General features: G+C 41.9%; 1 protein-coding gene across 1 annotated transcript; it reads right to left on the bottom strand.

The window, feature by feature from the left end:
• Positions 1 to 3006: 3006 nt before the first annotated feature.
• SLC15A1 (solute carrier family 15 member 1) lies at positions 3007 to 39275 on the bottom strand. The gene is made up of 23 exons (XM_081858121.1): positions 39181 to 39275; positions 31720 to 31748; positions 29065 to 29149; positions 28820 to 28961; positions 25459 to 25578; positions 24530 to 24629; positions 23248 to 23338; positions 21515 to 21598; positions 19063 to 19145; positions 17771 to 17857; positions 16768 to 16857; positions 16189 to 16233; positions 15947 to 15979; positions 15750 to 15838; positions 14894 to 14975; positions 12974 to 13099; positions 11569 to 11715; positions 10303 to 10352; positions 9191 to 9298; positions 7222 to 7321; positions 5942 to 6088; positions 4901 to 5008; positions 3007 to 3810 (listed from the first exon to the last, which is right to left on the bottom strand). Exons 1-23 carry the CDS (start codon positions 39182 to 39184, stop codon positions 3619 to 3621), a joined length of 2142 nt encoding a protein of 713 aa, XP_081714247.1. The 5' UTR covers positions 39185 to 39275; the 3' UTR covers positions 3007 to 3618.
• Positions 39276 to 55574: the final 16299 nt, after the last annotated feature.

Raw genomic sequence — 55574 nt, 5'->3', positions numbered from 1 at the left:
AGCTGCTTCTGAAGAACCAGAGCAGCGCACGGAAACGCCATTTACCTTCCCGCCGGAGCGGAACCTATTTATCTACTTGCACTTTGAGGTGCTTTCGAACTGCTAGGTTGGCAGGAGCAGGGACCGAGCAACGGGAGCTCACCCGTCCCGGGGATTTGAACCGCCAACCTTCTGATCGGCAAGTCCTAGGCTCTGTGGTTTAACCCACAGCACCACCCGCGTCCCTTGCTTTTCCTTAGGACGTCCCTATTTTCATTGAAGAAATGTTGGAAGATATGGAGTTAAGTGACCCCCAAAGCCAAGAAGATAAGTAACCTTTAGAAGACTGCAGCCCTGTATAGGGAAGTGTTTAATGTTTAATATGTTGTTATATATATGTTGGAAGCTGCCCAGAGTGGCTGGGGCAACCCAGTCAGGTGGGCAGGGTATAAATAATACAATTATTATTATGGAATAGGACATCCCTGTTTTCGTCAGAGAAATGTTGGAAGATATGTGATCTCAGATAGCAGGTTATCCATTCTGTTCTTCTGTGTGGGGCTAATTGACAAAGACGGCCATTCAGTTTCCTAACAACTCTTCATGCGGTTATAATTGCCTACATTCCTTTCTTGGGATGATCAATTAACCATTATCAGAAGTTTCTGTTTTAATGCAGTAAAAGCGTCACACCCACAACCTCAACGCTTACACAATCAAAGAGGTTGCAGATGCTTAATGACACCAAAAGGGCTGGATGAGGTTTCAGCAACACACTCAACCTCACTGGTTTCACAAGGGAGGCTGTCGAGATAATTCGGCTCAAGAATGTGTAGTGTTTATGGCTCACATAGAGTGGCCAGTTGGCAAAGAGGGCAGGGCTCTTGCAACTTTCATAGTTATGTAAAAGCCCCACCTGCTGAAATTCCCTCTTCCGGGATACATCCATGTATTTCCAATTTAAACCCATTTGACAAACAATCTCTTGTGACAAAAAAAGGTGGAGGGAAATGATTTTGAAGGTTCCTGCAAGGTTAGCTTAGGTTGAAACGATTGTTCCTCCTAAGCTAACTTTTCTTATTCAGCGCTTACCAATTTCAGTTTCTTTTAAACCGCTGTGGAGCTGGCAGAGGCAGCTGAATTATTTTATTTTTGCTTGCAAATGACCTAGAAAAGGTGGAAAGCTGCTGTGCTTACCTTTAAAATGGGGGTTGGGGGGTTGGAATGGTGGCTTCCTGATTTAACTAAGTATTGCTAAGCAAACCAAATTAGACATTTTGTTTCCCACACATTAGATGATACCAATAGGTGGGTACAATTAGAAACCCAACCTATTAAAGGGATCACAACTATATCATGTTTTTTGGTTTTTATTATGTATTTTGTGTTTTCATATTTTGATTTTATGTTGTAACCACCCTGAGACCTGTGGATATAGGGCAGTATACAAATAATAATAATAATAATAATAATAATAATAATAATAATAATAATACAGCATAAAGGTAAAGGGACCCCTGACCATTAGGTCCAGTCGTGGACGAATCTGGGGTTGCGGCACTCATCTCGCTTTATCGGCCGAGGGAACCGGCGAACAGCTTCCGGGTCATGTGGCCAGCATGACTAAGCCGCTTCTGGCGAACCAGAGCAGCGCACGGAAACGCCGTTTACCTTCCCACCGGAGTGGTACCTATTTATCTACTTGCACTTTGACATCCTTTCGAACTTCTAGGTTGGCAGGAGCAGGGACCGAGCAACGGGAGCTCACCCCGTCGCAGGGATTCAAACCGCCAACCTTCTGATCAGCAAACCCTAGGCTCTGTGGTTTAACCCACAGTGCCACCCGCGTCCCTAATAATACAGCATACCCCTTAAAGCATAAATTCAGAACCCATGGCTCATAGATTCATATAAGCCAAGCTAATGTGCTGGAAGGGGACTGCGGGTGTGTAGTTCCCTGCCATGTTGCTGGTGATCCCTCGCCCTTCCACTCTTTGTATCTAAACGTACTGTATATCATATTTATTATGCAACTAAGTGGAGGGCTAAGGGGTTTTATAGGCTTTTAGGTTTATATGTTGATGGCCAGTGGATGATTTAATTATTTATTTTACTTGATCTGATCCTTCCTTCCACCCACATATACATGGATCTCCCAAAATCCTTCTACCAATGCTTCTGACTTTTAAGAAACTCCTACGGTCCTGGTAGCAGCAGTGTATAATTACTCCAGCCTAACCTCCATGTGTCCTGGAATTTGCAGTAATGTGGCTGAAGAGAGCCCTGGTCTGCTACCACAAAAAGGAGGCCTCAACATAGCCCATCAATCGCCAATCCCTCTCTGTTATACCTTAAGAAATCTCTTTAGATTGTTGCTAGTTTTGATACATTTTTTTTTGGTTTATAAGATAGTCCGAAGATGGGGGGTGGTATGTAAGTCATACAGACAGGCCTTTTTTTAAGCTGGGACTTGCCAGAACTCAGTTGGCACCATTGCCATTCTAAGAGAACGAGGGAGGCATTTATGGCAAGTTCCAGCACCTCTTTTTTCCCTAGAAAAATAGCACCAGGAGTAAATAAACCTTTGCAGTGCAAAAGGTGACATTCCCTTCTGGACAATCTTCCAAAGGCCACATGAGAGTGGAGGGCAAGGACAAAGGCAAAAGTGGGCAAAGCAACAAATGTAATTTACCTTTGTGCAGCAGGCCAGGTTGCATATGCATTCCTCTCTATCTTCCACCCAGACAAGGAGCATTGTCAGAGTTCACGGACATGTTTTAGACAGGCAGAATCACTCAAGCCAGGGCCAATGAAGGCTGTAAGCTTTCCCTGGTGCCTCTATAGAGTCTCCTCCACCCTCTTAAAGTAGCATTTTATTGTAATGAATATGGTATGTTCCTGGTTGCAGTGATTTAGTGGGGCCATGAATTTACAAAAGGCTGCCAATTCCTGCGCTATCCTGATCCTCAACAGTAATGAAACAGAAAGTTCAGCTCTCTTCTTCCTTTGAGAAAATAAACCAAACCATTCATTTTTGGAGTCACAGTTTTATTTTGTTTGCCTTTGCTTCTTTATAATGCAATTCCTCTTTGTTCATCTCTACCACAGTAGGCACCTGAAGCTAGATTTGGCGGTCCTCTGGCAGAAAACAAAGGAAGAGTTGTGTAGTGCAATACCAGGGTCATGAACATTCAACTGGCTCAGATACGTGTTCTCAGGAGTTAAAATCCCCCACATATGTATAATAGCAATCATTATCTTTAGGACAGCATATCAAAGAGCCTCTAAAGCCTGTATGTTTTGTGAGACAGGAGCACTTGCCTTCTGCTACAACATAAAATTAAAGCAGTTCTGTATAAAAAAAATAATACTTTGAATGTCTTTTCATTGTGGCCAGGTGTAATTAGGTTCAGATCCCTTTTTAAGTGCAAAATCTGCTGAGAAAGAACTGAGGGGGGGTCCTCATTTTCTTCACAGGAGAACAGATTTCTTAATCTTCGCCCTCAGGAGGGAGGGTGTGTTTTGATGGTGTTCACAAACTATCCCTGCCCAGTGATAAGGCAGCACTTAGGTGTCTTGGACTAGAGATGGAGTTGTCCCAACGACAGTTTATATTCTCATTCAGCCTTTAGTATATGCTCACATCTGAGTCTGTAAAACGGGTGCATTTCCATTTTCATAAGATGGTGGTTCCTTTTCCCTCTTCTTTTCATCCTCTACCATTTGAGCTTCAACCTCTACTGGATCCACATAAGTGTAAAAATAGGCCATGATGGCAAAAACAAGGGTAACTGCAACAAGTAAAGCTGCAAACAGAACGTATTCTACCCACTGTAAAATAAAAGTAAAAAAAAAAGTTTTAGATTTATATATATTTATATATACAACGTGCTATTGCTAACGAATAAGCATTTATGCATTAATTCAAAGAACAGAGCATTTTTAGCAGAAGTCATTACATTATTTTAAGGCTTGCTTCAAACATTAGCACAGTCACATGAAGTGCCCTTGGGAATCCAAACTGCCTAGCTTGCCTCTTTTAGGAAGTAGCACATGGTTCAGGAAAATTGAGATTGCAATCCTAACTGTGTCTACTCAGAAATAAGTCCTGTTGAATTGAATGTGGCTTACTCTCAGATAAGCAGGGTTGCAGCCTGATGGGGAACAAATTTCCTTGCACTCCACAAAGGCAGTGGATAAGGAGCAGGGGTAATTTTTGTAGGATTGTGTCTGGCACTTAACACGGAAATTCTGGTATCTAGAGAACCTCACTGAGATTTCCATTTCTATAGGTTTAACAGAACCTTTCTTTGGCTATGCTATTATTACTACTGCTAGTACATGGGCTACAAAATTGTGCTCTGCAAAAACTTAAAACTTCTGAGTCATTAAATGAAGTCTTCCATCTTTAGATTTGCAAGTCATGTCACAGTTGCTACCATCCAGAATCACCAGATTTTGTGAAGTTCTCTGACCTAACCAAATGCTTTTGTACAAAAATTAAAGTTCCAGATGTTGAGTGTGAAGGTTCTCCAGTGACTTATCCCTGCTCCCCACCCATACAGGATACAAGATATACAGCCCATATGAACACACAAGCCTTATTGAACACAGCAAGACCTGTTTCTGAATGCATAGGATTGTGTTGTTAATGTACTGGACCCCTGCTGACTTCATGGAACTTATACCAAAGATTCCAACACGTAAAACTAACATTAGAGATCAAGGATTCAAAGCCATCTGTATTTCTCGCTGTGAATCGTATTGACATATTTGCATGCTCAGTATTCTACTGAAACTACAACTCTGCCATAGTAACAGAGCTGTGTTTTAGTGACTGTTCTGCCCATACAATAGTGTTCACCAGTATATCTAGATATAAAAACTTATAGCCCTGATGTTAAGAAAAAGTTTACTTTACCTGTTCTTCAATTTTTGAAGCTCCAGCTATAATAAGAACAATGATATTCCCCACAGCCACTGTCAACAGCCATCCAGCTTGCAAAACAGACTTCATGTTTGCAGGAGCCTACCGAAACAAGTTATTTAATTGCACATTTAATTGCACATTGTTTTGAGGTACAGTATCGAATATTTATGATTCAAAATTGACTTTTCAAGGGCCAATTGCATATTTAGCAATTAAAAAAAACTCAGGAGGCAGAGGATGCAACACTTTCCTTCCCCACTGTGGTTCCAACTAAAATCACCTCTACACTTGTTTTTTGCTCTTATTAGGACGAGTGCCATCCACACATGGCGGGGGGGGGGTAATTACTGGGGTTGCAATGGGATCCCAGTTCCCATGGAGGAAAAAATGTCAAGAAACATCCACCCACCCACTCTGTTGAGCTTTCTATTAATTGTTTTTAACAATCCTGTTGTGATTGCTATACACCATCTAGTTTTGCCCTCCTGGTGGTTGGATGTAGCTCATAATCGTTTGCAAGCTAAGAAATTAATTCTGGAACAGAGTAGAATTCTTTGTTCTTTTTTGATCACACCTAGTCACAAAAAAACCGCATAGCTTGGCTTTACTGAATCACATTCTCTATCAGTGGTTCTCAACCTGCGGGTCCCCAGATGATGTTGGACTACAACTCCCATCATCCCTGAGCTCTGGCCTTGCTAGCTAGGAGTGATGGGAGTTGTAGTTCAACAACATCTGGGGACCCACAGGTTGAGAAAGGCTGAACTGTATCAGTTTCTACATGGGAAATACTGTGCAGACTAGAAAAATATTCATAATGAGAACACCATTGAAAAATACAAATCTGAGTTCACAGAACTATGCTATGTGTGTCAGATGGCTTAGGATCCATCTGACACACACAGATTCTACAAGCTCACTTGCAAACCCTACTGCCGGTCTTTCCTTGGGAACAGTCTGCATGAGTTTCTATGTTATAACATCTCAAAGCTACCATTGCAACTGAGACATCTCTCAAGCAAAGTCATCTACCTGGTCATATGAAAACGATAGTCCAGTGACTGAGAAGACCACTTCGGCGCAGGTGATAATGAAATACTGAGGAATTTGCCAGGCCATACTGATTGTGTTGGGTTGAATGTCTTCAACATAGCTGAGGAGTACTTCACTGCTGTTGCACTGAAAGGAAAACCAAATTATATTAATCCACACAAAAGCCCTGCATTTTAAATAGGCAGCACAAATTAAAAATAACTTTAATCACAGCGTAAACTCACACTGAAGACGTAAAATATGAATAACTGCAAAAGACTACCCCTTTATAAAAGGAAACATTCTTTTTTAAGTTGTTCACATTAAAAAATATTATTATAAGCAAATCAACAATGAGAAACACAATGATCTCAGGTGCACTCGTCCAGAGATTCTGATGGCTACAAAATCTCCACTGTGCACACTGACAGAGCTTCCATGTCACCAAAGACTCCCCATTCATTTCAATTGAAGAAACAAGGGAATGCTTGAAGGGAGATATAGTCTCCACTAAAGTGAATGGGAAAGCATGTTCATATAAAGAGATCAATGTGCAGAGAAAAGCACATGACTATGGATTAAGTATGGGAGTTGTATATTATGAATATACAAATAACAATAATAATAATAATAATCCCAATTGACCGAGTTGCCCCAGCCACTCTGGGCAGCTTCCAACAAATCAAAACACAGTAAGATATCAAACATTAAAAACTTCCCTATACAGGGCTGCGTTCAGAGGTCTTCTAAAAGTCAGATAGTCTGTAGTCAGATAGACAGCAACTAAATCTTCAATAGATAGCAGATCATCCGGGTATATTTTAATTTGAAACCAAAAGCCTTTGAATTATAAAGTGGCTTGTGTATTTTAAATTTAAACAGATCCTATTTACATTTACTGTGACTTCCATCATTAGCTATACCAACACTTCAGTGCTAATCTTTTACATGTGTTTACAACAGCAGTATACTTGTAGTCATATATATTTTACTTTGGTAACTTTGGTATGGTTATGGTGTGATATTTGTTATATATCGGTACTGGTGAGCCTATGGCTCTCTGGATACTGTTGGACTCCAACTACCATCAGTCTTAGCCAGCACTGAGAATGGTCAAGGATAATGGCAGCTGCAGAGTCACAGACTCCCTAATCTTGATATTCATGGTCAGATAAAAACACCATTATAATTCATGCACCATTGTTAACAGGTACCCAGAGACTTTCATTCAACTGCCAGTGGTGTTTCAATATTCCTTAAAGAGAAGCAAAACAACTTACCCCATCTACTACAATAGTGTAAGCGCTGCCATACCCAAATGTCAAAGACTTGCCACTGCAGTTACGAAGATCGCTGAGAATGGTAACAGTGATTTCTTTTCTGGGAAGAAAGATGGGAGGGGGGAAATGAAGTCTGATCACAACCTACCCAATTTAATTCACTTATATGAAGCTATAGTAGTAGTAGTAGAAGAAGAAGAAGAAGAAGAAGAAGAAGAAGAAGAAGAAGAATTGCTAGTATTAAGAGCAACAGCCTGAGCATTATTTGTTCAGCTTACGATCATTAACCACGTGCATTTCAGGTTAACTGCTTACTCCCAGTTCTAAAGCTTGCTGTGGCAGGATATTGTCTAAGGAAGTTTTTCTGACCACTCTCCCAGTGCACCATCGTTACTAGTGATCAGAATGAATTATATTATTCCATAGCACAGGCATAGACAAACTCGGCCCTCCAGCAGTTTTGGGACTATGACTCCCATCATCCCTGACCACTGTTCCTGTTAGCTAGGGATGATGGGAGTTGTAGTCCCAAAACAGCTGGAGGGCCGAGTTTGCCTATGCCTGCCATAGCATTTAAAAAGTAAAAGCTACCCCAATGAATGCCTGTTTCCTTAATGATTTCTCACCAGGAACTAGGAGGCTCTAGAACCTTTTCGGCTTGGCAGGCTAAATCTGTATCTTTGACAGGTGGGTAGGAGTACCAACCTGCCAATAATCCGACACCATGACGATGATTGGCAGGCCCTGTCAAAGCTGGCCTGCAAGGGTAAAGGGGAGTCACTGACCAAGTTTAATCCTGCTTTCTGCAAGCAGTCGATCTAGTCACATCTGTAACTGTCCCGTACTTGACATTACATATGACTTCAGGTATGGATCAGGTGGATGTGGTTTAGGGAATATGGCCTTGGCAGGTGAAATGGACAGGCCTTGTGAGCCAAAATCCACCTACAAGACAGAGGGTCCCATCCAGCTGGTCTAGAAAAAGAGCATTTGCTTTACACAGCTTTCTCTTCTGCTAACCCCAATGCAATCTTCCAAAACTCACCCACGCTTATTGGTCAAGCATGCACCTGTTTTCTCACATTTGGATCTTCTTCTCTCTTTTCGAGCTGACTCCCACCACCACCACCTGTCTTCTGGCAGCCAACATTTTATTTACTCATAATTACCTTGGACTTTGCAAATGTTCCAGGGCATGGTGGGGAAAATAGCAGCCCCTGACAGCAGCAGTATTTTTTGTGGTGGCTGCCGTCGTATTAATACAAAAAGTATGCACATTTTCTCCCTCACAAGACTAACAGCAGTTTGAAGGGGCTATTTAGAACAGGCAAACAGTACCGCGCAAGAGGGACTAAAAATATCTCCACCATCACCAGTGTATCAATCAAATTCCGGGCCTCATAGCTCTATTGCAGTGAAAAATAAACAGATTCAGAGATCCAGTCACAGATTTTCTGCCTAATATACCCTAGTCTATTGAAGCACACATCCTGTGAGTATTCCAAGTTCCTTAAAGATACTCAGATTTGTCGTAGCATAAGCTTCCATGGACTAGAACTCACTTCATCAAACGAATGTTGGCACTGAGACAAATAATTGCAATAATACAATTATTTGTTTTATAACAAAAGTTTTTACTTGTACCGTATTTTTCTGTGTATAAGACAATGGTTTTTTCTTAATTTTTTGAGTAAAAATGGGGGGTCATCATAAACACGGTTTTCAGTGGGGCGATCAATAACTTTGAGGGCAATCACCTCAAAGTAGCTCAACAACTTTGAGATCCCCCCAAAAGTTCAAAAATACTGATTTCTTAATTAGGGGTTCAAAAAAAATAGGGGTTGTCTTATACACAGGGGCATCCTATACATGGAAAATTATGGCATATATTATATGGTAGTAACCCACCCCATGACCTTCCGGTGAAGGACAGGTTTAAAAAATCTGGCAAACAAACAGTAATACTTACTCTCCTCTTTGGAAAGCCGTGTAGTTTGTGGCAGAAAAATAATCCACAAATCCAAAGGTAACTCCATCCATAGTGATATTAATAGTTGAATCCATATTGTTTATGAACCTTTAAGACATGATTTAAATGAAGTGTTTTTAAACAGCACAATTTATCAGTTATTGTTGACGTGGGGAACTTTTGGCCCATCAGTTGATGCTAAACTACAACTCACATCATCCTTGGCCAACTTCTATGAGCCCTAGCAAGCATTCCCAGACGTTTGTATCAAACTATTAATACAAACTATGTAGTCCAGAGACTCCATGCAAGGTAATATGAATTTGTGACAGCCAAGATTGAAGGTCTGTGTAATTTAAATGAAAGGACATATTTCTTATTTCATTTATATACAGTGGTACCTCGGGTTAAGTAGTTAATTCATTCTGGAGGTCCGTTCTTAACCTGAAACTGTTCTTAACCTGAAGCACCACTTTAGCTAATGAGGCCTCCTGCTGCTGCTGCTGCTGCGCGACCGGAGCACAATTTCTGTTCTCATCCTGAAGCAAAGTTCTTAACCTGAAGCACTATTTCTGGGTTAGCGGAGTCTGTAACCTGAAGCGTATGTAACCTGAAGCGTATGTAACCCAAGGTACCACTGTAATGGATAACTCAAGAATGCTGAACCTTTGGCCCTCCAGATGTTGCTGAACAACTTTGTTAAGAAAGATTTAAAAATGTTTATGTAGCCGAAAAGCTCAGTTTCTCAGTTGCTCCAATTTTTGTTAAAGGAAGTTGTTATATCTTATGAAATCCCATTGTTGTTGAAGCATCATTCAGACAGGAATGAAACATAATAGTCCATGCATGCATACTGCCAAAAAGTTCAGCCCCACTACACTAGGCCTAGGGATAGTCAACACGTCATTACACCGAGTTGTTCTGTACCCACAAGTAGGCAGCAATAGGGGGACTGGCCGTGTGGGGCAGAGTGGAGGAACTTGCAGCAGAAAGCCCTATGTTTTGAAAATTACTAGTGATTAAGGTGGGGAAAATGACACAGGACTCGTTTCCCTTTGAACAGAAGTCAATTTCTAAAATAAAACTAAAAAACATAAAAATGAATATATTACCTGATCTCATTGTTTCCTTGCTCTGGTTTTTCTGTGAGGCCATCCACAAGCTGAGAGAACAGAGATTTTGGGTTAGAGGAGTCTAATGGCTATTTTATAATGCCATTCATTTTTAACCAATGCTTTGTACAAACGATAATTCAGCATTCATAAACAGTTCTTGTTCAACTTGAACCAATACTCCCATATTAAATGCTTATGCAACTGAAAAGAAGGGTGGATTGTGTCCCCTTTTGAAATATGGGTGAAGATGGAGACCTATGGATCCTGGGATATCCCTCCATGGACCATAACATCATAGGCAGTTTTAGACCTTGGATTTAATGGTCTCACAAGGTCTCCTTCGGGCAGCCATGTGTGATATTTTAGTTGTGAACCACATCATTAACATTTCCCTTCTCCCTGGCCCCACCGCTGCTATTCCATGTTTTAGAAATGCTTCTTCGTTCCTGATATGTTAGAGCAGGAGAAAGCTTGCCAAGCCCATTTAAATAATAATAATAATAATAATACTTTGATCATGTGTGGTTTTACATTTCAAAAACATTTCAATCATCGTAGCATCGTGATTATGCTGAACACATTTACCTGGGAATAAGCACCACTATGTTTTAGAAAAGGGTAATATATTCTAAATTCAAAACAATAGCGTGAGCACCTGTAACCAGGTACATGCCTAGCTGGCTGCCTCCTGACCAAGTGCAGATGTTGGGCCTGTTTGTCCCTGCCCCCCAACAACTGCAACTCTCAGGGTGGTCCTGGGGGAGGGCCTTGCAAACCCTGGCTGCACCTCTGTATAGAATTACAAGCCAAGTGTTAATTAGCATCAGTGTTAATCACCGTTGAGGACAACAGACTCCCTTCCTACCAGGGATTTGAAGTCAGCTATCAACACTGGTGAATACAGAACTCTGGTTATCCTTAACCAAGATTAATGTCGGTGGAATCTAGACACAAATAAAAAACGTCGTGGAAATGTTTGTTTTTTTTAAAAAAAATGTTTTGGAAAATATATTGAATTTGCCATAGCTCACCATCACCATCTAGTGTCACATTTGTATAATGCACTTACAAGACACTTAAAATGTTTTATTTCCAGCTGTACAGCTGTATCAGCCCTTTTTTGTGTTTCAGTTTCTCTCAGGCTTCCAACGAAGACAGTTTTTTCCCAGAAAGCTGCCAGAAGTATCCACCTGGCATTGGACTTCCTGATATGCAACAGAAACTAGAAGGCTGGCTTCTTAACTAGCTTTTAAACTGACTTACCAGCTCAGCTTGGACCCCAGCTCTATTTGATATTTGAAGGGTGTGACGTTCTTTTCCCACGTAAGCAAATGTTTGATTAAAAAATTCCTTCCCAAAGTTTATATCAATATTTTTTAATTCTGTTGTGTCAAAAGTGAAGTAGTCTGTCTATAAAAAAAGACAAAATACAATGAGTTAACATTCCTTTCACCAAAGAACTTTGACAAAGCTCAGCTTGCCTCTTATATTACAGATCACAACAAATACAGCTACATAGGGTGTTTGTTTGTTTGTTGTTTCTCTCCCTCCCTCTCAAAAGAGTTAGTAAATCAACACTGATGTAACCTTTTCCTTCTTCTCATAACATGTAAAACTGGAGTATAACAACCTTCATGGTAATCCAACCAGTGGTGGAGGAAGGGGGTGGTCCACCCCAGGTGTCACCACTGAGGGGGTGACAAAATGCCTGGCGGCACTCACTGCAGGGCCTGCAGTGCACCCAAGCCATGAATCTCTCCTGGGAATGACGCAGTAGCTTGGGCGCCTGAAGGCTCCGCACTGCTCCAAACAGTCCACCGGCCACCTCCCCCTCTGCCGTAGGGCGGCTGAGTGGGAGGAGGCAGGCAAACGCCTTGTAGGCCCCGCGGAGCGTCCTGCCCTGGGCTCAGGGCACACACGCCGCCCCAGGTGCCTAATCGACTTGCTCCGCCGCTGAATACAACTGAGATAGACCTGGAGCTACGGTGGATGCTGTTAATAAAACAAGAAACCAAAAACAATATTTGGGGATATAACAGAAGCACCAGTTCCAGGATATAAGAAATTACACTCCATTTAGGATATCCTGTACAAACTATCGCATTTTAAGAAGGATAAGCAATAAGCAACAACGCTACAGAATAAGCTTTACCCAAAGCTGACCCATTGGAATTAAAGGACTTTAGTCCTCTTCATTCATTTTAATGGGCTTATTCTAAGTAAAACTTAGATTGGTAAAACCACCCGTAGATTAGAAAAAATAAGAATGAAGGGAAATAGTTCTGTTGCAACAGAAAATATGGAAAATAATTGCCCAGCTACTGAAGCCGGTGCTTTTTTCTGGGGGTACTCAAAGGTACACAGTACCAACACCTTTTTCTAGATGTTGTGGCACTTATGGAAACAACTTCATGGTAAGCACCTTTTTTTTTCTTAAAGAAAGCACTGGCTGAAACTGTTCCGAGAACCCTATTGGACATTAAATTGGGATCTAAATGGAATTTCAGTGTACCATTTCCACTTTTGGACTATTTAAATCACAAACCATCCACCAGTGTAAACACCAAAACATGAATAAATGGAATAGTTATTTCCAAAAACACACATGCCACAGATTCAAATAATATAAAAGTTAAAATTAAATGTACAATTAATTCTCAAAACTTACTGAATTTGCAGGACCCACTTCAGCAGTCTGATTGGTACCAGTAAAGTTAACTGTTGCACTGGTGTTCCCCATATTTATTATTTTGATTTGGGACTGGCCTGCAGCAGGAAAAACTGGAATAGTTTTCTGTAAAGGAAGAAAAATGTGTAAAAAGAAAGGGGTCACCTTTTTTTAAAAGCACCTCTTTCTTTCCCAGGGCAAAACCATACATTAAAAGAAACACCTAAGATTTCCAAATCTTTTGTTTTTCATAAAATACTAATATGGAAGCAAAGTCATTTGCTTAAACCTTCCCACTGCTACTGATTTTCTCCGGCAAATACCCAGGCCTTTAAAATAGGTGTTTCCCCTCCTCTCTCTCTCAGCTGGGCTCCAAAGCATAGCTGTCAACTTTTCCCTTTTCTTGCGAGGAATCCTATTCGGAATAATGGAATTTCCCTTTTAAAAAGGGAAACCTTGACAGCTATGCTCCAAAGGCAAATTAGTCCATTTCAGGGTAAGCTGCCTAACTGAGAAGGAAACTTGCATGGAAGTATAATGGGTGGGAGAAAGGAATGACTAACCCACCCTACGTTTCTCAAATTCTGCCCTGCAAACGTGTCTCTGCACATATGGCCAATATTTAATCACATATAAAATTAGAAGGGAGGTTGAATGCCACCTTTATCTCCAAGCAGTGCAAAACTCTAGGGATCTTAGTCCAGGGCTTGTGTTTCCTTTGGAAATGAAGCAGAGATCATGGTGTCCTCGTGATATATGCTTTATTTACACATATATACAACCTGAGTCTACAATGCATGGCTTCACAGCATCAACACCCCAAGAGGGCCTGTTTTCCTGACAGCCGCAGCCTTGGATTCAAACAGGAATCAAGCATTGCTCCTGTCTCTTTCCAGCTTACTGCTTTGCCTCTAGCAAACTAGGCTCTGCCTCTCTCTCTTACTAAATATCCACAAGCTGAAAGAGGAGCCCTCAACCATTTACCGTTTCCCACAGAGCCCCCTTTTTTTGTTCTCCTGACTGGAAAAGAAAGAGAACCCGAAAGAACCAAAATTGACAGATCTTTCCACCCCTTTTCTCTGTAGTATTTTATATCTTCGTATGAAAACCTGAAACTGCCTTAAGACAGGTCATCTGTCAGTATGCCTAGTACATTATATCCATTTAACTAGATATACTGGTTCTGTAACGGACGCGGGTGGCACCTAGGACTTGCCAATCAGAAGGTCAGTGGTTTGAATCCCCGTGACGGGGTGAGCTGCCGTTGCTCGGTCCCTGCTCCTGCCCACCTAGCAGTTCATAAGCACATCAAAGTGCAAGTAGATAAATAGGTACCGCTCCAGTGGGAAGGTAAATGGCGTTTCCGCGCGCTGCTCTGGTTCGTCAGAAGCGGCTTAGTCATGCTGGCCACATGACCCGGAAGCTGTACGCCGGCTCCCTCTTCCAATAAAGAGAGATGAGCGCCGCAACCCCAGAATCGGCCACGACTGGACCTAATGGTCAGGGGTCCCTTTACCTTTTACCTTACTGGTGCTGTAACTGGAGACCATCTGAATGCAAAGTATGTCCTCTGCCACTGAGGTCTGGCCTTCCCTTCTCAGATGAATTTTGACCCTATTTTGACCCTCCATGTTCTCCAAAGTGGTCTCTCGTTTTCCCCATAGATATAATTCATCCTATCTTTTCAGCATTCCCTCATATAAGAATTCACTAAGAAGGATGTTGGGGGGGGGGCATGTAAAATATTTTCAAATTTTCATAGTATGCTTCATTTGCAGGATTTGGTATTTCTGTTTGTCTGATTCGTATAAACAATTTTTAATACTTCATAATCAAACCACTGTTCTTTGCCTTAGTGGTAAAAATGAAGACAAAAAGGTAAATGGTTAGGCCTTGCTAGATTATTATTTTTTTACTTACGTCTATCTGCACCTGCACCACAGCAGCAACGACAAATGCCAAAGCCGCCAACAACATGCCGACTGTCATCTTCCTCAGAGGCCTGGCGAAGGAAGATGGAGCAAGCAGATTTTCAGAAGCATACTTGGTTTGGAACAATGACAGGCAACTCTCTGAAACTCTCCAGATATTTGTTGGACTAGAACTCCCATCGTCCCTGCTCACTGGCGATGCTGGATGATGCTGATGGGAACTGCTGCCCAATAACATCTGAACAGCCACAGGTTCCCTGCCACAATTTGAAATTTAAACCCACTGCTGCTTACAAGTCTTTGAAAATGATTAAAATTGCCCCTTTGCACATTTTAAACTATCCCTGTGAGCATTTTAGAAATATTCTCCAGTAGTCCATGGAAAAATTACTTGCAAAGATGGAACTTATTAAATATCCCCATGGCTTTTAGGGTCTCTATAACACTAATTACTAGCCTAAATTCTCCAGAAAGCCACATTGCTTATAGCTTTTTCACTACATTATTTATAGCACTTAAGGAAGATGGCAGGCTCAAAGCTGATTCCGGCCACTTTCAGACATCACAAAATCTTCCCTTGGCATATGAAGCAACAGCCCATAGAATAAGTGCTCTAGTTTTAGTTATTGATGCTCAGCAATAAAGCCACATTTTTTTCCATTTGCCTGAGGGTAAGACCAAAATTCATCTGAAGATAATTTTCAGGAATTTTTTTGTTGTGCGGTTCTGCCTAAACTTTGGAGAGCAATTGTCATATTAAAAATGTTTTTAAATACCAACCCCACCTAGTCTGTATGTTTTCCCCACTGCCGCCCAACTTGCTGAATTTCACCACATTCACTTACGTGAAATTAATGCGACATTTCTTAATTAGAGGATAAACAACAGCATCTACAACTGGGACCATTATAACAATGAGGATTGGGTTTACAGTCTGTTGAGAGGAAAGGGGAAAAAACACGAGAAAGTTAATAACTTTCAAACAGCTTATATAAAGGTCGCTTGAAATAGCTGAAAACATAAATATAAAAGCTTACAGCACCTGCATCTGGTCTGGCTGAATCTGAACAGGGCCCTGGAGAAAAAGAGAGAGATGTATATCTTAGTTTTAAGGTACTTGTAAGTTGAAACTTTAAATATCCTTGCCCAATCTAGCCAAGAGTATCCATGCATGTACAGCTGGATCAGACCAAATTCTGTCTATTATTATTATTATTATCCAAACATACAATCTAAGATCTGCCCAGAGCTCAAGCAGGTGTGAAAGTTTAAGAAACAACTTACAAAATCTCCATCCATTGTTGTGGCCTGCAATGTCCATCGTGATCCCTTTGAAAGAAAACATTAGAAATTTCTTTTAAAAAGCAATTGTCACTAAATATCCTCAGGGTACAGTAAGTGTCTGCAGAATATCAAAAGTATTTGCTGTAGTAGGACACCTTGTGTCCATGTTGTAAAGAACTATGGGTAAGAAACCGAATAAGTAATTTTATCAACAATGCCAAAAGGCAAGAACAACTAATTTTTAGAAGCTTTTGCCAGCCTATAGGCATACCGAAAATAAAAATAACACTCAGCAAATAACTTCTAAGTGGACAATCATAGGTGAAAAATCTGCTGTGCCTTCTCTCACACATAATCACGTATGTTACATCAGTGGACACATAATTAATTAATTTTTTTACAAGCAAGATTGTTCTGCCGGCTAAAACACCTACCAATAATAATGAAAAGTATTATAACCAAAATGTTGAAAAAAATAAACAGTGCATATCCAATGATACATCATGACTTAGATGGGGTGGGGATAGGAGCTTTTTAAACACCTGAATAAATTGTTAACAACTTTCTTTTCAAAGTTACCTGCTGATCAAAAAGTGCCCAAAACATGGGAAGAGGAATATACAGGAACAGCACTCTTAAGACCATCTTTGTCTGGGCAATAAGTCGTTTCTATAACAAAGGAGTGAAACAAATCATAATAATAATTAAATACGAACTTTTTAAGAATGAGGTTTACAATGAGATTAGAGAAGGTAACAGTACCCTTCAGAAATACCAGCAACCAACTCAAAGGCTAGGAAAGGAAGTTGTGGAAGCTGGATTTATTAATAGTCCATCTGGAGAATGACCCATCCCCTTATCACAAAGCGACCATCCTGTAACTCTTGATGATCAAAATTATTGGAATACATAGAAAGATAATCCCAGGCTTAAAATTATGTCAGAGGGTAGAGTATCAGCCTAGGCAGAGCCCAAATGTGCCAGAACAATAGGGCTGATGAGATAACACAACTGAGATACAGAATATAAGAAGCACATTTCCAATTGTGGCCAATTTGGACCACACATAATCTAGGCTGCACAAGGAGGAGACAACTGGTTCTGTTTCAGAAACAATGCAGTATCTTTATCTGCCAAAGACTGGATCCGTAAATAAACACCTGGTCTCCATTGCAGATTAGGCACAACTGTGTCAATTGCATTTATTGATTCTGATCTTCTGCTTCCCTTAGATCAGCTTAGTGACTTACTGGACATAGAAAGGTGCCTTACACTGTTTAAGGTCTTAAGTGATGCTTACGCACAGAGCCCTCTTTGTTTTAATTTGACACTAGTTCAAGCACTTATTTCAAGCTCTGAACTCTGTGTATTCAGATCTTATTTGATGGCTGTTGCCTTTCCAATCAGCTGTAAATCCCTGTGTGATCTACTGGACTTGGAAGCGACAGGCAGAGAGATTTTACAAAGGGTTCAAGACACCAGAAGTCATGGAATCTCCTTAAACTTTGCATTGTTAAGGCAAATATGTCATATAAGGGGCCAGGTTTTTAAGCTCTCTGAACAGACAACTAGCACAACTTACATCATACTTCTCGCTAGCCCAGTCCAACCAGTGCTCCCTCTTGGGGTATTGCTTGCTGCGATGTCTAAATCTGTTTCCAATAGAAAACTGCAAAGAGACCATTTACAATTGGTTAAACAATGTTGCTGTTTACCCCCAAAATTATTTTCACAAATTCTTGCGGAGAGGAAACTGCTTCCCAGCAGACCGAAATGCAAAATGAAGCAAAGACAGAAACACAGCCAACAGGATATGGCAACTGTCATCACTGCCCACCTCCCCTTCCTTTCAAAGGGTTTACTGTAAACTGTTTGAGCTATTTTAGTAGCTTTATTAATAAAGTTGTTGCATTTTAAATGCAAATGTATTATTTTGTACTTCACAGAGTTATATCAGCAGAGACCTCAAAACCTCTGTTATCTGTACTATATATTTGTCTAGACGTAGGTGCTATTGGCAGCTGTTTGCTTTTTAAAAATCACTTTTCCACAATGTTTCAGACAATCTAGATCAGGGTTTCCGAATCTTGGCCCTCCAGCTGTTTTTGGACTACAACTCCCATCATCCCTAATTAACAGGACCAGTGGTCAGGGATGATGGGAATTGCAGTCCAAAAACAACTGGTGGGTTTCCCAAACTTGGGAAACCCACCAGCTGTTTTGGGAATGCAATTCCCAAACTTTTTGGACTGCAATTCCCAAACTTTTTGGACTGCAATTCCCAAACTTGGGAAACCCTGATCTAGATGTTCCTGACAATTCCAGAGCTGCATTTAGGAAGAACCTAGAAAAGTAATTCAAACTAAAACTAGGCTCCTATGTTAAAGGAATTAATCTCTGTTAATCCATCTAATCTATCTATATCTATCTATCTATCTATCTATCTATCTATCTATCATCTATCTATCTTCTATCATCTATCTATCTATCTAGAATTAATGTAGGGACTTATAATGTAATCCTAATGTTTGACTGTGTGCACAACATATCTTTAAAGGAAATTATTTTCCTCACCTAATTCTGGGCCCTGTATTTCACCCCTCACAGTTACAGTTCTTAGCAAACAAACTACAGTGCCTAGAATACTTCGAGGGGAGAAATGTGTCTCAAAGGTGCTTTAAAAGTATGGTGTATACACAGCATTTGAGTGGCATGACCACTCAACAAGCGCATTAATAGTGTAACAAACTATTCTCTCTCTAGGATCAAACTCAGGGGGGGAAATAAAATAAAAAATCAATTATTAGAGACTTAATTTTGTGACACTTAACAGTTGTCCTTGAAAATGCTAGCCATGAATTGTATATTGCTTACCGTAATACATTTAGCAACTCGGACCATTACGTTGCCTTGAGGTTGAACTTTTTTGTACATTGTGCTTCCAACTATGAACACAACTGCAGAGAAAAATAAAGAATACCAAGATTTGCTGAGGTTGTAGCAATCTGCGACAGGGCAAGACCATGCCATGCAAGGAGATCCGAGGTGCATGTACATTACATTAAGTTTATTTGGTCCACAGGCCATAAACATCAAATACAGTGTAGGTTATCAAGAGAAACCACAGCAAGAAACAGAGAGAGGGAGAAAGTGAGGGCTGGCACTGCACACAAAAATACATGCACACAGACTGAACATGAGAGTATTACAAAACCCATAAACAATCAAAAATAGTTAAATGCAAACAATTTGAACTCATCTTCCTTTTAATAATTGTGACCTAATGTTGATGGTTACAGGGAGGGGGAGGAGCCCTTTATTTTCTGTGATCTTAGGGAAAGTTTCCCAGGTGAAAACAATGTATTGAGGAAATAAAACAATAACTTATATTCCTGTGCAAATTACAATACAGTCATACCTCGGGTTGAATATGCTTCATGTTGAGTGCGTTCGAGTTGCGCTCCGCGGCAACCCAGAAGCAACGGAGCACGTTACTTCTGGGTTTCACCACTCACGCATGCGCAGACGCTCAAAATGACGTCACGCGCATGCGCAGAAGCAGCGAAAAGCAATGTGCCTGTGCGCAGACGTGACGTCGCTAGTTATGTTTGCTTCTGGATGCGAACGGGGCTCCGGAATGGATCCCGTTCGCATCCCGAGGTACCACTGTAGAGGGAAAGAAATGTAACAACGTTTCGACTGTAACACTTCGACAGGGACAAATTCTCAAGTGCCAAAAGGCAGTCTGGTAAATCAAATTTTCATAACGGCTGACGAAGTCACTTTAAGATCTAGTACAGAAATCACAGCGTTCAGAGTTTCATACTTTCACAACTTAGCTCAGGTAGGAGCTGTGGCAAAGCAGTTCCTCCTCATTGACATTTAACTCATTTCTCCACCAAAAGCTGCCCGTAAGCATCAGCAAGAGATACCATTGCAAAATACAGAGGTTTAGGTCTTCACTGGCAGCACGAAGCATCAGGCCTTGTGACTAGTATCTGGATTCAGTGGAGGTTGGTCCATTAGAGTGAGTGGAACCACTAACCTCAACCTGCCTTCTTACAACTAGTCTAAGGGGTGGCACTGCTTCCAGCTCCATGTGGCCCTTGCAGAATTAAGCAGAGAGGAGAATGTAGACAAAACTGTAATTAGTTGCCTCTGCTTCTTGTTGGCTGTAGCGCCACCTGCTGTTGGTCTCCCCACCTTGTACCCAACCAATACCAATAGGCACCAACCACCACTACCTGGGTTGCTGAAGTGAAGAGCGAATGTGTGCCCCTGAGGATGTAGGACTGGCCACACACCCTTCTAACACCCTTTCCCCCCTCCAAATAAAGTCCTATCCTTGTCATCCTTCCACTTTCTTTACAGCTGTTTTTGTTTGCTAACACTTTCCCCATCTCCTCTCAGTTCAGCATAGCATGATATTCCTTCCCAACGACACACGTTTCATTTTTAGCCACCCCAGTTCTTATCTCCTCTCTCCCACCCACTCCTTCGTCAACACCACATTCCTCCTACTAAGTCTGACAGCTTCCCAAGCATTAATTTAAGAACAGCAGATTCCTGGCGTGCTGCTCCAGAACCTAGTGTAATGTTAGGGTTTGCTCTCTAAAAGTCACAAAAAGTTTACAGTCTACTGAGCACTGCCTCACTGAAGGAACAGCCCTCGTGTTACAGACTAAGGCTGCAATCTGATGAGGAAGACCTACGCAGATGGGAAGATGAGGGGGTTGCTAATCCTTTCTGTCGAGAAAGTGGTCTAGTTGCTTTTACTTTAGCTGTGGAAAAGATGTGGGAGCCTGCCAATTTCAGAGGTGGGTCTAAAATAAGGCTTGCATGGACGTAGGCAACTTGCATTTCCATTGGTTATACACAGCTGATCCAGGCAAGATGAAACAAGGAAGTGGGTACCAGAAAACCTATGGGTTCTATCCAACTAAGTTCTACTCAAAATAAACCCACTGGAATGGACATAAGCCATGTCCATCAAATTCAGTGGGTCTACTCTGAGTAAATCTGATCTGATGATCAACAGAGAGATTGCATCCCATTTCTGATATTTCTATTTTAATAGTGCTACTACATTTTTTCTTTTTCTTTCTTTCTTTTAAAAAACCCTCTTTTTTTCTAAATTGCATTGCAATTATATTCCTGTCATTGTCCATCCTACCCTTGCGGCCCTGCAGGTAAAAAAAAAGGTTAAAAAACAATGAAGAAAGAGCACAATTGCTCCTTCTGGAACCCAAACTGCAACAAAATGCAGCAAATGAGAGTTAAGGCAAATACGACAGGTAAGTGGAAAACGAAAAAGCATTTGACTTACACAGTGCAACAGCCATTAGTATAGCAGGAACGCCGAATGCGAGAGGGTAACATTTTTGTCTGACGTGAATTCCACATTCCACCCCTAAATCGAATAAATAAGCAGTATATATTATCATGACTCTTTCCTTGAGCAGAAGCCTGTGTAGGCTACATTTTACCCATCTACAGTGGTGCCTCGCAAGACGAAATTAATTCGTTCCGCGAGTCTCTTCGTCTTGCTTTTTTTCGTCTTGCGAAGCACGGCTATTAGCAGTTTAGCGGATTAGCGCTATTAGCGGCTTAGCGGCTATTAGCGGCTTAGCGGCTATTAGTGGCTTAGAAAAAGGAGGGGAAAGGGAAAAAACTCGCAAGAACTCGCAAGACATTTTCGTCTTGCGAAGCAAGCCCATAGGGAAATTCGTCTTGCGAAGCGCCTCGAAAAACGGAAAACCCTTTCGTCTAGCGAGTTTTTCGTCTTGCGAGGCATTCGTCTTGCAGGGCACCACTGGACCTCTGTCTGTCTATCTATCTATCTATCTATCTATCTATCTATCTATCTATCTATCTATTTTCTCACACATATTCAGAGTAACCACTATAGATATTTCTCAGGAGGAGTCTCATTCCAGATTTGTATGGGAGAGAGTAGAGATTCTCAGTGTGGTATGAAAGCATGTTCCTCCATATATTCAGGATTACATTGAGGGGGAAAGCCCTGTATTTTATGAACATTTGGTACAATGACTTTATGTTTACAAAACCATAATGTTGATACTACTAACACTGGCAAGTTATTCTCTTTTTTCCCAGCCAAAAGATCTGTACCTCTGGCATGCATGGACCCTTTTAAATGTTGCTAATGACGGTCTCCTTACTACACGGAGCCGGTGGCTTGCATCCAACAGGACCCTGCAGAAGTGGAACGAGGTCTTCGCCCGACAAAAGAGGTGTGTCTCCATTTTATACCTCACAAATCTCCATGCTGCACCACACACGTGCTAGGCAGTCCCTTCACCCTCCAAAAATGTCTTTTTGGGTGGTGGGGTGGAGATAAGGAATTGAAGCAGCAGTGGAATTCTGTTCATGCAGCTCAGTGAATGGGCCAGAGGCAGAGATGCTTCTAAGGATTAATTCTACCAATAACACAATGGCCTAACTCCTGCTGTGTCATCACTAAATGGCACCACTGAAACTTCTGCGTACACTTTTGCCCAGTCTCCTTGCCATCATTTCTTAAGGCTGCTCACAGACAACCTGTTCACTGCACAAAGTTTCTAGGGAGGTTAGACGACACGGGCTATTTATTGGGAATTCACTTTGATTTGTTTTTTGGGGAGGTTAGATGACATTGTGTCAAGCAAGTTATCTCACGTTTTCCAGTGCCGTCACTTTCCTTATCGCTAAAAGTCTAAATTTGTAGGGAACTTGCACAACCTGAATTTGGTGGTATGTGATTGAATCCCATCTGAAAATACCATATTTATGCGAATCTAATCTAGCCATCGAATCTAATGCGCACCTCAGTTTTCAAAACCTTGAAACCCAAAAAGTATTATCTGGCGAATGTAAAGGTGCCATGAAATCCAATGCGCCCCCCCTAATTTTCATGACGTAATTTGGCCAAAAAAAGATGTACATTACATTCAAGTAATTACAGCAGTAGCAGTCTGGACACGCCCTTAGAACCCTGACCCTGATGTTGGTTGGTTAATATGCTCTCTCACACACATTAATTAGAAAAGCAATTTTTACCTCTAAGGATTGGTGTGATTATAGTAGAAAGAAGGCTTCCAGCATTAATGGACAGGTAGAATATAGAGAAGAACCTATTTCTTTGTTTTTCCTGAAATACAAGGGAGAACATTAGTGTAAAATATATTTTTGGAAGCCTATTTCTTGAAAAGCACAAAGTGCAAAGTAATTGCTAATTCAGCTAATGGTCAGAGAATAATGGCCAAGTGCTTGACTTTGTGGGCTTTAGTTTTTACAGTATATGCTCATATATGCTGGCATTGTCTGTCTCAGGAGACAAATGTCCATCTGTACATGTGTGTGTTTGTGTCTCTGTGTATGTTTGTGTGTATGTATACACGCATACATCCATGCATACATGCAGGGCTGCTATAAATAAAACATGCTTTTGCAAAACCACCATGATAGATTTTAAGAAGCATATTCTACATTTCAATACAGTGTTGTGACTTGGGTGGTTTATTATTATTTGGACAGGACAGGGTTAATGGAGCCGTAATGACTACAGACTGATACTCCATAATAGCCATTGGTAGAACTGCCCACGTCTTATGTTAGAGAAATTACAGGGAACTAGGTTAGGAAATGGTTGGAGAAAATTTCTCATCTTCATTCCTTCTCCTCCTGCACAGCAATACTTCAGCGAGATGGAGAGGAAAAAGGTAGGTGTAAGTGGAAAAAACCAGTAGAAACATTTTCAGATATGAGTTTTAGATGAAACAATGAGAAGGCAAGCTCTGGAAAGTGCCTTTGTGGAGCTGCCTGTCTCTGGAGATCTGATGTGGCTCAACCAGTATGTTTGCAAATAAATTAGTAAAGGTAAAGGTAAAGGTAAGGGGACCCCTGACCATTAGGTCCAGTCATGGCCGACTCTGGGATTGCAGCGCTCATCTCGCTTTATTGGCCGAGGGAGCCCGTGTTTGTCCGCAGACAGCTTCCGGGTCATGTGGCCAGCATGACTAAGCCGCTTCTGGCGAACCAGAGCAGCACATGGAAACACTGTTTACCTTCCCGCCAGAGCGGTACCTATTGATCTACTTGCCCTTTTACCTGCTTTCGAACTGCTAGGTTGGCAGGAGCAGGGACCGAGCAACAGGAGCTCACCCCGTTGTGGGGATTCGAACTGCCAACCTTCTGATCAGCAAGTCCTAGGCTCTGTGGTTTAACCCACAGTGCCACCCGCATCCCATAAATATGTTACAAAATGCCAATAAGCTTTTAGTGACCTTACTCCAAATAAAAATAACGCCCAATTAAGTGCCTCGCCTCTGGAACTTCTTACCTGATGATCCTCAAACTGGTCTCCACCAAAAGCTGCTACACAAGGCTTGATTCCTCCAGTTCCAAAAGCAATAAGGATCAAACCAACCATAGAGAAAGCACTGCAATAGCATAAATAGATTAATAGTTGTTGTTTCAGTTTATTACCCACCCTTCACCATAAGGACCCTGGGTATGCTACAACTATTTTAAATATACAAAGCAAAGAATTATCTTTTAAGAAACTGGGTTGTATGCTGGGTAGGCAATCCAAATGCAAAGCAGTCACATGTAACAGAAGTGAATGTGAACATGCTGAACTTGTCCATAAGTATACAGATATATAGGGTGGAGAGACAATAGATCTGGGGCCTAGCACAGAAGACTCCATGCCTGAGCTCCTTGAGTCACGACCTAATAATGCCGCTGACCTATACTGTTCTCTGGTTTGCTGTTGCTGATTCGCTGAATGCACAAGTTTTTCCTCCTTTTGTATGTCTCTACTCTGACAAGAGAACTTCTGCTGACCTATGGTGCCTCAAGGGGCAAAAGTTAAAGTTAGTTTTCAACTGAATCTCCATGTTGTGTATCTGGCAATAAGTTTTCAGGCATATGCAATTATTTTTCAAGCAGGTGGCAGGATTATCTGACAGGATTGCGGAGATTACAAAAGTTCTACACCAAAAACAACATGTCTCACGCAGTTTTCAAGGCACGAACAAAATATGATAATTGAAACACTTCCTCCAAAGGATAGCTGCAGTTTTAATGAGATAGCAAAATAAAGCTCCTTGGACTTTGCCATGTGATAGGAGTCATATGGTTATGCAAAGAAAGGAACAAAGGCTGCAACAGTTCAAACCACAGTAAACAGAGGATTTGTGGGTACATTGAACCACTTGATTCCAATTTGCACTTACAAGGAGAGCAGAAGTAACTGCTGCAACTTACATGGGAATTGCAACGTTATCTACACGACCATCCCCGTCTTGATCCAGCAAATCATGGATGGAGCCTACCGACAAGACCGCTTGCCCAATTGTGTACACAATCGACAAGGAAATAATAGTCCTGTTATGAAGAAAGCAGACAAAAGATGTATTTTTTTAATGACACAATCCCATTATCTTTCTTGAATATGCTGCATTTTGCTTAGACAACTGAAGCATGACAACAAAGAGGTGAGCATGTTGTTGTTGAACATGAGCACTCCATGCCCGTTCAACATTTGTTTGCTGCACTACTTCCATGCTCAGTATCCTATTTTGCTCTGTATGTGAAGACAATATACCCAATATGTAAAGTACGGTGAATGATTAACTGCTCAGTCCTATCAACATCTGCTCAAAAGTAAGTCCAGTTGATTTCAGTGGGGTTTAGCTCCAACTAAGGGTAATTCCACAGTTTAACACAGGGGGTGGCCCTCCAGATGTGCTTGGACTCCAAGTCCTATCAGACCCAGTCAGCCTGCCCAATGATCAAGGATGATGGAAGTTGTAATGCAACCATATCTGGAGGGCACTAGGGTCCTGCTTTATGGTTTCACTAAGTTTGCTATAAAAATTGCAATAATCATGCCTATGCATATCCTTGGAACTCAAAATTTCTATGCACCCAGAGTAGTAGGCCTCTGTGCAAAACCCGTTTTCTGCTTTCAGATTGCATTTGCTGCATTGCAATTTTCTTAAATTAAAAGAAAACCATTTGGGGATTTACTAAGCAATCATACTTAGCAGAAGGTAGGAAAAGTACTATCATATAGCTAGCTCAAAAAGAAAATGCAAAACACAGCATTGACTATATTCAGGAAGATAAACTTCTTTCCTCAGGAAAACATTTCAGGAAGATTGGAATGTGCCTTATGGTCCATCTAGCTTCGTGTTGACTTGACAACACCGACTGACATCACCTCTCCAGGTTTCCTAGTCCTACCTGGAGAAGCAAGGAACTGAACCTGGGACCTTCTGCATGCAACGTGTTCTACCACTGAACTACAGCCCTTTTCCTGACCAAGGTGAGTCATCATGTTGGAAAAAGGGATAGAAAAATGTGCTGATTATTATTTGTAGGTTATTCAATGCTACAGTAATGACAGCATGACCTACAACGTATTGCATCTTACGTAATTGGCGCTGTCCAATTTGTACATGCAACAGGTATCACCCATGGCATCTACTCTCTCCCACAAAACTGGAACGCCCAGTCTAACTGAGTAGAGAGGAACTTCAAGGCACGCTCCTACTCACACAGGGTAAAACCGAGCAGGGACTGGCAACATGAGACCTGAACATTTCTTAATTATTGTGGCCAACCTGCCTGATACTCATTATAATAGTTAACAAGCTCTTGTACACATCCTCTCTCCGATACAATTGTTTGGCAATCTGCACTTCAGTTTCTATTTGTATAAGATACATAGATATAGATAGATTATAGATAGCACTTTAAAAAATAAAATAAACTAATACATTTTATAAGTAAAACAAAAGGATGACACATCCCAAATGCACAAAACCAACAATGATACATGTCTGAGTCGCAAGCTGAAATGTGGAACTTATAAAAAGGTTTTACAAATACTATTAACTACTAAGTAACTAGTCTCGTAAGACTTCAAAGCTTACTAATTTCATTTCCATGTAGGAAAGAAAACAAAACAAAGTTACAGCTTACTTTTTTAAAAAAAATACTCATTGGCCTAGTTTGCATGTCATGCTAATCCAAACTATGTCTTAGCATTGGCATGCAGCCTTCAGGACTCAAGGTTTCAGCCACCTTACTGCTTCTCGGTCATTCTGCCATATTACCAAACTAAGCTATGGTTTGGCGTGTTGTCTGAATCTAAGCTTGTGGTTTAGGTGGCCCTGGATAAACCACAAGCCATCAACCATAAGACCAACCCTCGTTAAAAGAACTCATAGCTAGTCTGGTTTCAGACAACACACTAAGGCTACATATACACATTCATTATCGAATCAATGGAAATGGAGCACTTGGGGTTTTTTTCTATGCAGTACAAATGCAATCTAAACTCCATTGAATATTTTTGCCCATGAAAAGTGCTTCTTGAGAAACTGGTTTCACTCTGAAAATACAAGCTCATAGCAGGTTGCACCTACACTGCCCCAGTGTGTCCTTTTGAAAACAGATACATGCAGCGTCGGCATATACTAAAATCACAATCCCCATGTCCTGTTTCATTCACTTGGGGAACAGAGGAAAATACATGGATGACCTAATCAAGGGGAGGGTTTTCAAACTGTGTATTGAGTAATCACACCGACCCTTGTGAATGGCAGGTTCTAGAATCAACCTACATTAAAAGCAACACGTTGAGGGCAAACATGAATGATTTAAAGTTTGAGGAAAGCTACATTTTTGTGCTGGAAATTGATTACTGTGTATGTAGCCTGTCAAGCCATGGCTTCGCTCAGTGCAACAGCAAAACATCCAGGAAAAAGTAAAAGCAGCTGCCATCTCCTCTATGGAAGCCTGCATATCTGCACATCTGCATGGCAGCTTAGAATGATGTGCCCAGGCCAATGCCTATATCTTTATAGAAGCAAAACAGACAGAAATTCAATCTCATTGTCTCCATCCCAAGGAGAGGTAGATTTGGTGGATTTCTGCCTGCCTTGCTGTTGTCATTAGCACACAGCATCTGCCTGGAGGTTAATAGGGAGAAGTAGAAGCTCTACTTCATCTTAGTATTAGGCAAAAGCTCCTTTCCCCATGTCTTTCAGACGTGTGTGCATATGTAAAAAGGTAAAGAGGTAAAGGACCCCTGGACAGTTAAGTCCAGTCAAAGGCGACTATAGGGTGTGGAGCTCATGTCACTTTTCAGGCCGAGGGAGCTGGCGTTTGTCTACAGTTAGCTTTCCGGGTCATGTGGCCAGCATGACTAAACTGCTTCTCGCACAATGGGACACCATGACAGAAGCCAGAGAGCACAGAAACACCGTTTACCTTCCCACCACAGTGGTACCTATTTATCTACTTGCCCCAGCATGCTTTCGAACTGCTAGGTTGGCAGAAGCTGGGACAGAACAATGGGAGCTCACCCTGTCACACAGATTTGAACTGCTGACACTGGAAAGCTGGTGGGACCCCAGCTACTCACCCCATTAATTTGCCTACAGGCATCTATACATATAAATTAATATGTGTACATTTTATATAAAGCAGTGTCACAGGCCTCTGTGCCCAGAGTTCTTTTAAGTAGTGCCCCTTCAAATGAAACAGCTTGACTCTCTTCACGCAATTCAGATGCGTCTTCCGCAGAATTATTCTGGTATTCTAAAATTGCACTCACTTGAACTTTCCCAGCCAGGAATCAGCTACAAGCGCTCCGAGGATAGGTGTGAGGTAGCAGAGGGCAACAAATGTGTGGTAAATGGCTGTAGCAAGATTGTCGCTCCAGTTGAGAAAATACTTGAAGTAGAGCACAAGTACAGCTATGGAAAGAAAACAAGGAGAGTAATTAGGGAAAGGAGGGAGGGGAGAAAGACTCTGTCGCTATAGCCACAAGCATCCAGCAGAAGTAAAGGCAAAAATCACCTCGCATTCCATAGTAGGAGAATCTTTCGCAGAATTCATTGATGACTATGAAGAAGATGCTGAGCGGGTAGCCAAAGCAACCGGGCTGAAGGAACAGAAAATCAAAAGAAGATTAGCTTGAATAATTAGGACATTTCATGGGAGAGGTGGCGACTGAAATACATAATATCACAGCAGAACAACATAACAGAAACAGATTTGGCTGGAGAGCAAACAACAACAACACAACCCACACCTATTTCTGCAACAAACAGAAAATATGGATTCTTTCACTCACACACTTCTTAGGCCTTGCTCCTCATATGAGTCTTGGGAGAGTAGAGTTCAAGTCTGAGTGGACCCACCTAAGTGGACCTCATCCAGGTGACCTTGGGTCAGCCTCAGGCCACTGAGTCCAAGAGCAGCCATGTTAATTTCCCACATTGTAGCCCATTGTGGGAAATAAATATGGCAGCCCCTAGACCCAGATAATTTTCTAAAGGGGAACACAGGGGGTGGGGAGAGCGGCAGGCATCAGCCCATTGGCTGCTGCCCAGAGATGTAGGGCTGATGTCAGGCATTCTGGATAAACCAATGACTACAATCAAACCCATTGATTAAGTATACTAAAGCCTTTTAAAAATTATTTCAATATGCCTGAACGTGTCCAACTCAGAGCTAGATTGTGGTAAGAGAATGTACTTTTTGCTGGAGTCTGTGAGCAAATATTTTGCTTGTTGGAAAAATAATGCAATTCCTCCCTTGACAGACTCGGTAATTGTTTTGTGTTGTGTGTTTTTTTAAAAAAAGATAAGCTACAGAATACTAATTGATGGGAAAATATAAGACATTTTTTTTACCTATAAAATACTGTGACTGCTTTTTAAAAATTAAATATTTAAATGCCACATTGTGTAAACAACTGGAGGATCCCCTGTTTTGCCACACCCATAATTTTCATGATACTTTCTAAGGCCACGTGCCAATGTACGTGTTAGGCTTTGCATGGGTAAGCCTGGGCCAGACATGAAACATCAAAGCAGTTACAAGCTTGCATCAATACAATCATGTTTCCAGAAATTCTGGTACATCAGACAATGATTGCATTGCTTAAACATTAACTGATAAGCTGAACAGGTATTGGCTGCCAGGAATTGTCAGAGCGTCCTTCCTCGTCCATTAATATGAAAAACGTGTGGGCAGGGCCCAGAAAATGATGTGAAAGTGTGAGGTGCAGTTTCACCCCTGGAGCAAGGCTGGCCTAGAGGCCTAGGGGAGTAACTGGATGGGTAACAAACTACCTACACATGCTGCTCTGAACTTTGTAGGAAAAGATCGTGACATGCTCATCTAACAAATACAATTTAGATTTGTGGTTGCTGCTCTGTTTGTTTGGCTCTAAGTTAGAGTTACCAGATGTCCCCGGTTCCTGGGGACAGTCCCTGGATTTGCAAATCTGTCCCCGGACAAATTCCATCCCTGGAATGTCCCTGGATTTCATTAAATGTCCCCGGGAAATGTGGCAGCGGCAGTCTCAGCAGCCTAGAGTCAGGCTTCGTTGAAAAAAATCTGGTAACCATAGGCTAACTGGATGCAGGAGAGGAGTTTATGTGGGAGGGGGGAGAAGAATGCTTGGATTCTTTCGAACGCACCTGCACGTTTCTTCCGCTGGATACAGTGCATGGTGGGTTTTTTTTGTTTTGTTTTTAAATTAACCAAAGCTCAGTTTTAAAGCAAACTTTGATCTGTGGTGTTGACTTTTTTTCTTTTTTCCCCAAAAAATTATATTTTTTTAATATATTTTTTTTAAGTGTCACCGGATTTATTGAAAAAAATCTGGTAACTATTCTAAGTAGCCTTTTCCATTCATTTCCAGATAAGTAACAGTTAAATGTAAAACAAAACTAAATTGTGCTCATCCTTGAGTCACAGAATTGTAGTGTTGGGAGGGTTCCCCAAGGGTCATCTAGTCCAACCCCTTGCAATACAGGAATCTCAGCTAAAGCATCCCTAACAGATGGCCACCCAACTTCTGCTGAGAGACATCCAGTGAAGGAGAGTCCACAACCTCCCGAGGGAGACTGTTCCACTGTCAAACAGCTTTCACTGTCAGAAATTTCTTCCTGATGTTTAATCAGAATCTCCTTTCTTGTAACTTGAAGCCATTGGTTCAAATCATACCCTCCGGAGCAGGAGAAAACAAGCTTGCTCCATCTTCCATGTGAGAGCCCTTGAGATGTTGGAAGATGGCTATCATATCTCCTCTCAGTCTCCTTTTTTCCAGGTTAAACATACCCAGCTCATTCAACCTTTCCTTATTCCATTAAGGTTTTTTAAGATGTGTTCTGTTGCTTCTAGGAGAGCATTGTGCTTAAATGTCAGCAAATGTTTAATTGAAGAGAACTGCAGATATGTGGAGCAATCACCAAGAACAGCATCTTATCTGTGCTTGCCACTCACTCCTGCAGTACTGGAGGGACGAGCAAGGAGCTTTATAAATCATATAAATAGTAATGGGAAATAGCGATGGAAGCAGTTGCTTTTTTAAAAAAAGAACCTAAGTTACTTAAAACTTTCTAGACGTGTTCTAGGCAAAATTCAAGTGTACTCGCAACACATGCACATACACAACCCACCCAAACTAAAGCTGCTAAACTGTGCAGCACAAACACTTACCGAACGGCTGCGAGGTCCTGTATTTTTCTCTGCAATGAGACAGGTGGAGAAAAAGCAATAAGTAGCCTGAATAAATTTAATAGTAGAATGAGCACATACATTATTTTAATTTGCAGTTGAGGAAATTGGATTTTAGCCACATTTTTGTATAGAGACATAAGGACTGAATATGAAATTAAGGGCCTATGAAATGCATAAATGCCATCTAACCACAGGTTCCATATCATAGGATAAAAAGGTGTAAAAGATTAAAAGATGCAGAGGTCTGTTATAAGTAGATTCGCTCATAATTCGCACATTAATCTTGTAAAATATGTGGAGTGCACAGCAGATTCATGTGTAGTATTCCTACACAGCAGAAATAGCACACTCACTTTTGAATGCGATCCACCACTGATCAACTCTAAGTAATCCTCTCTATCTCTCCCTTCAGCCAACTCACTGTGGCTTCCACATTTACTCACTATTATAAAGATATAGCAGGCATGATCAAGATCTCAAAATCTCTTTGCCTTAAAAAATGTGCAAGTATTTATGCCAAGCTCATATTCCAATATTTATTAAGAGGGATAAGCACACACATACAAAATTCTTAACCAAGACTGAATTCCCACCGTTTAATTTTGTACGTAACCAAATATCAGCCTTGTGAATTTACCAATTTGCTTGAGACTAACCCCCCTGCAACTCCACTTCAATATCTGAAATGGTGCCCAGTAGAATCTACTGGGGTTGTCAATAAAAGAAAATCCCATTTTTAAACAGGGGTTACAGAGACTGGAGAACAGATCTGATTGGTCTTCCTGACCTCCTAATGCAACGTAAGTAGTCATCATATGTGCAATGCTCTCTGCTTTCATTCCAACTGCAGTGGTCCCACCCTTCCCTATTTTCATTGAACCTTTAAATTGTTTGTTTATATTAGGGATTACAATTTTAAATAAGTGACAGTTGATCAGCATTGTTGATGTTGTTGTTTCTGATTTTGGGCTACCTTCCCAGGTTGATGCCCCTCACTTCCCTTCTTGACTGTTGGACCCACTATTAGTCCCATCTTCTTAGTCCACCGGGGGATGGGAAATAAAGGTGTTTTGACAAAATAAAATTTAATAAAATTTTAAATTAAATTAAAAGAAGACAGTTGTGTGGACACGCAGCACACAGATTATGATGCACTTTTCACATTTAGAAGAAGAAGAAGAGTTTGGATTTGATATCCCGCTTTATCACTACCCGAAGGAGTCTCAAAGCGGCTAACATTCTCCTTTCCCTTCCTCCCCCACAACAAACACTCTGTGAGGTGAGTGGCGCTGAGAGACTTCAGAGAAGAGTGACTGGCCCAAGGTCACCCAGCAGCTGCATGTGGAAGAGCGGAGACGCGAACCCGGTTCCCCAGATTACGAGTCCACCGCTCTTAACCACCACACCACACTGGCTACTTGGAATGCAATAGTCAAATTTGGTTACCCTAAGCACTTTTTCACTTCTGGAATTTTAAAGCTACATTTTTATTCCATTTTTATTTTTATTCCAAGTGGTCTGCTCCAAGGAATGGTCTCCCCTTTTTATCCTTACACACTTGCTGCTTCAGAGATATGTACAATTAATTATACAGTGGTGCCCCGCAAAATGAATGCCTCGCAAGACGGAAAACTCGCTAGACGAAAGAGTTTTCCGTTTTGGAGGTGCTTCGCAAAACGAATTTCCTATGGGCTTGCTTCGCAAGACGAAAATGTCTTGCGAGTTCCTGCTGGTTTTTTTCCCTCCCCCCCCTTTTTCTAAGCCACTAAGCCGCTTATCCGCTAAGCCGATAAGCCGCTAAAAGCCAGTAATAGCGCTAAGCCGCTAAGCCATCAATGGGCTTGCTTTGCAAGACGAAAAAACCGCTAGACGAAGAGACTCGCGGAACAGATTCTTTTCGTCTTGCGAGGCACCACTGTATAGCCTTGTATGGGACACTGTGCAGTTTCTTATCATTGCTATCTCTTGCCATGCATTGGCCCTAATCCTACTAATTGTAGCAGTTATACTTAAGTACCGCTGGAATCAAACAATGGGTTTTCATTAGTTAGCGGTGATGAATTTGCTCCTAGAATTCCAATGACTTAAGTACAGGTAAGATGTACCTGTGACAGAATGACTTCTTTGCTTCCTGAAAGTGAGACCCCTAAAGCAGGGTAGCCAACCTGTGGCACTCCAGATGGCATTAGGCTCCAATACTCATTGGGGGTGATGGGAGTTATAGTCCAACATCTGAAAAGCCGTGGGTTAGCTACCCACTTCTAAAGTTTCTCAACTTCCAGCTAAGTTTGCCCATTGTAAATATCATGGGAATAAAGAAATTAAAGTATATGTCCCCTCAGGCTTTTAAAAGTTTGCATGACTAATGTCAGCACTTATTGTGCTACTATGTACCCAACTTCATTATCTTGAAGATAAGACTCTAGAACAAGAAGGATTTGTACTTTAGCATCCTGATTTGTGAAATAAGCATATTTCTATCATAGCTATATTCTTGGTCATAAGAGAAAGCTATTGCAGCTATTAACATGTGGTCCAGAGTTCATAAACAACTGGCAGTACTGTTAACTAATCTTCAGACATAACAGAAGGAAACAAAAGGGTGGGACTTGGTGGGACTAAGGTTCCACTTCAGTGCATTGTGCCCATTGGAAAAACTGTGCTATTCTGTTTCCATCTCATTTGGTCCATGATAAGGTAGTTCTGTACATCCCTTCATAGATGCAAGAACCAGCTTTTGCACGAAGTTGCAAAAACCAATAAAAACAAACAGCTGGAACACACTTGAGTGATAATGCAGAACTGATGGTGCTTAATAACTCCTGAGCATCCTATAAGGCAAATTCTGATTTTCAGATAATGGGACCTAAATGTACAATAAATGTTTCAAGCACCCAATCACCTCTTCTACTTAAAACAACAAAACAAAAGTTTGTTCCTGTGTACAAAGGAAAGATACATCACTGATTGCCAGTTTCCATCTTTATCGCAGATGAACAGTTTGCCTCTGGGGTGAATGGCCTTTTCTGCACTTGCAAATGGAAGTGTCAATATTTGAACATGCACAATATGAATCAGTGCAACGCTACTGCACCGATACAGGAAATTCAGGATGGATTTAAGTATTCCTGTGCAAATGGATAGAATTAGCTACAAAGGGAATGGCAATGGCATAGCGTTCACTGTTACCAAGGTCAGAAAAAACTAATTTCTAACTTTGTTAATATTAAGACTGCCTAGTTTCTCTTTATTCCTGTTTCAATTAGCAAGGAAGTTGCAGTTTCACCTAAGGATGGAGACAGACATGGGTAAAAGCAGGCATCCTCCACCCTCAGGAGATGCTGATCAGGTTTGTCATGCCTCTTCTCAGTAAGCCTTGGTGTCTGGTACCTAAAAGAGCCTGATTTAAATGTTTACTACCTTCTCCTACATTCTCCTTTAAGACTCTGATTAGATGCAGATTCATGATGTTATTGCAAAAGTTTCGATCCCCACCGTGCTTTGTTTACCATCTAGTCTGATTAAGAGTTCTGGAGAACTCAAAAGCTTGGATATCATGGTGTTTGGGTTGGCCTAATAAAGGTCTTTCCTTGGCATGGACTTACTTGTAGTAAGTCCCTCTAAGTTCAGTGGAGCTTCCTGCCTTAAAAGTTTTATTTAGATTGTAGCCATAACTCAATAGTAACATGGTCCAAATACTTCTCTCTCTGGGCACCTGTGGACACACACACACACACACAACCATAAAGGTATACATTCTGGTTTTTAAAATACACACTGCATCTGTTTAAAAAACATTATTAAAAAGTATTTAAAACACTAATGATATGAGTTAATAAAAAATATGTATCACAAGAACACACCTTGAGACATTTGGTTGCACTTCTAAAACCACATGCATTGTCAGAATAGGCTTCACTGACACAACTGGGATGTCTTTTTGGAGTCAATTGAAGCTAAACTCACCTCTAGGGTTGTCAACTTGTGGGTGGGGTGGGAGAAGGGAAAGAAAGACAACCTAGGTTGCTTTGGTCTCTTTCTCAGAGTCTTGTTATGCATAAACCATCAGGTTTACCTTTTTGCTTCATGGCTAAACATCACCACCTATTTATTACAGGAGGCCTAGCTGCTCTTAAAGGAGCAGCAACAAGAGAATTGACAAAGCTACTTGCTGCAAAGATGAGGAATGAAACTGATTCTCCACCCCTTCCCTGTGGAAACACAGTGACTGAACCAAGTGCCACTCATTTAATCTGAGTCTGATTTGCAGCTGTTAAGGGCATAGGAGCCCTGCCAGGAAAAGGTGGTAGCAGTTGCATGCACTAATAACTAATTTTCTTAAGACCAGCACATTAGCCGGACAACAAACTCATCAGCCCCAGTTTCTTCAGTTGGCTATTTACTTAACCCTTCTGTTTTCATGCCAAATCAGTATTTGTGTTGATCTTTTTAGAAAAACAACTCACATAACTGAAAGTATAAAGGAACAAGAAATAGCTCTCTCTTTAGTATCCATATGAACTTCTGAATACATGAATACCAGTGACCTAAATATGTTGATGTGACTCAACCCTTTTCTGCATTTCATTATAGGCTGTTGCCTCTAAGTGCAAGAGTGAGTTTAAATTTGATGTGCCCAAGCTCTGGTGAAAACCAGGACTGCAAACCTGTCTTTGGGAGTAGCTGCCAGAGAGCCAAGTAAATACAAGGAAAAGGAATGTTGTGACACCTTGAAGACTGACAATAGATTATGATGACATGAGTTTAGGAATAGGAAGCTGCCTTATATCAGGGCCAGATCACTGGCCCATCTTTTTCAGTACTGCCTTAAGTGACTGATGAATGACAAGCAGTGTTGGGGGCTAAACCTTTGCATAAGAAACAGTGGTTCTGCCTTTGAGGTTGTGGACCAGAGTCCATTGAATTAGACTCTAATCTGGGAAAGTTGTAAACCTGTTAATCTTTTAAAGGTGCCACTTATGTGAGAGGAAGTTGCAAGACCAGGGGTTCCCAAGCTGTGGTCCACAGGCTTTCTTCAGCAACATGTCCACATTAAATATTCACATTGATGTAGTTTTAAACTGCATTGTTGCTGCTGCTTCTATTTCTCAAACTGTATTTTACTGCATTACAATTCAATTTCTTTGGAATGCTAATGCAACAAAAGAAAACACTATAAGAAAAGAAAGCAGCAGTAAAAATGCAATTATAATTCAGAGAGTGTCCGGCATGGCACATTGCAATTGCTACAACAGGCGGATAAGCGATTAAGCGATCCAAAAAAAAACCCCTCAGCAATATTCAAGCAGTTTGGGAGCTGCTGTCCTAGATTTCAGAAGTGCAAGCCACCTCTCCCACCACGTCTCCAGGCCTCTAAGAAGCACGCCTGGCTTTAGACTGCATGGTGCTCTCCAAATATTGCTGGACTCCAACTCACTTCGGCCACAGCCAGCATGCTTGATGGCCGAACATGGTGGGAATTGTAGTCCAGCACCATCTGGAGGGCACCACATTAGACTCATTGATTGTAGAGTTGGAAGGGACTCCGATGGTCATCTAGGCCATCCCCCTGCAATGTAGGAATCTTTTGCCCAACGTGGGGCTCGAAACCACAACCCCAAGATTAAGAGTCTGATGTTTTGCCGACTGAGCTGTTCTTGTGGGGGCTCCAAAGCACCATTCAGCCGCCTAGAAAGCAGAGCAGACCCTCATCGGAAGAGAACCGAGCGTCAACCGAGGCCAGCAAACTCCTCTCGTTGCCCTTGGAAGTCTGCGCTTGCCCGCAGACAACCTGAGCACTGGCTCGCTCAGAAATGAACTTTTTTGTGGGGTGTCTCTCTTTCTCTCCCCACCCCCCACCCCACCCCACCCCAATATCCCCAGGGCACTTCCGCGCTGCTCCCAGGCATTTGAGAGTCCCTTCTCATGGTTTCGTGTAGGATGCGGGTGGCGCTGTGGGTTAAACCACAGAGCCTAGGACTTGCCGATCAGAAGGTTGGCAGTTCGAATCCCCGCGACGGGGTGAGCTCCCGTTGCTCGGTCCCTGCTCCTGCCCACCTAGCAGTTTGAAAGCACGTCAAAGTGCAAGTAGATAAATAGGTACCGCTCTGGCGGGAAGGTAAACGGCATTTTCATGCACTGCTCTGGTTCGCCCAAAGCGGCTTAGTCATGCTGGCCACATGACCGGGAAGCTATACACCGGCTCCCTCGGCCAATAAAGCAAGATGAGCGCCGCAACCCCAGAGTCCGTCACAACTGGACCTAATGGTCAGGGGTCCCTTTACCTTTACCTTTACCTTTTCTCACAGTTTCAGCCAACGCGCCCACGCACCATTTCAAACATGATTCCCGCCTTCACCCCAAAGAATCTTGGGAACCGTAGTTTGGCCCCCCGAAGGGCAGTAGTTCCCAGAAAGCTTGGCAAACTACAGTTCCCAGAATTCTTGTTTGGGGTGGAGGGGAAGCGTGGATCAGTCAGGGATACAGTTGCGGGGGGGGAGGCATCTCCTCCCTTTTCTTGGGGAGGGGAGAAGAGACCTGTTTCAGCGGTTCTCAACCTGTGGGTCCCCATATGGACTACAACTCCCATCATCCCTGAGCTCTGGCCTTGCTAGCTAGGGCTGATGGGAGTTGTAGTTCAACACCATCTGGAAACCCACAGGTTGAGAAAGGCTGAATTGTGGTATGTGAGCTGGGGCTTAACTGCCCCCCCCCCAATATTTTATTCAAGTTGGGAGAGGGAGAGGGAGAGCTCAACCTGTGGGTCCCCAGATGTTGTTGGACTACAACTCCTATCATCCCTCAACTCCCATCTTCCCTGAGCTCTGGCCTTGCTACCTAGGGGCGATGGGAGTTGTAGTTCAACAACATCTGGGGACGCACAGGTTGAGAAAGGCTGTCTGAAATGGGTCTGAGTCAGAAGCCGGCGCTCGTAGCTTTCCTGAAGGAAGTCTTCCCCTCAGTGCTCAAGCCTCCCCCATGGCTCGCGCCCCCCATCCAAGAAAAAGACAACTTATTCATTCAGGGCGCGCAGGAGCGCTTGGTAACACGGGCAACCCGCATTGACAGACGGCAGTTCAGACGGTTGTGTGGAGAAGGCTATTTCAGCGGGTGCAGCTTGCAGGAGCGCACTGCTCTTTCCCGCCTCTCGGCTGGCAAGGAGAGCGCCCGTCTCTTTTCTGGGCTCTCCTTGGCTGTGGTGTTTGAGCAGAGGCTGAGCAGGCAGAGGGCGAGGATGCTGCGCTGCAGGTCGTCGCCTTCGCCGGCTGCAGCCCTGACGAGCGGCTACCCTATAATGAGGGAAGCGGGCATATAGACGCGCGCAGACGCAGACGCGCGCACGAACAGCGGGGGTCACCTCAGGCACCTGTGGGAAACACGCGCAGCCCGCACAGGTGCCTCGTCTGCAGCGCCTGGCGCCAGCCCTTCCCACATACGTACCCATCGGGGCGCCCGCGGATGGTACTGCTGGTCCTGCTGAGGCGAGCGAGCGCGCGCTGCGGAGGGAAGGAGGACGCGGACGGGGTTTTGTTCTTTAAAGCCTCTGGCCCTGGGCCCGGCGCCAAGTCCTACCCCCCACTTACCTGGCTGGGCCAAGGAAGCTGAAGAGGTGGTAGGCGGGGAGGAAGCCGGATCATGGGCCGCCCTCGCTCCCGAGAGAGAGAGAGAGAGAGAGAGAGAGAGAGGGAGGAACCACTTTTCCCCATCACCACAGAGACATCGTTGACCTCGCCGACCCACTAAGTTACACAAAGGGGGAGGGAGGCTGTCAGAGAGGAAGAAAGAGGTTTGGTCCCTCTCGCAGGAGTAGAGAGGCCGCCCCCTTTTCCCTTGGCCTTGACTGGCATCCTGGTATAGAAACCCAACAGGTGCCATGGCTCCCTCTCACTGCACTGCCAGGACACGACCTGTTGAATTTCGACCTGCCATGCAGAGACTCCGATGGGAGGGGGGAAGAGAGAGAAGTGCTTAGCTGTAGGAGCTGAAGGGTTTTGGGAGGTGTATACAGTAAGGTGAAACAGTATTTTAAAAACCACAAAAAACTAGAAGATGGAGAAAAGGAATATTTGAGGAGGAGGTGGAGACACTGGGGAAATGTGCTTAAGAGACTTAAGAAGGGGGGAGGGAAACTAAACTGAAGGATTATGTACGAATAATTTTTTTTGGGGGGGGATAATAGAAAGCCCTTCACCCTCCCAGCTTTATTTTTTTAAAACAGCTCCGCTTTTCATCCTCTCTGAAAGTAACATGAGCTAGAAAATGCATTGAGCAAACACAGAAGAAAAGGTAGCTGATAAGAAATGCAGATACCCAAGGAACAATGGGTGGACATTTATATAATCTACTTAAGCACTTGAATTATATCTTTATATGAACAGATCGATATAGTTTGATACAACAGCATTTCTTTGCATTATTTGTATTTGTGTATGGCACTAGTTGAGTTTTCTGCTTTAATAATAATAATAATAATAATAATAATAATAATAATATCAATTACTTTACCATAAGGTCTCAGGGTGGGTCTCAACAATAAAAAAACTGTTTTCAATAACAACAAATTACTACCACAAGAGTAGGGTAAGCTCTCATACACATACACACACACGTATGTCAATAGTAACTTACCTTGATTATTAATACATTTCTGGATTACATTTTCAGGCATTAATCCTAATATAACTGGATATACATTGAAGATGGATCCAAACATTTTCTTCTTATGGCTGAAAGAAACATTGTCTGGCTAAGATGTTATTGGAAATTTGTTATAAAATTGCAATTCCAATGCCTATAGATACATTAAAAGGAATATTGCGGAACAGGAAAATTACAGCAGAATTCTACCCATGTTTTCTCAAATGTAAGCCCCACTATTTTCCATGGGGCTTACTCCGAAGCAAATGTGCATAGGATTGAAGATTATAGTTAAAATTATAAATACAATGGTACCTCGGGTTAAGTACTTAATTCGTTCCAGACCAGAGGTCCGTTCTTAACCTGAAACTGTTCTTAACCTGAAGCACCACTTTAGCTAATGGAGCCTCCTGCTGCTGCTGCACCGCCAGAGCACAATTTCTGTTCTCATCCTGAAGCAGAGTTCTTAACCCAAGGTACTATTTCTGGGTTAGTGGAGTCTGTAACCTGAAGCGTATGTAACCTGAAGCGTATATAACCAAGGTACCACTGTACCGGGGAACATAAGCCGCACAGAGACTTAACTTTTGAGATAAATGTGCCTAGTACTGTTAATTCATATTAGAAATGACCACATCTGGTCTTGGATTAAAGAAAAAATGGCTGAACTGTAATAAGTAGTAAAAGTAATATTGTAAAGGTTTCCAGAGGGGGTAGCCATGGTTGTCTGCTGCAAGAAAAACAATAAAGAGCCCTGTGGCACCTTGACTTAAACAAATAATGGCATGAGCTTTCATGGAATAGAGTCCACTTCAATGTTGTAAACTGTATTTCTTTAAATATACTACAAAGTAAAGTTCTGTTGATGGGAGGAAAGTGGTGGCAGCCCATCTTATGTCTGCATTCTGAAGCAGTTTGCTTCTGGATACACATGTGCAGATTAAGCTGCAGGTTATCTAGAAAGTGTTTCGGTTCCCTTAAAAAATGTTTTGCTCACATTGAGATAGTCTTGGTAAGTTGTTGCAGCCAGTACATAATCTTAACAAGCACTGCTTAATTTTTTATTTTTTTAAAGAAAGCTTCTGACTTGGTTGTGGAATACAGGAAACATAGTGTGATTCATAGAATCATAGAAATGTAGAGTTGTAAGGGACCATGAGAGCAATCTAGTCCAACCCCTGCAATGCAGGAATCTTTTGCCCAACGTGGGTTTTGAACCCATGACCTTGAGATTAAGAGCCTCATGTGTTTGAAAACATGAAGGTAGCATTCACAAAAGGCACTGATATCACACATGGAACTTTTGAACATTGCTCAATTACAGTGCAATTCTAACTATGTCTACTCTGAAGTAAGTCCTACTGAATAAATAGGTCTTACTCCCAGGTAAGTATGATTAGAACTTCAGTCGTACATGCCTTTCTCTGATGAGGTTTAACAACTCATCCTTAACAATATACTACTTTTATTTTCTAACGCTTATTCTTTATACACCTTTAACCATTTCTTTATGCATTAAATTTAATGTAAAACAAACCTTGTACAAAACCCAAATAGCAAGAAACCCAACTGAAGCTTCAGGTGCTATGCTGGCATATTCCCCTGAAGGGAGCATTGTTTTCAGGCTTGCGGTGGGTTGGGTGGGAAGTGTCCTATGTATATACTCACACCACACAAAGCTATACAAACCTTGGGTCAACTGCTTGTTCTCGAATGTATTGCTTGTGTAATCATTAATCTGGAAAACATTGCTGTAACAGAAGAATATGGGTATAGATTGCTATATGTCATAATTACTGGCGACATCCCCCCCCCAACGCCTCCTCCCTCCTGGATTTCATCAGTGGTTCTCTTAACCATGGGACGTGGGTGACGCTGTAGGACTTGCCAATCAGAAGGTCGGCGGTTTGAATTCCTGTGACGGGGTGAGCTTCCGTTGCTCGGTCCCTGCTTCCGCCCACCTAGCAGTTCGAAAGCACGTTCAAAGTGCAAGTAGATAAATAGGTACCACTCCGGCGGGAAGGTAAACAGCGTTTCCGTGCGCTGCTCTGGTTTGCCAGAAGCGGCTTAATCATGCTGGCCACATGACCCAGAAGCTGTACGCCAGCTCCCTCGGCCAGTAAAGCGAGTGCCACAACCTCAGAGTCGGTCACGACTGGACCGAATGGTCAGGGGTCCCTTTACCTTTACCTTACTCTTAACCATAGTCCTAAACTTTATGTATCAATGCAACTTAAACACTTTTTTAAAGCTTGTTTGCCATTCCCTATCCTAGCTCACTCCTAGCTATGTGAAGCTGCCTAAAATTTCAAGATTCCTAAACAGCAATAGAGCATTAACTAGAACCTTGAAAGAGCAAACTGTCCAGGAAGAAGCAATGTTCCCTTTTTTGGACAACATGAGATTTCATATCCGCTTCGTTATTCTTGTTATCTATGAATAGTAAAAGGTACACTATGTGGCTACATGAAAGACTGTGTAGGTTTCTGGTTAAATTTTTCAATTCCTGCTTGATGCTGTCCTAAGGCAAACTCACTAAACAAACAAATAAACAAATTCATATATTTGCCAAAGACAGTTCACTACAGAGAAAAGTGGTGGTTGGTCCTGTTTTGAAACCAGGTATTATTAAGCATTGTTTGGAAGTACTGCCAAAATAGACATGCACAGGAAAGAGGAGAAGTGTTGCAGTAATAGCTGGATCAGACCAAAGTTTCTTCTAGCTCGCCATCATTCAAAATAGTGCTTATGGTATTTGAAGTGCTAAGTGCTCATTAACACTGATTCAAAGTAAAGCTGTGTTCCACTGATTTTTACCTGGCACAAGTGACATCAAAGTGAAAACTGAAAAGAAACATATTTTTAAACTGTTTGAAGGAAGATAATTCTTGTACTTACCGTAGTAGCCAAACAATCTGTAAGGTAAAGGTAAAGGGATCCCTGACCATTAGGTCTTGTTGTGACCGACTGGGGTTGCGGCGCTCATCTCGCTCTATAGGCCGAGGGAGCTGGCGTTTCTCCGCAGACAGCTTCCAGGTCATGTGGCCAGCATGACTAAGCCGCTTCTGGCGAACCAGAGCAGCGCACGGAAACGCCGTTTACGTTCCCGCCGGAGTGGTACCTATTTAATTACTTGCATGTTGATGTGCTTTCGAACTGCTAGGTTGGCAGGAGCAGGGACCGAGCAACAGGAGCTCACCCTGTTGCGGGGATGCGAACCACCGACCTTCTGATCGGCAAGTCCTAGGCTCTGTGGTTTTTGCCACCCTGGCTCTCTGCAAATAGTATATTTAAAATCAGCCACTGAGCTCAGCTTGGCCCACTTATAGCATGCCCTGGCTATAGGTATTAAGATGAGGCCTGCTGTCTCTGATCCATCATGACTAGCAGCTAGTTGTTGAGAAGAAGAAACCAAGGTCCTACATGGGAGCAAAAGGTCCTCCATTCTAATGAGAAGCTGGGTCAAAGAGATAGCATTGGTTTAAAGGAACATGGCTAGTTATCTAATCAGGCCAGAAACAATATATAATCTTTGCATAATGTTTACAAATCCCTGGGCATGGTACTTAAAGCAGGAAACTTGGTATTTAAAGTATACAGTGGTACCTCGGGTTACATACGCTTCAGGTTACATACGCTTCAGGTTACAGACTCCGCTAACCCAGAAATATTACCTTGGGTTAAGAACTTTGCTTCAGGATGAGAACAGAAATCATGGTCCGGCGGCGCAGCGGCAGCAGGAGGCCCCATTAGCTAAAGTGGTGCTTCAGGTTAAGAACAGACCTCCAGAATGAATTAAGTTCTTAACCCGAGGTACCACTATCCAAAAGCCTCTCACTGTGAGAATACCAACTCTGAAGATACCCTTTTGTATCAACTCAACTGAATCCTTTCAACTGCAGAAAAAAAGGGGAAGCCTGTAATTGCTTTCCAAAAAAAATGTATGGGAAGTGGAGCTATCTGGTGGCCTGACTAAAATGCAATTTTGCACATAGGCATCTGGTTATGTATATAACATAAACTGAATTACAATTGGTAAAAGACCTCAACACAAGTTTCCTACTATCTGTTAGGTTAATAATTTATTTAGGTTAAAAACTAAAGTACAACATGCAAAATGTCCACACTTCTAGTGTCCAACTGGATTGTCAAACCTGGGTGTCCCACGTAGAATATATGAACAGCCATATAGAAGCTTACAGAAGCTAACACATCTGTAAGTTGACTTATTCATTTTGATAAGGTTAATTTCAGCTGATGGATGTTTGTACATAAATGGGTGTTGGCTTGTTGATAATATGTCCTAAATTACTGTATTGAACTTGGAACTTCATGCTAAAGACAAAACATGGTGCCAGGAGTGAAATACCGGTACACTGTGTGGAGGTACTGTGGAATGTTTAGTGTTCTGCATGCCTTATCTCTGACACATGAGGCAGCAGGAATCAGGAAAGACACAGGAAGAGGTGTGAGATTAGTGGGAAAAGAGGAACCCTGAAAAGGGAAAAGTGGCTGTTTTAAACCATAATAGAAGTTTAAGTAGAGTGAGCAGGGGGTAACATTGAGTGGGGGAAAATGGCATTTAAAAACAACTTTTGAGTACACCAAGAAGGGAGTTGGCAAAGTCTCTGTTGTGTTAGCTTTTTGGTGCTGCCTTCTGTGTTGTACCCATCTCAGCTTGGTGTCTCTCCATTCCAGCTTTAGTCAAACTTCTTTTGTTTAAAACTACCAATTATTTTCCTCTCAGTGTTCCTCCACACTCTAAGTTTGCAATCTGGTTTGATTTTATTAATGATTACAGAGTATGGTCACCCAGCCATATCTGCTTGAGCAAATGTCTGGATATAATAGGAGGCTATCTCGAGATAAATGGATGGCAGACCCTGGGTCGAAAGCAAACAAAATGGGTAAGTTAATGCTTAAAATTACACCACATTCTTCCAGACTTGATTTCTTAAAGAGATGCAATACTGGAAATCCTTTTGGTTTCTGTACTTAATTCAACCATGTGATATACTGTTATGTTGATGACGTAACTTCCTTCTGTACTGCTGCAGTTGCTATTTTGTTTGGTTTATGTGTGTGTGTGCCCCCTCAGCGCTTTTTATTAGTTTAGATTTTTAAAACAAAAATATTTTTAAAAACCAAATATATTTGTAGAAAAGGAAAACAAATACATGATACATAAATTGAAATATTCTGACAATAAATACAAGTGGAAGCTGCAACATTTGCATTCTTTTACCATGAAAAGCTGTTGAACAGCAAAATCTTATGCATCTGTGCCCAAAATAAGAAACCACAAGTCTAAACATGATACACATACGTCCAGTGTTGTGAGCTGACCTGCCTTGCTAGGAATATCATCCTCCCTTATTATCAACTACTGACAAAGACAGTAGGCAATCACAAAAGAAAAAATCTTGTTCCAAGCATTAAGAAATATTCAGAATAGGGGCTGAAAATGAAATCATTTTTTCTAGGTGTGGCAAAGAGCATGTTGGTTGGTTGGTTATGTGTGTGTATGAGGGGAAGGTTGTTATTTTATTTAGGAGAAAGACATTTTTGAGATTCTAGGATCTTTCTTGCTTTGGAATCTAGTTGCCCACATATGTAATGGTTATTGTACCTCTCTTTTTTCTGAGCCTGTACATTTAAAATTAAAAATATGGTGTCTTTACATAAATATCCTGTGCTCTCTCTTCATATTGTGGAGGCTGCCTCGAACATCCCTGGACTCTTTAGGGAAGGGGTGTTTGCAAAGTGTGGGCATGATTCTCCTCTGTTAAAATGCATTTTCATAGTTTTGGGATTAGGGAATTTAATAACAATTTTTGTATAAACAGTAAATGACAGTTACACAGATGCAGAAAATACTACTGAAGATTAAGGATTCCCACTGATTGAATCAAATGTTGAACTGTCAGAAGATGGAAATCTTGGATTTCATGAAGCAATGCTAATATTCTCTTTCCTGGAAGTATTGCACACACCACTCAATAAATTAAATTATGTTGAAACTAGTGATAAAGGATGAGTAATTCAGAAGTCTAAGAGGAAGCAGTTTGATTATGTGGAAATGCTTTCTAGCAAAAAACAAGTACAGGGGATTTCAGTAGTTTTGCAGCCAAATGACCTGAAAATTTCAGCATTGATGAAAAGGCCCCTATGAATCAAATTATGATCAATAGAGAAATGAGTCTTGTGGAGCTGTGAATGAAATGCACGTACGTATCTGGTGGGAATGACATGAATCAAAACCACTGCATCACGATTAAAGATATTATATAGGAACAATAAACTTACAAATTCCATACAAGGCTTACTATTTATGATATAAAGCAAAAAGGGCTAGTGGCTAGTTCAGTGGTAGAGTGGAAATGTAAACCACTACCATTAGCAGAATTATTGTTATTATGATTTTTATGTGTGTATTGGCTGCTCGCTAAACACAAACAGAACTGAACAGAACAGAACTTTGCATGGAAAGGTCTCACATGAAACCCTGATATCTCCAGGTATTGCTGGAAAAGACTTCTGCTAGAAACCATGGAGAAAGCTGCCTGTCATGCATGGACCAATAGTCTCAGTTGGCATAAGACAACTTCCTATGTTCACCTCAATTAAGTGATGTAAGGTAGTAAACTAAGAAAAGGAAAAAACAAACCACAGACAGACATTACACTATATATTTAGTACATTTTTATTTCCCTAGGAATCCAGAGAAGCTGAGGTGAGAAGTCTAGAAGGGATGAGTAAGTAAATAATTTGGATGTTAAATTGTTAAATTATTGAAAGCTGAAAATAAAATATGAAAAATAAAGGAATGCAGAGAAGCGCAGGATTCTCTCTCAACTCCCAACTCCTTCTCCACAGCTGAGAAGCCAAACAAAAAAAAATACAGCTGTTTAGTGTGGGAAATGCTTTTGACAGATTATTGTTGCCATGTAAATTGTCTTTATTATATAAGAATTCCCCACCCGATGTTCTTTAGAACATATTAGGGTTTGAGGAAGTTCATGGCACATTTGAATATGGTGTTGAAACGGATGTTTTCAAGGTCAGGAAACCAGTGCTATATGACTGTCAAACAGGTTGTGATTAGTTGCCTAATGCCTGGTTCTTGTGACTTCTTTCCACCTTCCGTGCATAAATGTAGATGCCAATATTGAAACACACAACATTAAAGGCCCATTCCATTTTGCTACCTGAGGTGAAATGGGAGGGTGTTGCTGTCCCTCTGCTGAAGCCTCACCTGGGGTCACACAACTTCGGTGGCAGGGACAGGCAGGGCAGCCATAGGGAAAGTGCCCCATAGGATCCTGCTACAGGACAGCACATTCACTCTGTCTCATGGGCAGACAGACCCTGATTAAAGGTGTAAGTAGTAACCACAGAGCCTAGGACTTGCCGATCAGAAGGTTGGCGGTTCAAATCCCCGCGACGGGGTGAGCTCCCGTTGTTTAGTCCCTGCTCCTGCCAACCTAGCAGTTTGAAAGCACGTCAAAGTGCAAGTAGATAAATAAGTACCGCTCCGGCGGGAAGGTAAATGGCGTTTCCATGCGCTGCTCTGGTTCGCCAGAAGCGGCTTAGTCATGCTGGCCACATGACCCGGAAGCTGTACGCTGGCTCCCTTGGCCAGTAAAGCAAGATGAGCGCCGCAACCCCAGAGTCGGTCACGACTGGACCTAATGGTCAGGGGTCCCTTTAACTTTACTAGTAAAAAAAAATTGCACCCGCAGTTAAAAGTTAAAACACACAGAAGGTCCCACTGGTAAACAAAAAAGGTCACTTCATATTCACGAGTGGTTTGGGATTCTACAATATATGAATGGAGCTAATTGAATGGCATGAGAGAGAGAGAGAGAGAGAGCAGAAGGAAGGGACAGAGCTTAGGTGTTTAGTGGGAAACCACAAAGTGTATTCTCATTGACTTATCTGCTAGGCTCAACTCTGCCCTTTACTGATGGGAGGGATGCAAGGTTGCATATACCCAACAGAGATATAGGGACATTTTTCTACCAGGTAACTGATTCTTATCTAAAGATGAGTAAAGTTTACCTTTAACTTTAGCGGACCCCACATGTTCCCCACCCATGCCTTAGGAAAAGTCCAAGACTGAAATCGCAACCCTGCTCCCTTCTCCTGCCTTGACTCTTTTTCTTCTGTGTTTAACAATTTGAGATAGCCTTCTGCTCAAGGAAATGAGTTTGCTGTCTGGTAAAAGGAAACGTATCCACATATTGATGAGGTAGCCACCCCATGTACTTACTCTGTTGGTGCCAAATATCAGAATTTCTGTGGAGGGTTTTTCCCTCTGAAAGAAGGGATGGTTTAGCACAGCAATCCCAACATAAACACAAAAGTGTACAAATGAAAATATGGTGGCATGGAATCATAGTGAAGCGAACGTAGATGCAGTAATGTGAAAACATTAAGGAAGTATCTCAGAACAACTGATGAAATGGGATGCAGTATACATCCACCTCAGATGTAGTCTTAATGCATCAGTGATGTTGCTGCAAACTCCTGCAGTAAAACAACAGATTGGACAGACCCACAATTATTTATTGGTCTAATCTTCATCATCATGGGTGTTATCCTGTTTCTATTGGAAGAATTAGATAGAAACTGAAAGAGAGATAAGAAGCATCATGATTCCAAAGTACGTTTCAAATCTTATCTTCCATAAACTTTTATTTCCAGGCCAGATTGAAAACTTCTTTTTTTAAAAAAAACTTATGAACTAATAGCCTTGATTTTCCACAAATAATTAGATAAATTGTGCCCTGTAGTAATTGGATGGTCTCAAGTTTTGTTCTGTATTTACACCAATATTTCAAAGTAGGAAAAGGCAACTTTTTTTTTTTTAGTTGTTCTTATAGGGGTTTAGGATATTTTTTTAATTGATTCTTTGACATAATTTCCAAGCTAGTGGATAGAAAGAATGCAGCTTTAACTCCCTGATTATTGCTGCTGGAGTAGGTTAGAAAATAGTATACTCTATACATGCTCAGCTACTGCCTTCTACCAATCATTAGAAAGCATGGCACCTGGAACACTACTATTGGTGGTACACCCACAATGGTAGCAAGTATAGGGTCCTAAAATGGTGAGTAATGAGACTGTGTGAAACAGAGCTGAGCTTTGGTCCACTGGATACTAAGAAGCTCCAAGCAATCTGTACCAGCCTGAAACCAGCACTGGGACAAGGGGCAGGATCAGGGAAAAAAATGCCCCACCCTCATCCAGATCAACACTAATGATACTGGCGATGGCAAATGCTGAGCTTAGCTGGAATTTTTGCTTCACTGCCATTGCTCTGGTAGGGATAACTGGGGATGCTGGAAGGAAGGCTCCCTCTCCTTATAGGAGCAACTGAAGAAGACAAATCCCTTCCTCCTCTTCATGCTTCCTAAAGGTTTAGGAATGCCCTCTGGAGTCTAGGGAGAAAGGCGATTACTTACTTACTATTTATTTATGCATTTATGTTATTTGTAACCTGCTCTTCATTATTCACACAATCTCAGAGTGGGGAACAACACTAAAACATAATAAAACAATATTTCAGTTAAATACAACATCAAGTGAAAACAGAAAACATTTATTAACAACACAGCTAGATTTATGTATATTTATGTCCCTGCCCATGCTCCAAGGAGCTCAGGATGGCCCACGGTGCTATTTTCCCATTTTATTTTAAAACAGTGCGAATTAGGATAAGAATGTTAGTGAGCTGCCTACAACAACATCACAGAGATTTATAGCTGGACAGGGATTCGGGCCTTTTCTCCCTGCTCCAAGTGCAACAGGCTCCCTCCCTGTTGTGTTTGTTTTGACATACTGGAATTCACTGTGAAACTTTAAACACCTCTAAACAGAAGCTGCCCACAGTTATGTTGTAATCTAAATTATACCGTCCTAGTTGGAGGAAAAAGGCTTGACCTCAAGTCTGATTTGAGGAGGAGGAGGAGGAGGAAGGCATACAAAAATATACCAAACATAGGTAAGTGCTACTGACTCACCTGGTGGTGTCATTTCTGTCTTGGATTTCTTTCTAGTCTTCTGGCGGTTCCTGCGTGCAACTGTGACTGGTAGATTCTGACAACTTAAATTTGCTGCTTAAGGGTAAAAGGAATTAAATTTGCTGCAGAACATTAGAAATGGAAGCTCAGGAGCACGTTTGGCTTCCGAGGCAAAGTTTGAAAACCGGAACACTTACTTCCAGGTTTGCAGCGTTTGGGTTCTGAGTTGTTCGGGAACTAAGCTGTTCAAAAACTGAGGTACCACTGTACTGTGGTTTTCAGTGCTGGGTTTTAAATCTGTGCTCGCATGGCTTTTCTCACATTGGATTTGGGACAGCATTTAGGTGCTTGCCACATTCTGAATATGAAGAGAACTTATGCGCAAGATAATGTCTCGCATTGTATCTCCTTCTAGACAAACATCACTGACACCAAATTGGGCTGGAAGTGGGTGTGGACGAGGTTCCTTGCTTCAGTAAAACATCAAACGAATGTTGAGAGAAGCAGAGGAATGTCAAAAAGACTAAGGGAAACCCAGTGGGTTTCCACTTAATGCCAGATTTTGCCTACCTTGAAATATGAGGCAAATTCAGAGATTTCTATTCGGGTACAATATCTGCAAAATTCTAAGGGGTGGTGCAAGGATTTTAATCAGTTTCACACATCCCTAACTACTGAAGATGGAAGCACAACCAATGTGAGTCACCTCTGTTAAATTCAGGCAAAGGTTATAAAGGTATTGGCCAAACCCGAGTGATTGTGTTACCTACATTCCAAACATAGACCTTATGAAGGTATAATTTCTTCCCTTTAGCTGTTATGTAGCTTTAAATTCTAATGTATTTTCAGATAATCTAGGTTGAAAAAGGTTCCATACACTCCCTCTGACCCTACAGTCAGCAGAATGGGAACTCTTTTGTATAGTGCATGTGTGAGCTAAGGCTGCACAGCATGCACACAGACTGTACATTTAAAACACCTGACTTCCCCCAGTCCTGGGAATTGTAGTCCTGGGGGATAAATCCCAGTTCCCAGGATTTGGGGCGGGGGACGACAATGTGCTTTAAATGCATGGTGTGAGCACAGCCTTTGGCTCTAGGTTGAAGCCAGCATAGTTGGCTCTAGGTTGAAGCCAGAGATCTGTTAGCATAGTTCTCCTTACAGAGAGCACTACTACTACTAGTAGTAGTTCCCAACTAGTAGTAGTAGTAGTTTACTACTAAAAAAACTATCACCATCCAGATGTTGGTGGATTGCAGCTTCCACAATTTCTGACCACTGACCATGCTAACAGTGTCCAACAACATCTGGAGGCTCACAGGTTCCCCATTCCTAATGGGGATCAGCAAGATTACCACACTCTCCTGTGAACTGACCTGAGATCTATGGGTATAAAGAGGTATACAAATTTTAATCATCATCATCTCTAAAATATATGAAGACGATGAGTCAAGAATAGCAAATGATAAGAGTAACTGAATTAGAAATTTCTTTCTCCGTTACGCTTGTGTGACCTAAATAGATTAAAATATTGTTTCAAAGACTGTTGCTTCCAGAACGCAGTGTCATCTCAGTTGACAAGAAAAACCTTCTGCCACTAGGTGGATATTTTCCAGTGCGCGAAACAACTAAGCTAGAGAAACTAAATATTAGGTGTTAACTCTCACAAAACCAGTTCTGCCAGCCTAAATGTGAAACACTTGGGAGGGTGTGTCCATTCTTAAAATGTGTCAGTGAAACTGCAAATAGTAGGCAAGATGATCAACAGTAAAATGAGGAGATTGTCACTGTCATTGTGATGGATTTTAATTGTAAGCTAAGAAGTGTGCATGCACACAAAAGCTCATACCAATAACAAACTTAGTTGGTCTCTAAGGTGCTACTGGAAGGATTTTTTTTTATTTCATTTCGACTACGGCAGACCAACACGGCTACCTACCTGTAACTAGCTGAAATAGTGAGATATAAATTAGAGGCAACAAAACTACAAAAATCCTGGTGTAGCAAGAATTTCAAATTATATTTAGAACCAATATAATTGAAGTCAAATGATACATTCAAAGTAAAAATATCTTCAAAAAGCACCCTAAACATCGCACAAAGACACCCCCCCATACATAGGGGTCTCTCTCTCCCTCCTGTGAACTGACCTGAGATCTATGGGTATAAAGAGGTATACAAATTTTAATCATCATCATCATCTCTAAAATACAGTGGTACCTCGGGTTACATACACTTCGGGTTACAGACTCTGCTAACCCAGAAATGGTACCTGAGGTTAAGAACTTTGCTTCAGGATGAGAACAGAAATTGTGTTCCGGCGGCGGTGCAGCAGCAGCAGGAGGCCCCATTAGCTAAAGTGGTGCTTCAGGTTAAGAACAGTTTCAGGTTAAGTACGGACCTCCGGAATGAATTAAGTACTTAACCTGAGGTACCGCTGTATATGAAGAGGATTAGACAAGAATAGCAAATGATAAGAGTAAAATTAGGAAGGAGGAGATTCCACTTCAGTATCTGCATGTGTATTGATAAGTCTTGGGTTGTATTTTATACTTTTGGAATGGGGTTATGCATAAAGAGCAGGATGCTGTGTTTGGGCACTGTGTGTTTGGTGCACCATTCATAAAGGGTGCACAACATCATTGCGGCTTCAGGGTCAATGGCAGGGTGTGCACAGACTGCTTCCAGTGACAGAAGAAACCATCATGACTCTAGCAAGTGTTGTGCAAACACCTCTGCCGAAGGCCTTAAGAGACCTGCTTCCTGTCAGAACAGGCAATCCTGGGCTAGATGGACAAACAGGTCCTATGTATTAGCGCCACTGGTGGGTGGATGTGCTGGTTTCTAGGAACACTGGGTATCGGCCTACCCATGAACCTCCCTGAGGCGCCCATGTTGTGAGCACAGTCTATGCATGGCTAAGATTCAAAATGCATCCTGTGGTGCAAGGCTGCATGTTCAAACCCGAATCAGCAGCAACCTGAAAGGCAAGGGTTCTATTTAAATATGGGACACTTTGCCAAAGGATAACGAGCTCTCTTCCACACTTCTCTCAGGCTTGGTCTATAAGCAGCAAGATAAGAGTGTAAGTTTTAATTTACAATTAAAAAACCATGTAAAAAGGTTCCTCTAAGTAAAAAAACCACAAGTACAATAGAGAGAAAGGTTCTAGACCCAGCCTTTTCCCTGTTGTGCTCGTTTTCTAGAGCTTGCACAAAGTCCCGTCCCCCCATTATTTCTGGGCAAGATTCAATGACTCTCCCCCAACTCCAAAACCCAGAAGTCAGCAGTATCAACCCAGCTATCTTTTTTAAATCTCTCCACTCAGATGTCTTGGCCACAAGGCCAGCTGCTGGAAATCACTAAGGAGTGGGTACCTTTTCCTCTTCTTCTGTTGCTGGGGCCCCATATTTAAATGTGTTATTGCCTCTCTTGCAATTTGAAGTGCAAGTCCATTTCTTCTGGACTCGGCACCACTTTCTATGGAAACGATAGAACATGTCTCAGCAGGCTCACTTTGGGGTGTAAATGAGGCTAGGGGCTACGGTAAACCATGGGAAGGGTACAACTCATCACTGATGTATCTTTGTTGCTGTTTAATAGACTGGGCATACCTTTTACATAGCTATTTAAGCCTTACAGGTATTTCAATGGTAGTCACAGTGTAGGACACAGTTGTGCAGTTATTGAGAATAAAGTTTAAATTGGGATCTGCCTCAAGGGAGGGAGATGGTACTTTACTCCCCCCCCACACAGCTATCTAGTCCTCCTAGTCTCCCTCGATTGATCATGCCCTGTGGGGACATACACCTTTTCTGCGTCTGATCCTGATTTCCTCCTGCAGGATCCAGGTGCCTTTTGGGGGGGCGGGGATGAGGCTTTGCACACGACGAGATGAACTGTAACACTAGTGGGCACTGCAGAAGAGGTTTCAGTCATTGATGAGGGATGACTAGGAGATACACACCCAAACAGTCTATAGGAAAGGGATGGATCTAAATTCCTTCTCCTTTCAGTTTTGTTGCAAATGAGTTGAGGCTCTCAATATACTCAGTCAAGTATTAATTTCATGCTCTTTCTTTCAGCTCATAGGAACAGTGATTGAATCCCCCCCCCAAAAAAGCCTCAGGCTTTATATACATTATTTACACAATGAGTACTGATTGGTTGATTATGTTTCCTGCTGCAGCCAATCAGTTGTTGCATCCTAGTATCCTACCGACCTAACAGGCTGACTAAATTCCCCCTGGGGTCTGATTGGGCTGCTCCTGCTGGCCAATCAGGTTGTTGCATTCTAGGATCCTATCTGCCTATAGTTCTAGGATCCAATAGAAATAAATATCCAATAAAGAGCTTTTTCCTGTTTGCCGAGGATAAAATGTTGACGGGGACTTGGGCTTTCTCTTTCTTTTGCAAATTAAGAGCCGCCTTTGTCCTGAGAATCAAGGGCAGCCCAGATAGCAGAATTTCATTTGTCCCCTTAGCAAAGGAGGGAAGTATGGAAGCATTTTGCTCAAACCCAGCTATTTCAGAGCAGGGCAGCAGGAGAGGTGTGGTGCTCTGTCAGTCAATACAAATTTTCATACTTATTTTCCCTCCTACTGCACAGTGTATCTTTAAGCCAGGAGAACTTGGCAAAGCAATGCAGAGTAATCTCTCAAGATGAGCTGGGGTGGGGTGGGGGCTTCTTGAGGAGAGGAATTCAAACCTAGAGGCTCTGCACAGTAGCCACATATGATTCACATCCTGAATCAGACAATGGGATTGCAGTTCCTCAATAACCTCACTTTCACTTCACTCTCCTCCCTCAGAGGCAATGGATGCAATCAAGTCTCCTTCAACAGAGCAATTAAGAGTCAACTGCAAACCTGATTATTATTATTATTATTATTATTATTATTGGGATGGGATTGGAGTTGGAAGGCCACTGCTGTTCTTTTTTTGGCCATAAATTGGAGAAACTGCCTCAGGAAGCTCCTTAAGCCGTCTTCATCCGACGATGAGGAAAAAGCAAAAAAGCTGGGAGGGATCCTGTGAATTTAAACCATCCCTCCCCTGAGCTGGGAGAAATGAAGAAGCCTCTGGGGAAGAGGAAGTCCACCTGTGGGCAAGGAAGGTTTGGGAAGATCTTCACCTCTCCTGTAACAGTTGCCTCTTTCTCGATTCAAACTC

Source organism: Podarcis erhardii, assembly GCF_964252035.2.
Source record: "Podarcis erhardii genome assembly, chromosome: 4".
NCBI classification, from domain to species: domain Eukaryota; kingdom Metazoa; phylum Chordata; class Lepidosauria; order Squamata; family Lacertidae; genus Podarcis; species Podarcis erhardii.
The sequence above is the reverse complement of the archived record's forward strand: the minus strand, read 5'-3'. Positions and strand labels throughout refer to the sequence as shown.

Bases quoted from the DNA above. Each gene is read 5' to 3' on its own strand.
- SLC15A1 (XM_081858121.1), bottom strand. The intron at 19,146-21,514 runs GTAAGTCAAATG...TTTTCTCTGCAG, and splicing joins ACTAATGGCTGTTGCACTGT to TTGTGTTCATAGTTGGAAGC. The intron at 9,299-10,302 runs GTAATATATTCA...CATGTCTTAAAG, and splicing joins CAAGGAAACAATGAGATCAG to GTTCATAAACAATATGGATT.